The following is a 72,089-nucleotide window of genomic DNA, read 5'->3' as shown; positions in this document are numbered from 1 at the left end:
GTCATACATGCTAAGTAGCAGCCTTTCATGAGAAGAACCCAGCAATACCGTTGCAACCAGTGATAGAGGTCAGACCTTTCGCCAAATGGGGAATAGATTTCATTGGTATGATCAATCCACCTTCCTCGGCACAACACAAGTATATTATGACCGCTACCGATTACTGTACTCGGTGGACAGAAGCTCAAGATCTAAAATTTTGCAATACTGATGTTGTAATTAAATTTGTGGAATAACATATCATAACTAGGTTTGGATGCCCCCATGCTTTAGTTTGTGACATTGGTCCTACTTTCACATCTTTAATATTTTCCAAATGGGCTTTCGAATATGGAATAACACTCAAGTTTTCATTTAACTATTACCCACGGGGAAATGGTCTAGCGGAATCTACAAACAAGAACCTGTTAAGCGTAATCAAGAAACTGATGGAAATAAACCTGAAGGATTAGCATACCCAACTTAGATTTGCTCTTTGCGCAGATCGAACCCGAACCAAGAATTTCTTAGGTACTTCTCCTTATGTCCTAGTTTATGGACAAGAGTCGGTCTTTCCAATACAATTGAAGATCCCAACAGTGCAATTCATGCAAGAATATATGGAAGGTGAAGACATAATACAAGACCGTTTGACACAACTGATGAATTTGGAAGAAAAGAGAGATGCAGCATTGGAAAATTTCGCTAAGAATCAAGGAGTGGTAAAGAGATGGTTTGATCGACAAGCAAATATCGAGACTTTTAGAGTTTCAGATCTTGTGCTATATTGGGATAAGGCTCACGAGAAGAAAGGAAAGCATGATAAGTTTGACAAACTATGGAAGGGCCCTTATCATATTTCTGAGATTTTGGGAGAGAATGCTTTCAAACTCAAGACCTTAACGGGAGAGGATGTCCCATTACCCTTCAATGGGAAGTTCCTCAAACACTACTTCCAATCATGAACCCTTAGAGGTCTACTTTGTACATAGTTAGTTTAGTTTGGTTCTTCGCCGGTTTGTTTGGTTTTGTCTTAGTTTTAGTTTTGAGTTCGGTTTTCTTGGGTTTGCTTTGGTCTTCGTTTGCCTTTGTTTAGTTTGGGTTATTTTTATGTTTTCTTTAGTTTTGTCTTTAGTTTTAGTTTTAGTTTTCTTCTTGGGATATCCATTAAGAGAAGGGTGAATGTGTCAGTTTGCACCTTGGTGTTCTCCCACCTTTGTTCCAGTTCATTTCTTGAGTAAATATTCATGAAGATCTTTGGACTCTAGGTCATTCTTTCTCAATCGCATCATTAGTTTATAATTTTTACATGACATGGAGGAGATAACTTAATGTATCCTGATGCTAACATCTTGTGGTTATTATATATTTTCATATTAATTAAACTCTGAAACATTATGGTTTTTAGGTGAAGTCGTGGTTAGTGAAAAATCTAAAATCTTGCTTCAGCGCCACCGCAATCCTCAAACCCTAGTAAGCTTCATTGCTTACAAGCCAAAGGAATTGATAGAATTTGAGAAAGCAAAAGAGAAACAATTGTTAAAAGAAGGGAAAAAAATGATGAAAAATGAAATATCAAAATTGGCTAATGGGAACATGCAAGTAACTCCATCGGGGCTATGGACGCCCAACTGGCAATGGAGCAATATTCGTGAGATTGCGGCGATAACTTTGTCAGGGCTATAGACGTCTGACTGGAAACAAGGCTCTATCCAGGATGCTTATGGAGTTAAGATAAACTGCGTAGCTAACCACGAAGGAACTTGGACATCATGATATTCTTGTTGAGGGGAATGAACTCAATTGCACACACATGGGTAATCAAGGACTAAGTATCTTGATACATTTTGAAATTTTGTACTCGTTTGTGTACACTTTCTAACCCTTTGATTCATTGGATGGATTTCTCTGCAAGTTCTGAGAGTTGGATTGAGTTTTATTTTTGAAATGTTCAGGAACATTTTCTCAGTGGAGTCGCCAGATGTTGTGACCACATCACACATCGCCCCATCAAAATGGAGACCCTTCTTTTTTGAGACTCTTTTGTATATTCTTGCCTCTCTCTCTGCTTTCAAGATGAATTGCGTGGGTTTATAGGGTTAGCATAGATCAGATCAGGCCAAGTTAGGAGTCGTCATTGCTTTGACGTTTATCTTTTAAGTCTCATACCTTGCCAAGGGTCAATTGCAAACTTTTCCTTTGAGTCTTGTCCTCCTGAAGGTCATAGAGCGAATTCACTTATCTTGTCCTTGTCCTTTGAAGGGACAGTGAATGAGCTGCACTTTCAAACCTTGCCCTTCGAGTAGTTGTAGAGTAAACTTGACTTTGTCCTTACCTTGGTCTTAGAGAGATATTGATTCTTGTCCTTACTTTGGTCTTTAAGCAAAGAGATGGTCTTTAGGTCTTGTCCTTAGAAAGGACATTGAGCGAAATTTGCTAATGGTTGATTGAAATTAGAGGATGTGGTCTTGTCCCTAGAATGGTCCTAGAGCAAAAATCTCTTTAGAGATAGTGAACAAACAGCATTTTGAGTCTTGTCCTTGAGTCGGTCATAGAATGAAATTCTTTCAAAGGCATAGAGCAATCAGTTTGGACCGGATCCCTGGAGCGATTTGTTTGATGTTTTATTTTCGTTGATCATAGATTGAGTTTAAGTTTATGTCATGAAGCAAATTTTGTCCTCACCATGGACTGAGACCGAAAACCTTATCCACGTCTTGACTTTCATCGTGGTCATTGAACAAACCTTGTTCTTACTTTGGTCTTAGAGCGAACTGTGCATTATAGGTCTTGTCCTCTTCAAGGTCATGGAGCGAATTTGTCTTGCCTTTGCTTCAGTTTTTGAGCGATTTTGAATGTGTCCTTAGCAAGGTCTGAGAGCAAAAATCCTTTTAGGTCATGTCCCTAGGCCAGTCATAGAACGAATCATCTTTTAAAGGTCGTCCTTCCAAAGGACATTGGGTGAGATAGTCTTAACTTTGTCTTTAGGAATGTTCATTGGGCGAATTTAAAGAGAGCATAGACCAAATTCACATTTTGAATCCATCCACTAAGCAAATTTGATTTTAGGTCATGTCCTCATGAAGGACATAGAACGAAAATATGATATGAGTCTTTTCCTTAGTAAGGACACAAAGAGGAATACCTCTTTTAGGTCTTGTCCTTTGAAAGGACACAGAGCGAAGTGAATAATATGTCTTGTCCAAGGCCTGGTCATGAAGCAAATCCATTTATTATAGGGCATGTCCTTAGAGAGGACATGGAGCGAACTCTTTGTCGATTTTGATCACTATGTAAATAAAACAAATTGATGAAATGCATTTTTTCAAGAGGTCGGCTAGCAAATTTCAAATAGGTCGTGTCCTTAGGATGAACAAAGAGCGAAATTTCTAATTTTGATCTTGTCCTTAGGAAGGACGATGAGTGAATTTGTCATCTAAGAGTCTTGTCCTTGTAAAGGACAAAGAGTGATTTTGTTAAATAGGCCCTGTCCTGGGGAAGGACAAAGAGCGAGTTGCACCATATAGGGCTTGTCCTTAGCATAGGTATAGAGTGAAATCAATGTTAAGATTGAAATGCATAGACCTTGCCTCCAATTCCCAAGCATAATCACATTATACAAGTGTTTGGCGCCAAAAACCTATTCAAAAATTTTGAATTCCAATGAAGAAAGATCAAGATGAGGAGTCGGCCATCATACAAGGTGTTTGTTATTTATCATTTTACTTTTACAAAGTCAGCCTATTTCTCTAAGGACATATCACATGTATAAAGGCATTCACAAGATCATTTCAAAATGAAATCAAAACATTTGTCTTCTATCATCAGCGAATTTGATTAGCAGATTGATCGAACTTCTATAGAAGTCAGCGAACTTTGAATTCAAGATAGTGAAATAAGTCATTAGCAAAGAAAATTTGCCAAGGAAAAGATAGCAATAAAGTCGAAGTTTAGGCAAATTGAAGGAGGGAGTTCATCAGTTATCCAACAAGGAGGATTGTCATATAATGATTTTATCCTTAATCAGTCCAGATTTATCTTTAGGATTGCATTCATTAGCTAGTGCTAGTTCTTGGTTCAGATTCATCAAATCACAGGTAGGGACTACATTTAGAAATCAAAATTAAGGTCTGATCAGGATTAGAAATTCAGAATTTATCTAAGTTAGGGTGCATATCAGTCTTGTTTAGCAGTGGATGTCATGTAAGATTTAATTCATATTCAAGAAGATAGGCCTCAATGCATTAATCAAAACACTAACTTGATCACCTCTCACAAATAAATTATGGCAGCACCTAAGGCAAGTGGATCGTCATCAAGGCAAGCTCTCATTAAGTAAGATCAAAGGAGCGATGACTTAGAGACCAAGATTACATTACGATGGAGCAACATTGGAGACACAAACCTTGGCAATTTCAATGTGAAGAAGTTTCGTGAGGCACCATACATTGGCAAACTGTCACCTATAGCCAAGAGGATAATAGAGAGCAGCATCATCAAGGCAAATGGCTTCCCTCCTACAGTTCGGTGTCATGAATTGATGATCGAGTGTGCCAAACATTATGACTCACACTCAAGGATGATCATGGCAGAGGATGGAACTGTTCTTACCTACCTATCGGAGAGATCCATAAGCAAAGCCTTCCATCTACCAGAACAGAGAGATATGATCTATAGAAGTCTAGAAGGAGCCTAGTTGATCTGTGAGGATGATCCTGATGCATGCCTATCAATCATTAATAGGGATTGGTTGCAAAAGAGTAGACGTCATCTTAACAAGATTCCCAATGGGCCACATCGAATGGATTTTCAAGAAGAATTTAGAGATTTGATCACCTTGCTTGGTCGAGTTGTAGGAGCTCTTCAAGCCTTTTGATTTGACAAGTGGATGTTCTTTTTCATTCAAATCATTATTCAAGGGAAGGGAATGATTAAATGGGCAAGGATCATTAGCAATTTCCTAGATGTACAATTGAGAAGGTTGATTCCAACTAAGTCATTCCACATGAGTTCATATATCATATATTCTTTAGCAAGGAGCTATGAATATGCAGGGCTACCACATAGAGGCCAAGTTGGAAGAGGGCCCGAAGAGATAAAGGTTTGTGATTCTTATGAGATATTGCATCATCCACCTAAACAATACTATAGATTGGTCAATGATACTTTCACGATGCATATCACCTGGACTCTACAAGGTGGGATCCATCAAAGATTGTCCCAAGACGCGCAAGACCTAATCAAGCAATATGGGGCGTGGTTTATTCAATTTCCAAAGTTCACATATATAAGGATCCAAGGATGTCCTTCTCCTCCTCTTATGCTGCCATGTTATCCTATGGATAGGATAGTACTTCTTGAGGTGACAAGACAATTGCTAGCATGTACTAAATCCTTGAGGTACAAACATGGAGTAGTCATCACTAATTCCATCACACTTGGGAACTCAATAGAAGTTTTCCCATCACTTCAAGTAGCTGAAAGTGTCAAGCCGGAGTTATCTCTCTATTTATCTACACTATTTGCTTCTAGAGAAAACTTTGATCCTCATGGTAATGTAGAAGAGATGGCTGGAAGGAAGTACAAACATGTGTCTCAACTAGAAGACTTTTGGATGAATGTGCAAGATGACTTTGAGTTAAGGAAGAAGATGCACTCTCAGATGCCTCTTGATCTCATTAGGAAGTGCAAGATATATAGAGTGGCCGACCAAACACAAGATAGTGGTCGATACGTCCAATCTACCTATGAGAAAGCAAACAAAGGAATAAAAATCAATTGGGATGAAAATGAAGTCACGGATTTGAGAGAATTGATGGATCTCATTTTAGCCAGCACACGAAGATGGGTAGATATTCAACATCAGAAACTGAAGGAGCAAGATGTGACCATGACTTTCAATCTAGAGACAAGGATGGAAGAAGAGGAGAGAGTAAGTGTGAGTGAGAATACTTCACACTCAAAAGGATCAAAGAGAAAGAATGAACAAGGAAAGAAAGATACTGCCAAGAAGAAGAAAAAGACAAATCTTGATCAACCTCCCAGCGCTTCTTCAGACATGAGAAAGAAAATCAAGAACACGAAGATCAAAGAAGAAATGAAGGTGTGGTCCACAAAGTAGATGAATCAATCGAGTCAACAATACAGAATGACAGGAATGATAAGAAAGAACAAGAAAGAATGTCGCAAGAGTCATCACACCCAGCCCTTCATATTCAGATTTGTGATTATGAAGAACAAGAGGATAATAATGAAGTAACTTCTCCTCCCAGGAATGAGTTATTTCTCGAAGAAATACAAGAGAAGGAAGATCTTCCATTCCCAAATGGCTCAAAGAGAGGCTTGCCAAAGAAGTAATAGAAGAACAAGAAGAACAAGAATTTGATTTAGAAAGTCTTCTAAATAGATCTCAAGAAGTCATTGAGAGAAGGAAAGCTCCAAAGATGTCTAAAATAATAAGGGATGATACAGGCTCTAGAAAGATAGAGATTGCCACTCTCGACGTAGATAAATATGAAGATGAGATCTTGGTAGAAGAGTACGATTTGGAGACATTCGACTTAGGTCCACTCACTTCTGAGAAAGCCATGGGGGAAGCAACTGAATCAGTAAAGGCATTTAATGAGAAGCTAAAGGCCAAAATAGAGAAGAACAAAAGATTAGAAAAGGAGGTATGTGCATGGAAGAGCTATATTCAGCAGTTTCAGCAGTGTTTGAGACATCAAAGTCCGGCAACCACACCACCTCCCTTGCTTCCCCCTGAATCCGTTGACCATGTGGAGAAAATGAGAAATTCAACACAACTTCTAGAGGCGTGGATCAGCAAATCCTTTACAATGGCTAATGAGTTTGTAAGGAATATGATGAAAATAGTTGGTAGAGCCATTCGAGTTCTTGAGATAGTTCATAACCTCATGATGACAGTTGATGCCTTCGCCCATACTAAGGACATCACCATTCTTGTTTTGCAAGCAATAAGGAAGGAACCTAGACAAATGTTGGCACAAGAAGGGATAATTAGCAAAGAATCAACCCCTAATCTATTACAGTGGTCGACCTTGCTCCAAATAAAGAAACTCCTTTTTGAAGATGTTACTAACAGGTGTAATCAAGTGGAGGATATCATCCATCCTATTCCTGATAAGATCATTGAGGTGATGTGTATCATTCTTGACAGGAGAATGGAAATTGAAACGAATGTGGACATTCAAGAACTAGAAAGCAAGATAAAGATAATCTTTCAAGGAGAAGGTGGACAAATCACAGAAAAAGAGTTGGATCTTATGCATACCACTATGTTTCATATTGATAAGACAAAAGAACTTGAGCATGGATGGGAGGTCACTCTTCTTATAGCATTTGATGAGGTGATTCACCTAGAGGAATGTACGAAGAATCTACCTGAGATTCCAAATTTTGAAATTGAAAGCATGACGTCCAGATTCATCGAATATGCCAGGAAAGAGAAGGAGAAAGGAAATAAAATTCTAGAAGAAAGTTTGTTGTGATCTCATTTGGCATGTTGCCTTCCTATTGGAAAATCCTTCCTCAATTTTTGTGTCAGCATGTGTTATTCTCTCATTGGTTGATCTATGGTGATAATTATCTAGATAGGATTTTCATTTATGTCAAACCCTAATTAGGGTTTAGGTTGCAAAATTTTGGCCCTTGATCTCCATTCGATCTCGGCCCTTCATTGTATTTGGAAGCTCTATATAAGCTCCACTCATTTCATTTGTAAAGGTTAATAGTTAATAGTTGATAGCAAGAGACAATATTGAATTTGATAGAATAGAAGAGAGAGCAATAGTAGTAAGAGTAAGACTTGAAGAATTGTTGTTGTTTGGCCATTGGATTAATGAAACATTGAAGTTATGGTCTTTTTACTCAATCCTTGAAGCTCCTTGCATGGTTCTTCTATCTTCTCAAGCTAATCTTTTGATGATAGTTTTAGTGTTATATTTCGTGATGGAATGTTGCATTTGATACATTGTGAAGCTCGTTATCCATACCACTAGCTTTCTTGTTGATTGTAAGCAAGCTTTGTGTGGTCAACTGGAGCATTTAAAAGTGTTTAAGTTCGATTATTGTTCAACCTTTGATATGCATTCAATTGATGGTGTCTATGGTTGACAGTGATTTGAAAACCTTGAAACATGCTTAGAAGATTGCACTAGTTCTAGTGGAGTTGTTCATGTATGGCGAGGCTATAACTAGTTGAGTTTCACTTGTAATGTTTCTTCATCCATTCCTATTAGAGTAGCTTAGAATTCCCCCTAAACCCTCATCTTTTGCCCTTTTTTTAGAATCATTTAGTAGTTTTAGGAAGAAACCTCATCGCATACCATCTGCTAATCAATTGTTGAGTCTTTTCAAACCATAAATGCCTTTTGATGAAACAGCAATTACAACGACCAACTAGGCTTATCCACACGTAGAGATCCTACATTCGGAACCTTGGAGTCTTTTATGGGTGAACCTTAAGCAAATCTTCAGCATCCAAAAGATTTTGTTCAAGAGGGGGTAAGATACTTTGGTATTTAATTCTGAGTTTCCATGTGCCTAGTGAACACATCAACACAACCGAAGCTAATACTGGACAAAACTTAAGGAACTAGCTCCAGGTTAGGAACAGTAGCCTGCCAAAATGAACCGTAGGAAGGTTATCCTAGCCGTGTCAAAGACAAATGACACATTAGCCTGCCAAAATCTAAGTAACTAGGTTCTGGCTAGGAACAGTGACCTACAAAATTGAATCTTAATCAATTATCGTAGCTTAATCTTCATTTGGGCCATCCTCCAAAGACAAGACTACATACATCTGAGCAACCTAAGCTGGTCTAGACAAAAGTTAAGCAACTAGGCTCTAGTTAAGAACGGTAGCCTACCAAGATTAACTGTAGAAAGGTTATCCCAGCTGTGTCAAACACATATGATGAGTGATTAATAAGGATGATGATGTTTGCCTTATCATTGTAGACAGGATCCATTATAAGTTGGGTTGTTAATTGATTTCCAGAAACAAAAGAGATGAGATGATTCTTGATTTCAGTCAAACCTCAACCAAAAAGAATCTCCATATAACTAATGATCTGGTTCACGCCAGTGGCTTAGCCTATGATACTGGTCCTAATGAAGGAAATGTTTGCTCCTTAAATTGAGACAGCATGAAGAAAACACTGAAATTTTGTTGTCATGTGAGTAATGTGGTTTTCCTCCCACTAAAATTATATGTATGAGTTAATAATTTTGTGTTGGCTTTACAGTCAGTTATTGTGACTTGACTACATATTGTAGCTTCATATGCCTAAATCAGTTTTTATGTATGTTTTCATTTTGGTGGGTAAAAGGAATTGATCGATTAGAAGCTCCCAACCATGCATTAACTTTTGGTGGGTAAAAGGATTTGATTGATTAGAAGCTCACAACCATGCATAACATGTTGAATAAACAAAACTTTACCAAATAAAATTTCATCCTGCCTACAGATCATATAAAATGCATAAAATAACAATTATGTACTCCAAGTGCAGGCGGATTGGCATGGTTGGTGTAGTCCCACTCTTGGTCATGGAGTTGAGAAGGAAAAAAAATCACAACAGAAGCCTCATATGCCATATTGGCATTTGACTTGACTGTGACCTAAAATACAAGTTTGTGTACATTACTTTTAGGGAGGAAAAACCTAAAAAATGAACAGTATCCATCTTCAACATCCATATTTGTCTCCTCTTACAGATCGAAGTACTCTTGAAAAAGATAATATCTTTGAATGATAGGATGATCTTGTATCAAATGCCATCCACCATTTATGTTTACATGAAAATTCATAAGGGAAGCCTAATATGCCAAATTGGCATTTGGCTTGACTGTGACTTGAAATGCAAGTTTGTGTACATTACTTTGAAGGAGGAGAAAATCTAAAAAATGAACAATATCCAAGATCAATTTAAAATTCGAATTGCAAAGGAGATGAAGAGAGTTTGTGTTGAGTCGGCCAGCATGAGGAAGACAATTTATTGTTTTAGCAAGTCGGCCTTATGCCCAAAAGACATGACCTTTACCCTAAGCGCCTATAAAGGAGAAGCTAGAACATTCATTTTTACAATCAACTCAAACATTTTCTTCTCTCCAAATGCGAATTTGGGAGCAGATTTAGCGAATTTCTTCAGCTAGGCATCAAATTTTGTCAGCACATAAGTGTATTTCATTAGAATATAGACGAATTGCTCCAGCACAAGAGCGAAATTGGACATTAAAGGTGCAGACCTGGTAATCAAAGGAGATAAATTCGAGCATTAAAGATACAGATCTGATGTTTTAGGAAGGAGAATTCACCATCAAGCCTCTAAATTAATCAAGAGGGAGTGAATTGTACTTAGCTGGGAGACATATCAATCAGTAAATTCGATCATTAGACAGCCCAGATTTACCCTTAGACGTTAAATCTGTCTTCCACACAGTGAATTCATTGATTATTATTAGCCTTCTCTTGATCAGATTTAGTCAAAATCGCATAGAATTAGAGTGAGAGGTCAATTTAAAACAAGATGTGTGTGAAGATCATATGTTATGTATTTGATTCTATACTTGCTTTGTTTTGTAGATATGTAAGGAAGATGATACTACTTCGAAGCAAGATGAGAAATCAAAGGTTGAAGGAATGACTTGACCATGACAAATACTCCCTATCACCACTATGCAAGTCCAAGAAGAAGCTTCATCAAACACAAGGTTATTTAGAGAGGAAGAATCTCAAGACTTCTATCACATTGACATGGAGAAATCCTAAGATGACGGAGGAGAGATCATGCAATCACTTTTTTATCACAAAAGCTTGCACCCTTGCTGAGCTATCAACTCAACAACCTCGTGAAACATGGAAACAACCCCAAAGTGTGGAACCTTGCGCAAGGGGGTTGAATCTCCGGAGAAGGCCGGCTTCCTTCTCAATCCAAGTGTAGGTGTTGAGCCAACTCAACACTTCAAATCTTACTTCTAAACCTATCCTAACAACTTGTAGAGGAAAAGAGAAGAGAGAAATGCTTAAAATGAAAGGAGGTGATGCACCAAGATAAGAGATGTTTCTCTCCCCACCCAGAGATGACACAAAGAATCAATCGAAATACCCAGGAGATGCACAAACTTCAGTTGCATGAATGACCCCAATGCATGTATGGAGGTTAGAATTTGTTAAATGTCAAAGGGGAGAAGATTTCCCACAAGTCACACTTAGAAATAAATTAACACAGCATATATGAAAGAAGAGCTACAAAACATACACCTATGATGAAGGTAAGGAAACATACACGGCATGCATAAGTTGAAAGAAGGCAAGAATGATAATTTTAATTCATTTAAAGGCCAATGGCCAAACTTACAATTGCAGAAATGCAAAAATATACAAATCTTTAAGAGAAGTGAAAGAGCATAGAATAGCTCAAGCCAGTAGGGAGAGAACTCTTTACAATGAGGCCTAATAGCCTTATATAGAAAACTGGTTGCAAGAGTTGCTGGAGCATTAAAAACCTTGAGTGTTGATCACACAATCTAGAAGTGTTGCAAGCCGGAAGGAAGTTGAGAAGACTAAGGAAGGAATTTCGGAACCTCGAGGTTCCAAAGTTCCACGGAAGAGAAAAGGAAGCAAAGGAAAGGAACTTTGGAACCTTGGGGTTCCGGAGTTCTGGGAAAGAGAAAAGAGGAGACTAAGTAAAGGAACTTCGGAACCTCGAGGTTCCGGAGTTCCGGGGAACTTCGAAACCTCGGGGTTCTGGAGTTTCGGGGAAAGGAAGAAGGCAAAGGAAAGGAACTTCGGAACCTCGGGGTTCTAGAGTTTTAGGGAAGGGAAGAAGGCTTAGGAAAGGAACTTCAGAACCTCGGGGTTCCAGAGTTCTAGGGAAGGGAAGAAGGCTTAGCAAACTGGGAACTTCGGGGGTCCGGAGTTCCGGGGTTGAGGACTAAGGAACTTCCTCCAGACAAGACAACACTTCACACTTCATAATCCACTGCTTTTCTCTTTGGTCAACTAGGGCAGAACTGGTCCATGGATCGTATCTCTGATCGGTTCTCACTGATGGACCAAGGGTGTCATAAAATGATAACATTTTTGGCGACCTCTGCGGGATGCTTGCCTGCTAAGCATATAGATCAGAAGCCTTGAGCATCCATTGGGCACTGAGTCATTAAAAGACCCAAAACATGTGTGCACCATCACTTGGAGGGAAACTGGAAACTAGAGTGCACACCCTCTTAAGGAGAATGTGGCAGGTACACAAGCTTATGAAAGCAAAACAACCTCTAATCTACTATTTACATTGCTTTATATGGAAAGGAAATTAAACAAAGCCATTGACTGGCTTATCAAAATAGCCTCCTTTCCTAACCAACTTCCGATGCTCTTCATGTGTGTGGACAACCAGCCAAGAAAAGAAAAATGATAGGCACCCGACAAACTGTTGGAATGCCTCCCAAAGCTTGAGAACAATGAAGTTCATCCATGTTTGAATGTTGTCCTCAGGTGGATGGGTGAAAAGAACTTGCTCTCCTTGATGTTCAACTTCATGCCTAGAGGTAAGCATGACATGGGACGACCTACAGAGCTCAATCCGTGCCAGATGCTTGATTGGACACCCTCTTGAAATTTCTAAGTTCAAGCAAAAAACATTGAACTCGCTATCTTGCTCAACTGCCTTGATATCTTGTTGGCTGGCGGGGCTTGGCTTTGATGACTCATCTAATGAAGTATGAATCTCTTGTTGTTTTTGCTCATGGCACTCTTCCAGTTGAAGAGACAATGATCAGATGTGGATGGATGAGCAAAACACTTCCAACTCATCCCAGAATTGATCTTCATCAATCTCCTCCATGCTTCGCTCTGTGCTAGGAAACACTCCCACATCAAAACAATCCTGATGATTATTGGGATAAGTATGAAGCTCCTCCCTTTGGAATATCGGTTCTATTGTGATGTTATGCATAGGCTGAGAGACACCCCTATACATGTCAACCGTTTCATCCTCAAGGAAAAAATTGTGCCCATACTTTGCCACTTCCAACTCAGTCTCATGCTCACGTTGCAGCTCCCCATCATCCTTGACTTCCATTTGCTGATGATTCAAGACTCATCAACCGTGGGCATGTCCTCTTCCTCATTTTTAAAGAAGAAAGGAAGCTCATCAAATAAGAGGAATGAATCCTCTTCCTTATTGCCATTGTTTGCCTGGATAGAGGTTCCCTGAGAGTGATTATCTTCAATCAGCTCATGCAACAAGCCTGACAATGCACCCTCATGAGCGTGTGAGAGCTCACAAATGGCAGGTTGCAACTCCCCCTTCCCGCGCTCACTGGCACAATCAGCTCTCCATATGACAGGTCCACCCTTGAAGACCGAAATAGTATCAGGACAAGAGGGCTGAGTGGGTGAAAAAATTTGCAAGGGAAGCTGAGGCATTTGAATTTCTTGCATAGGAGAAGAACCTTGAGGTGGGCGCCTCTACGAGATAGTGGACTGGGAGCCTCTAAATTTTGGGATATTGAATCTTGGAGGCTCAATCGAAGGCTTAGAGGGTGCCCCCTATCTGAAACTTGGAATTTCAAGCATGGACACCTTAGGGGCAGACCTTTCTTCCTACATGAGCTACCTCTCTCGAGTTGCTAATTGTCTAATTTGTTCCTCATGGACAGCAACCTGCTCTACGAGGAACTGCTCATGTCATTGTTTTTGTACCTCTTCATGTTGTCGTTGGAGCTGGGCTTGATGAGCAAGTTGAGCCTGTTGTAGGTAGCTCTCTTGCTCCAAGTTGATGGCCTTGAGTTGCTCCTGGAAGCTTTGCATCATACTCCAGATGCTCGGGTCTTCTAAACTTTTCACATTTTGATGTTAGCTGGGAGGATGTGGATGTTGGATGGGAGCAAAAGAGGCATCTTGGGGTTGTTGACAAACATATGATGGATGCCAAGAAGGTTGAGCAAGAGTGGGTGGGTGGTAAGCACTAGGAAAGTACCCACCTGCTATGTGGAGCTGCTTGGGTCGAAACTAGGAGCAGTCCTAGTTTGATGTTGTTGGCAAGGAGGCGGATAATAACTTGCATATTCAAGAAATGGAAGGGGCAAAGGGTGTTGCTCATAATATCCTTCCATGACAGTAGCATAGAGAAGGCCAAAGCCTATTTAAAAGATGTTGCAAATAAGAGTAACAAGTCTACCCTAACCAGAGAGTTGGGCACATACTAGCAGGGTCACCAAATTGATTGAACCACAAAGTCGCCAAGTGCTTGAAACGTGCCTCTTGAAGGCTAAGTGTACTGAAGAACACACCAATCTTTAGCTTGACAAAGAACTTGTCCCACCGGGCATGCCAAAAACTGTTATCACAAAAGCTTGCACCCTTGCTGAGCTATCAACTCAACAACCTCGTGAAACATGGAAACAAACCCGAAGTGTGGGACCTTGCGCAAGGGGGTTGAATCTCCAGAGAAGGTTGGCTTCCTTCTCAATCCAAGTGCAGGTGTTGAACCAACTCAACACTTCAAATCTTACTTCTAAACCTATCCTAACAGCTTGCAGAGGAAAAGAGAAGAGAGAAATGCTTAAAATGAAAGGAGGTGATGCACCAAGATAAGAGATGTTTCTCTCCCCACCCAGAGATGACACAAAGAATCAATCGAAATACCCAGGAGATGCACAAACTTCAGTTGCATGAATGACCCCATTGCATGTATGGAGGTTAGAATTTGCTAAATGTCAAAGGGGAGAAGATTTCCCACAAGTCACACTCAAAAATAAATTAACATAGCATATATGAAAGAAGAGCCACAAAACATACACCTATGATGAAGGTAAGGAAACATACATAGCATGCGTAAGTTGAAAGAAGGCAAGAATGATAATTTCAATTCATTCAAAGGCCAATGGCCAAACTTACAGTTGCAGAAATGCAAAAATATACAAATCTTTAAGAGAAGTGAAAGAGCATAGAATAGCTCAAGCCAGCAGGGAGAGAACTCTTTACAATGAGCCTTAACAGCCTTATATAGAAAACTGGTTGCAAGAGTTGTTGAAGCATTAAAAACCTTGAGTGTTGATCACACCATCTAGAAGTGTTGCAAGCCGGAAGGAAGTTGGGAAGACTTTGGAAGCATAGGTTGCCAAAGTTGAGAAGACTAAGGAAGGAACTTCGGAACCTCGAGTTCTGGGGAAGAGAAAAGGAAGCAAAGGAAAGGAACTTTGGAACCTCGGGGTTCCGGAGTAATGGGAAAGAGAGAAGAGGAGACTAAGGAAAGAAACTTTGGAACCTCGGGGTTCTGAAGTTCTGGAGAAGGGAAGATGGCAAAGGAAAGGAACTTCGGAACCTCAGGGGGCTCCGAAGTTCCGGGGAAGGGAAGAAGGCTTAGGAAAGGAACTTCAAAACCTCGAGGTTCCGGAGTTCCAACGAAGGGAAGAAGGCTTTGGAAACTGGGAACTTTGGGGGTCCGAAGTTCTGGGGTTGAGGACTAAGGGACTTCCTCCAGACAAGACAACACTTCACACTTCATAATTCCACTGCTTTTCTCTTTGGTCAACTGGGGTAGTGCTGGTCCATGGATCGTATCTCTGATCGGTTCAAACTGATGGACCAAGGGTGTCATAAAATGACAACACACTCCAAGGCAAGCAAGCAAGGATGGAAGAAGGACCCAGCTACATCAATAATTCTCATCATCATCATCATATTGAGCAACTGAATAATGTTGAGTATCAAGAGATATCTCTCAACATCCCTTCATGATGATGAATCAAATCAAGTCTACAAAGTGATAGATTGAGGTGGCATCTCAGTCATTACTCCACCAATCTGAGGGGTCCACATCAACACGTCTAAGTTCAATGAATCAAGCTCATATATGAAGGCACAAACTCCAAAGTACCTACCTTTGATATCTATTGGTCCACACTCATTGAATGTAATTTTCTCATTGGCTAAGGAGAGTTTGTTGTAACAAACCCTAATTAGGATTTCATTGTAAAAACTTGGTCATTGATGGAGAATCAACCTTGATCGTTCATTGTAAATGAGTTCTCTATATAAAGATCAAACTCTTCATTTTGAAAAGGTTAAAAGTTAAAAGTTGGAGAATAGTTAATAGTGAGTAGAATAGTGAATAGCAATTAGAATAGAAGTTAGATTAGGAGAAGGCAAGGATTGTTGCCAAACTTTGTTGTAAAGAACAATTGATTTCATTGAAGTTATGGTGAATTTGATTTGTTATTTCAACAACTCGCATGGTCTTTGCTTATCAATTAGCTTTCATTTTGACTAGATTGAGTGGAGGAATTTGTTGAATGTATTCTTGTGGATTCCGCCTAATCCATACCACTAGCCTCTTACTGATTGTAAGTGTGCCTTGTGTGGTCAACTGAAATGATATGAGCTTAACTTCGAACCGCTCTACACTCATTGCTCATGCATTAACTTGAATGGTGATCAAGGTTTGATGGTATTGATTCGAACATCTTTGAAACATCCTTAGAAGATTGCACTAAGCTTGTGTCAAATTGTTCAGTTTGATGGTGAGAACTCGCTCAATAGGATTCTATCTGATCATTCAATGGGACCGTTGGAGGTAGATTGCTTGCCTCTTGTGGATGTTGTACTAACATCCTCCCTAGCTCTCTCTCAATTGGATAATATCTCACATGTGCTCATGTTCCATCTGGACGTGATGTTGTGACAGTCACTAATATTTGTACCAGTTGTGGACTTTCTTTTGATATCCAGTTGAAAATCTTGGTCTTCTAAGAAAGATCCCAAAGTCAAAGGGTTAGCTAGGAGTTGAACTTGTGTCTTAGCTGGGTGGATTAAGGTGTTTTTCTTAGCTTTAATTTGTTTCAAATTGGCTTAAAGCCTTTATGTTAGTGTTTTCTTTACAGGTGTGGATCCCTATAGAAACCACATCTTAATGATCAAAAATGAAGAAAATGAAAGGCAGGTGTAGAATGACATTTGCCCATACCCAAGGAATTTGGATGAATCGTTTTGAACCAATTCACATCTCACACAGAAAAATGAAACACAAATTGATATCACTTATCAATAAACAGTAACCATCATTTGGTAAGTACCTTAGTAGGATGAAAATTGAATGATTAGGTGCCAGAATAACACATATCTGATGAATAATCCTGCAAACCAGGACATGATACAAGAAATTTAAACCATAAAAAGCTTTATGTAGCCACAAGAAACGTTGCACAGCTCATATAAACTAGATATAGAAATAAATATTTGCATTAGGTTGTCAATAAGATTATTACTAACTTATTACAAAGCAGAAAATTTTTGCTTAAGGAGCATTTCAACATATTTTAAACTGTGAATTGCATGGAAATATAATGGAAATACAATATAGATATAAAAACATTGGTCTCTAAGTAATGAACAACTGAGACGATTACTATAGGAGTTTAAAGGAATAAATAAGATGTGTTAGTAAGAAAAGTCTCAATTAATGGTCAACTGAGACAATTACACTGGAGCTCAAAGGAATAAGTAAGATGTGTAAAAGACAAACCTCAAGTACTGAGTCAATTACAATAGAGTTTACAAGAATAAGTGAGATGTGTTGTCACCAAGATTGCACCTGTAATGTTTAAGCTGAAAGCTCAACAATCTTATGAAACATGGGAAGATTTCCAGGCCTGTGGGTTGCCTATAATGGAAATCAACCTCCAGATGAAGGGCTGGTTCCTTATGGAAAACACCTCCTAAAACTAATAATTGTCTGGGAAAAGGGATAAGAAGTTTGCTGGAATTGAAAATCCTAATCTAACAGGAGGTGATTGCACCAAAATGAATGATTACTACTGCTGCAAATGAATTATCAGCTTTAAAGGACCTAAAACTTGATTGCAAATCAACTGAGATCATGGAACTCATAAGTATTTCATGTGAAGGTTTGAAAGTTTCCAATGTTTTGTTTGAAGGAAAAGAATTTTCACAAACATTCAATCTATTGAAACCAAATGACACAACACGCAACCTGAGTTTGCAATGAAATTACTTGTTCCAGAAAACACAAATGAGACAAGCAATAAAGGATTTAATAGTAAAATCTCAATATTTTCATCAAAATCATTCATGTAACAATGTTGAAACAAGATAGGTATGAAAAGAATCTGCTGTCCTTTATTCATAAACTGATGAAAATCTCTTACAATGCTAGAAAGCCTGAAAATAAATGAGCTACAATCTTCTTGCTGCTGTGTGTATGCAAGAAAAGAAAAGAAGGTACAAAGATATATCAAATGAGCTCCCTCTCTTGGCTGAAGAAGAGACTGATATTTAACTCCAGTTCTTGAGTTGATGAAGAGCTTGAACTGCCTGTCCCCTTCTCCTAGTCTTGATCTTCAATTTGCATGATATTGCTCGAGTCGAATTTGATCTTGAGGGAGGCAAAAAAGGAGTCCAAACTAAAGAAAACTGATGGTTAAGTGCTTCAAAAATTATCTTAACTCATGAATGATCCATGTAGGGGTCTCTAACTGATGTCAAACTGATGTAAGCACCTCCAAAACCCCTAATTTTCAGGCCTTAAATGAAACTCGAGCTGAGTCTGACTTAGAAATATACCTCTTTCCTTTTAGACTGATGTGTGAACTGCTTGAGTGATAGCTTGAACTATAGATGAGCATGATGCAAGGAATTGTAAGTGATCTTGAAGTACAATTATCCTTGTTAGGCTATGAATGACTGTCATTTGTGAAGACTGCTGCAGCTATGACTGAGAAACTCCCATTTTTCTTGACTGTCTTCTTTGCTTTGTTCTAGGCCTCGTTGGTGATTATGACTGCATTTTTGCATTGTGAATGCTCCATGTTCACATCTCTTTTCCTCTTGATTTGCTCTGCCTTTTGACAGTGGCTGGTCTATGATGCTCTCTGTGTATGACAGTCCTGTGATATTTCATTTGGATTGCCCCTTAAGTGCTGCAACACTGTCTCTCAAAAGGCTTTACCTCTGCTCTTTCGTACCCAACCTCCATGGATGTTTCCTGAGCTTGATGATATCTTCTCACTGTCCTTAGGATCACTGCAGCATGCCTTTAATTGTATACCCTGTTATGACTGCATTCCTTTGTCATAATGCCGTTTGAAAAGTTGTCCTCACTGTGACTGCTATTTCTTTTGTGACCAGTGGTGTCCTTAAGGGCTGCTACGAGATCTCTGTGATTGAGATTTCACTGTATTAACCGCATTTTGTTCATTTGGTTCTTCAACTTTAGTAAAGGCATTATATTCTATAGTGATTTCATATTCTTTGGAGGTGAGAGACTGATCTACTGTCAATACATGATCAGTGCCTTTAAAGCCTCTGTGACTGTTGTGATGTGACTGTGATGTATCATGTCATTGTTCTTATCCTGTTTGTAGAAGGCTGTTATAATGCTTTATTGGGCTACCTTTGATGCTATCACAGTGTTCAATACCCTTTTTGATCTTATTCATTATCAGATATGGACCCTTTTGACAGTATTAGGACTGTCATGCCATTAAGGACTGCTGTGTCTTCTTTGACAAGTCTGAAACCTTCATAAATTCATTGTTTGCTCTTTCTCTTTTGTAAACCTGTGGAGGCTTTTCATCATTGGATTGCTTGGAGAATCTTGTGCATTGGCTTCTTGAGACTGACTGTTCTTTGACAGTGATAACACATGTAGTTATGACTGTGTTTTTGTTGGTAATCTGCTCAGTCATCCTTACACAACTTTTTATCTCTGTCATCTTCAAAACAACCAATATGACTGTCTTTGGATTTGTCTTTCACAAGCTTTAGACTGTCTTTTGATGGTTATGAATGACTACAACCTTTACAATCTTTCCTCTGTTTTCTTTGATTGGATTTTCATTGTTTGACAGTGACTGTCATAGTTGATCCTTCTAATGACCTTATCACCGTTTTCATGGCACATTCCTTGCATGCTCTTGGTCACTGTTTTGTGTTTAGGGTATAGTCACTGTCATATTTGTCTTTGATGTCCTTAATGACTATGATCATGGCTGCCTTCTTGTGGCTTTTTGGTGGTAATGGACTGTGTCTCAAACACCATGCTCATTGTCCTCCATTCTTTGGGATTTGGATTGTTTTGTATTGCTAAGGATTTGATTTTGACTGCTGTAGACATCATGATCTTATCTTTGGCACATTGAAACTTTTCCATAATTTGGACTGTCAAACAATTTTTGATTCCATTGTAGCTCATCACCTTCAACCTTTTAAGAAAAGTTAGAAACCTTTGCTTGGCATGAATCCTTGTCTATACTATTCTATCTCTCTGACACGAGACTGCAAATCTCCATTTTGGCACTGTGATCCTTTATGCTGCTCTGTGCTTCTTTGATAGTATCATATCAGGCTCCTACAAGTAGACTGCTTTCACAACCTTTTCAATACCCAGATCATCCTCTATTATGACCACTGATCTGAAAAGTCTCTGTTCCTATGTGAGAATGGTGCCTTCATGTAACAGTCATGGGACTGTGAAAACTCTTTGATTTGTGACCAAACATTATTAACATTTGCCTTTATATTTCTATAGCATATCCTCTGTGCTTCAAACTCGTTGCTTAATCATTTACTCCTGGTGTGTTGATAATGAATACAAATCATTCTTGTCTTTCTAGCACCACTCAGATAATCTGCTATTTCGGCTGTGAGTAATGCTACAGCAGTATCCTTGTCTTATACTGTCCTTGGTGAAACTTTATGATTTGAAATTTTGTGACCATACCCTTCTATTCTTTCTTTTAGAGAGTGCTTTGTGATGCTTCGTCCTTCTTTGCTGCTACTAATTCTTGTCTTTAATCTTATTCTGCTACAGGTCTCTTGTCACTGTGTATTTACTGCATTGTGATTGTATCTGCCTCTGCATACTGTCATTTGGTGCACTGTTAGTCTTAGACTATCTTTATGCTATGCCTTTGACTGGTTTGTCCCTAGGTTGTAGTGTATTTCTATGTAACTTTCTTTTCTTTTAATACCTTAGCCATATGCTATTGTCTCAGATCTCAATTCATCTTTTGTTTCAATCTATACTCCATCTTGACTTACTGCCCCATGCACTGAGACAATCTATGACTACTACTCTTCTGAATCTGTCTTCGTTCCTTTTTCATTGAAATACTCAAACACTGAGAACTCTTGTTTACTGAACAATATCACAAGTCTGGTAATGCCTTTGTATAAGGCTTTTATGCTCTGAGTTTTCTCTGATCTGCATCATTAATGACTGCTATTCTAGACCTCTACGTTGTCACCCACAATACAAAATCCTTGACAAGCTAAGCTTGCCACAACTCTGAATGCTTCCAAAACATAAATAAAGAAAACCCCTTCATAATACATACTATCAATCCTTCTCTTTTCCTTGGAAACAACAACAAGATGACTGAGAATAAGACAGACCTGAATTGGTGCTGTGCATACCCTTTGCATTGGCTTTTCATGAGATGTCAGTGGATTCAAAGAAGGAACTCCTACATCTGGCATAGTTCATATCCTACACCCAAACCATCTGAAGGAACACTTGACCGCTCATTTTCTTCATGATTTGCTTCCCTCGCGCGTGATTCATTGCATGATTTAAATTACTGTCTCTTGGCGGCTTCTTTGACAGTATAACAGCTTGTAGTGACTTTGCATTAAGCTACTTACGCTGAGGAACTCCATCTTTCTTTTCTTGAAATGTTAGCAACCAAGATAGGACTAGGGTAAACTTAAGAAAACCCTAAATGCACATGAAGCTTGAACTCCAAACTTTGAGCTTTGAGTTTTAATTCCCCTCTTCTTACAAAATAAACACAATTGCTGACCTTTCAACGTGGGAGGGAAATTTTTAAACAAAAGAATAAAAATTCTTAAGATGTCACCCTTATAACATTCAAAGTGTTAGATTAATACCTCGGTCTTCTTGGCTACTTAAAACCCTCTTAACCTCTTATAATAAAACTTATAACTCGCTAGAAGGCTAAATAGGTAACAAGATGTGTTCCAAAAGAATCCTTACATCTACAAAAGATCCAAATCATGTAAAAAAAACAACACAGTTTTCAATCACTGCTAGTGCTGTTAGAAGAGCGAAGACAAAAGCTGCAGTAATTCCCTTTGAAACAGAGCTAATTTACTGTGGTGATTCCCCTTTTCGAATTTAAGGTCTCATTAAATTGAACAAAGGCCATTTTCTTAGCAACTTTCATTGCCTTTTCTTTAGAATTCCCTCTCATAGAAGTCTCAAACTGTTCCTCCTGTCTTTTCTACCTTCCACCCTTTTAATATATCCATCTTCAGTCTCCAATATGTAAGAGCTGATCCAATTTAAATCTAGTAAGTTACCTATGTTGTTCCTTATTTCATTGTCATTCCATTGAACAAATGCTTTTTTCTTGGCAGCTTCCACTGCCTTTTATTTATAATTCCCTCTCAGAGGGGTCTTTAATTGTCCCTGGTGTCTGGTTTGACTCTCTCTGACCTTTTCAGTAGATCCATCTTCAGTCTCTAATATGCAAGACTTAATCAAATTTAACTTTAATAAATAATTTGTGTTGTTCCTGTCATTAGGAACCTTCTCAGCAAAATTCATTTGTCCAGAAAGATGGTTCATAACATTGTGTTGTATTCTCTGTGCTTGCATTCTCTCTGAAGATTCTGCCAAGTTTTTTCTCAAAGGATTGCTTCTTTGCTAACAGCTGAAAGGATCAACCAAGCAATTTTGGATTATATTCACTACTTGTAGTGTTGTTTTGTCTATCTTCCTCCCTGTCAATCCCTGTTGACACATGTCATAACTGGCCCCACTTAGGGGGGCAGAAATATTGCCAATGCTTTGCAAAAGGCCCTTCCCTGGAATTAATCCATAAACAGAAATAAGTTTCTCTTGATACGCTAGGGGAGATATTATTGAATATTGTCTTTTGGACAGCTTCGGATTTGATTCTCTAATTATGGAGTTGCTTTGTTGTGTCTCATCTCTTGGAAGACCTGCTGAAGCACTCGTTATTACTGACCCATTATGTACTAAAGGCATAGCAGAAATGAAATGCACCAGTAGACTGTGAATAAGCAGAACTATTTCCCACAAGAGGTAATCCCCCTTCTTCTGGCTAGGATGTCTGCTCGTATGGTAGCAGCTCTTGCTAAATTGTCCGTGCTTCGTAAACATTTAGTAAATGGAGACTTCTTATAGTCATCCCTGTACCTTGAAATTTTTCTATTCTCTTCAGCTTGTAAATCTTGCAACAGGCTTTTCTTGTGCATTTGCTTCTGATAATTATGGGGACAATTCATCTGTGACACACTGAAATAAAACATAAAGATTTGAGAATTTGTTTACAGTTGAAACTTGAACAGTACTCTTTACAAAACATCTTGAGGGTTCAAGGCATTTCTAACCTCTCAATTTTCTTGTCACTATTCTGATAGTCCTGTAAAAGATAGAATGCATCAGGCTCTAGTTTTCAGCTAGGAAAATAAATAAAAATATGCATGAATTAACCTTGACCGGTGCTGAAAGACTTTCATAATCATCAGTTATGTTCAATATCTATATATATTAGTGGTAAATGCAACAAACTTTTAAACTAGCCAGCAAAAACATGAAAATAAAAATTCACAGTGCTCAAGAACTATAAGAAACTGCAAGCCAACACTTCAGACAAAATTTTCTAAGATATTCTTCTACACATAACCACCTCTTTGCTTTAACTCCACTTGACAACCTAAGGAAAACTCTATGTTCTAAACTTGTTCAAAGAGATTATCTTTTAATGAAATTGAAAGATTTATCAAGTATAACAGTGAGAAAATTATTTCACAAATACTAGGAAAAAAAAATTTAGTGTATCTCCACATATAACCAAAAAAAATAGCCAAATATCCACCATAACAATTTCACCTGATAAGTATGGCCTACCTATAGCCTCATCTGCACAAAATAAAGATCATTCTTTGGGCCTAGACGTACATTCACCCAATATTAAAAAGAAAATATTCTAATATTTTGATTGCGACAAATAGAGGGGCTGCAGCCTTATCATTTTTAGTATTTTAGGAAAATAACACACCTCTGCAAGACAAAAATTGTGTTCATTGTCTGCCTCGTATTGGGGGCTTTCCGTAGATTCTACCAAGTCTTTCTCAAAGAATTGCTTCTTTGCTAATGGCTGAAAGGATTGGCCAAGCAATTTTGTGTTGTTGTTCTGTCTCTCCTCCCTCTCAATCCCTGTTGATACATGTGTCATAACTGGCCCCACTAAAGCTAAGGAGGCAGAAATATTGCCAATATTTTGCACAAGATCCTTCCCTGGAATTAATCCGTAAACAGAAATAAGTTTCTCTTGATGCGCTAGGGGAGATATTTCTGAATATTGTCTTTTAGACAACTTTGAATTTGATTCTCTAATTATGGAGTTGCTTTGTAGTGCCTCATCTCTTGGAAGAACTGCTGAAACACTTGTTATTACTGGCCCATTATGTGCTAAAGGCATAGCAATATTGCAGAAACTATGCATAGGATCCTTCCCTAGAGTAAAATGAGAAACAGACTGAGTTCTATCTTCATATACACTTGGAAAGACTGCTGGATCTTCACTTTCATATCCTTTTATGGAAGAAACGCATTGGTCTGTCTCACGGTAAACTTGGGGAGAAGCACCATTTTCATTACCAGTCTCGCCTCTCAGAATTCTATCCTGGCTATTTTTTTCTTGTACATTTTGGCTCTGGTAAGGAAGATCATGAAATGCAGAAGTAGACTGTGAATAAGCAGAACTATTTCCCACAAGAGGTAATCCCCTTTTTCTGGCTAGGATGTCTGCTCGTAAGGTTGCAGCTATTGCTAATTTGTTCATGCCTCGTAAACATTTAGTGAAAGGAGACTTCTTATAGTCATCCTTGTACCTTGAAATTCTTCTACTCTCTTCAGATTGTAAATCTTGTAACAGGCTTTTCTTGCGCATTTGCTTCTGAGAATTATGAGGAAAATTCATCTGTGACACACTGAAATAAAACATAAAGATTTAAGAATTTGTTTACAGTTGAACAGAACTCTATACAAAATATCTTGAGCATTCAAGGCATTGCTAACCTCTCAACTTTCTTGTCACTATTCCGATAGTCCTGTAAAAGATAAAATGCATCAGGCTCTGCTTTTTAGCCAGTAAAAGAGATAAAAATATGCTTGAATTAACCTGGACCAGTGCTGAAAGACTTTCCCATAATCATCAGTTAAGTTCAACGTCTATAAATATTAATAGTAAGTACAACAAACTTTTAAACAAACCAGCAAAAAGTTGAAATTAAGAATTCACAGTGCTCAAGAACTGGAAGAGATTGGAAGCCAACACTTAGACAATTTTCTAAGATATTCTTCTACATATAACTGCATAAAACAAAAATAAAAAGCCAAATATCCACCATAACAAATTTCAACTAATAAGTGTGGCCTACCTAGAGCCTCATCTGCACAAAATAAAAGTCACCTATCTATGGGCCTAGAGGCTCATTCACCCAATATTAAAAAGAAAATCATCTAATTTTGATTGCAACAAATGGAGGGGCTGCAAGCATCAAAAGTCCTTTTCCTTTTTAGTATTTTAGAAAAATAACACACCTCTGCAAGACGAAAAATGTGTTCATTGTCTGCTTTGTTTTGGAGGCTTTCGGTAGTAGAATAATAGTGCAACTCTTGATCCAACATTTCAACATCTTGACATCCATCTTTGATGGGAGTCATTGCAGATACTGCTTCAACAAAAGCATGTGGACTGGCAGGTTCATCTATAGAATAGGCAATTTTTGTGTTAGGATGATACTTGGCAAGCGACACTTCTTTTTCTGGTGTCCCCAGCTTAATAGAGAAATTTGGTACTTTTGATGGTGCTGCCTTTATTGGCCAAGAATTTTCAGATGAGCAGTTAACCTGTCAATTGCATGGACATAGATGACAAACATTATCAAATTACATAACTATTACATGAAAAGTTGGTGAAACTCTTTAAAGGGCACTAACACTGGTCTATTTTTTAAACCAGATTATGAATCTATATGAGGACATTCAACAACATATTTTAAACTAAAATTAAATAAGCTTTAGCAAGGAAAATATAAAGGACAAGAAAATATCTATATACCTGTGTGCTAACAGATTTGTGTGAGTCTCCAATTGCTGAAGGGGAGGAGAATGAAACATTTATTGTATTTTTTGGAGAGATGAAAGTATATGAGAGCCTGCTTGATTTCTTAGTCATGAAAGAAGACAAACCTCTATTTGCACCATGTGGAGGTATAAGGAATGAAGAGGTGCGTCTCCGCTCCCTACAAACATCCAATTTCTTAGTAAAGGGCAATATGGAACCAAAATTCTGGCTTCCAAGGAATTTTGAAGAGCATGTAGTTGGATTTTGATCTGAAAACCTCTCAAAATCTGAAGTCGGTGGCTGAAAATCAGTAAGCTTATCTGACTTAATTTTCCTGCTTTCTGCTGTCACATCAACTTTGCAGATGGTTTTACAGCTTGCTGATTTTAACTCAGAAAGCTCACAATTATGGGTTTTCATCCATTCTGATGAACTGGAATTTTCAAGGTCAACAAATTGCTTATTCCCATTAACGGGACAGACAAAAAGCTGACATGAAGAAGACTTGTTAGAAACTTCAGCTGTCTGAATCTTGACCATACTTTTCTTAACTTCATCATTTCCTCTGCAAGATAGTGGTTGGTTGCATGGTTGACCGTGTTTCACTGTTTCATCATCTATAGCCATTTCCTTTTCAAACAAATCTTTTCTGTCATCAATGTCAATTTCCTTGTCATTTCCTCTGCAAAATGGTGGTTGGTTGCATGGTTGATCATGTTTCACTGTTTCATCATCTATAACCGTTTCCATTGCAAACAAATCTTTTTTGTCATCAATGTCAATGTGCCTCTGGCTATTCTTATAACTATCATGGTGATTTTTCAGCCTTTCACATGAGTATAATACTGCTGGATCAATATCATTTTCTTCGTGATCTCTCATGTATATCTCTTTCTCCTGAAATCCACAAGATCAACTAAGTGAAACAAAACCAACAAAATACCAAGCAATATGAGCATGTGTTTGCTCATTGTTTCAATATTAGAGATACCGATACTTCAGCCACTATGCTATCTGACAGTTAAAAGATAACAAGAATATAAATTCAACAGGGAGATCATACAACAAGAGAAGCAGCATAATAGGGATGTCTCCCTTGTTATGTAGCTTACCTGAGACAAAAGGTCTACTCCTTCAACATGAATTGACCTCTCCTCATTACCAGGAGAAAAGTTGCCTTCATGGGTGTCACCGACATTCACTACCGAACAAGGAGAAAGGTTGGATGTGCAATGTAAAGATTCTTCATCAACATTATTGGTAACAATTTTACTCTGTTGACAATGTTTTTCCTGATCATCAACAAACCGAATGAGAGATATATAACCATTAAAAACAGCAGACGTATAATATTCAGACCACTCAATTGAGCAGCTTCAGAAATAAATCTGCTGCAGAAGTCAAAAATACCACATGGCCACCATCAAATAATGCTGTGGCCTTAGGACAAGGAGGGACCAAATTCTGAACAAATAGGAGATATTTCTATTTGTATACAACTCACCTGACCCAAACGATCCAATCTTTGCATATCAACTGTTGTCTGCTCATCATGGTCCAGCCTATCATTCACATCTTTACAAAGATAGGAAATGGATGTGCAACCCGATGAATATTCATCACCAATTCTAGTAACAAATTTTGCCTGTTGACAAAGCTCTTCCTGATAATCCGAGAAAGGAAAAATATCACCTAAGATTATAAAAGAATCACTAGATCTATAACTTCAAATTATGATTTACCACTAAAGACTGATACTATATGATCAAGAATTCAAAAGGTGGCCAAATGATAAAAAGATATTATCTAACAAGAAAGTCCATACCAGCACATCCTCATTAAGGGTCTAAGGATAAGAAGGATAAAAAGGAAGATCATATTCTGAACAAATAGGAGATACTTCTATAGTATACAACTCACCTGACCCCAATGATCCACTCTTTGCACATTAACTGTTGTCTGCTCGTCATGACTATATGTTTTGGTATCATTGTCCAGCCTATCATTCATATCTTTACAAAGAGAGGAACTGGATGTGCAACACAGTGAATATTTGTCACCCTTTCTAGTAATAAATTTAGCCTGTTGGCAAAGCTCTTCCTGGTCATCCAAAAGAGGAAAACAAAACCAGGAAAAATACAACCTGACGTTATAAAAAGATCACTAGATTTATAAGTTCAAATTTTGATTTCCCATAAAAAGACTGATACTACAGGATCAAGAATTCAAAAGGTGACCAAAATATAAAAAGATATTATCTGAAAAGAATATCCATACCAACGCATCCTCATAAAGGGCTATAGGAGTGTCTGGACCAGATTCAATTTGCTGATTAGCATGATGGTAAAAAAATTTCCGATCATCAGTACCCAATGATACAACATACAATAGAACTTTTTCTGCTTCAGATGTCTTAGTTGTATTACTGTTGTCCATTGTTGCAGTTTCTGTCTTTGGATTTTCCCCAGTGAACTCTTCAGTATGGATATCCACTGTTGAAGGGATAGCATCTTCCTCAAAAAGTTCTTTCCGATCATCAGTACCCAATGATGCAACATACAATAGAACATTTTCTGCTTCAGATGTCTTATTTGTATTACTGTTATCAATTGTTGCAGTTTTTGTCTTTGGATTTTCTCCAGTGAACTCTTCAGTATGGGTATCCACTGTTGAAGGGATAGCATCTTCCTCAATCGGCTCTTTTCTTTGAGATTGAATTTCCAAAGAGAAAAATGTACTTTCATAAGGACATTTTGATGCAGTGAAATCTTCCCTATTATTGTGTATTTTTAGTATAGAAGAAATGGATGTGTTCCCTGCATCCTCAGGTAAGGTTGTAGGAGTTGCTGAGACAAACTCATTTGGCTTATCAACCTTCAACATTGAAGAGTTAGTTGAATAAGTATTAGATGACTGAACAACCCTATTAAAGAATAAAAATATAATGACTGAACAACCCTATCAAAAAATCAATATTAGATGACTGCACAACCCTATCAAAGAATTAAAATTAGATGACTGAACAACCCAAGCTTTTCCAATGACAAGTGAAATCAAAATGCAATTATCAAATATACCATATAGCTTATCATATAATTAATTTCAAATTTTGGCTTCAAATATATATGTGATGGGCAGAAGTTCAGGATTACAGTTTCCTGTATCTCCTCAGGTATACCCTTCTGCTCCACACGATTTAAGTTTAAAAGATATTTAGTTTAAATTGATTCAAACAGAAATAGTAGTGGCAAATACCTTCAAGATCGAAGTAAGAGCATCTGCCATAAAGGAATTTGTTTTATTTGCAGGTATTCCATGTTTCTTACAGAGATTTTGAAGCTCTTTCCGGGGCAGGCTGTAATAATCAACCTCTGGCTTATCAACCTTCAACATTGAAGAGTTAGTTAAATAAGTATTAGATGTCTAAACAACCCTCTTGAAGAATCAATATTAGATGACTGAACAAACCACGCTTTTCCAATGACAAGTGAAACCAGAATGCAATTATCAAAGATACCATATAGCTTATCATATAATTAATTTCAAATTTTGGTTTCAAATAAATATGTGATGGGCAGAAGTTAAGGATTACAGTTTCATGTATCTCCTCAGGTATACCCTTCTGCTCCACATGATTTAATTTTAAAAACTATCTAGTTTAAATTGTTTAAATAGATTCAAACAGAAATAATAGTGGCAAAATACCTTCAAGATTGAAGTAAGAGCATCTGCCATAGAGGAATTTGTTTTATTTGCAGGAATTCCATGTTTCTTACACAGATTTTGAAGCTCTTTCCGGGGAAGGCTGTGATAATCAACCATTGACTTATCAACCTTCAACATTGACAAGTTAGTTGAATAAGTAGTAGATGACTGAACAACCCAAGCTTTTCCAATGACAAGTGAAATCAAAATGCAATTATCAAATAAACCAATATGACTTATCATATAATTAATTTCAAATTTTGGTTTCAAATAAATATGTGATAGGCAGAAGTTAAGGATTACAATTTTCTGTATCACTCCACATAGTTTAAGTTTAAAAATTATATTGTTTAAATTGTATAAATAGATTCAGGCAGAAATAGTAGTAGCAAATACCTTCAAGATCGAAGTAAGAGCATCTACCATAAAGGAATTTGTTTTATTTGCAGGTATTCCATTTTTCTTACACAGATTTTGAAGCTCTTTCCGGGGAAGGCTGTGATAATCTACAACTGCCATCGGTGTTGCTGCCCTGCTTAGACTTGCAGCATGCACAAACTACAGGATCTGGTATAATGCAACCTAAACAACACCAATATCCTTCCAGTAGACTTTCCCTGAGCAGGTATAGTGATTAATGCCAAAATTCTGAACCATTGACAAAATAACATATCCTTAATTAGTCTTGCAAAATAATGAAGGCCAAACTAACAATATAAAATACAATCCCTGAGAATCAAAAAGCTTAAGTTTGATCAATCGCCAAAAGCATAACACTGCAAATAAGCATTAACTAGAGTCATTGAAAGTCCATTGTTTTAAACAAAAGATGTAACATAATAATGTGGGTCAAACTCAAATCCAACTTAAATATGTTTTAACTACCATTGAAGAAAACAAAGAGAGTGCTTTTGCCTAATCATCAAATATTCTTCTTCCTATTTACAGTATTGTACATGTTTGGCATATTAATTCAAGAAATGAACCGAGCTGTTAGATCTAAAAATGCAGATTCTGAGGCCCCTTATGAACGGGTAACTAAAGACACAATCCACTGGATACTACTAGGGTTTTTTCTGCGGCGGTGATTCATTGAAAAAATTGAAATGCTAAAACCTAAAGAAGATAAATTTGTCTTAAAATACAGAGCATGGAGCATTAGGATGGACAGTTTGAGCAGCCATTAGAAAATAGAAGATGGAATTTTGCAGCATCCTCTTGTACTTTTAAGGGAGATAATTCTACCAAATGGAACCCTATATTTAGTTTTGGATTCACAAGTCTGAGAAACTGGAGCAGAGCTAAAAATGTGATATTACACCAGAACATTTTAGTGTAAATCACTCCAAAATGTTCCTAACAGCACCTGTTGACAAAATTCCAGTAGCCCCTTGGACCATTTCCTAAAAAGGGTAAGGTAAAACTGCAAACCCTTGATAAGTATTCTCAAAATCTAGAAGTAGAATTCCTATGCACATACCGCTGAAATTTTTCTGTTGAAAGTAAAGAAGAATAGGACATGGAATCTGAAGCGGCAGCAAAACTATGTGACATTCTCCTAGACTAAGCTCACACCCACACCCAACATACTTTTCAGATCTTGACTATAATGCTAGTCAAGTAGATGCTAGTGGCAGTGAATGGTTGTCTTTCATCATTCTGTCTGCAGTAGATGATTACATTGCATAAAAATAGCCATATATTATAATTTTAACTTTCCTGAAAAATCTTCAATCCAGCAGCAAAATACTTGACAATGATGAGGAAGATGTAGAGATTAAACTCCATTAAGAACTGAATCTTCTCGCCTTTCCTCCCAATAATGATTTAGATTTTATATGTATTTTTCTTGCTTCAAATTTGTTATAATGATTGAAGTAATCAATGGTCAGTTAGCCAATAAGTTTGACTCTTTGAAATCTCATGCCGTATGTAGAAAAGGAAATCAACTCTGTAGATCTTGTTTTGGTGTCCAGAATAAAGTTAAGAGTTTGATTTTTGGTCGTTACTGTTCAGATTTTTGGGCTGCTGGGGTCACATTTCAAAATTGAAATCATGGAAGCTATAAGGTTCCAAATAACTTATGGTATTTGTATGACTTGACATATAGAAAATTGCCCATAAATGATTGCCCTCTTCAAAAAGTTAAATATAAAAATTATTTAGAAGAACAGAATCAACAGCTTTTATCTGTAGAAGACTACTACAAACATGATGTATTTGAAAGAACATGGTCAAAACAATTTTTGTGATATGGAAGTCTAGAGGTTCTTAAGAAACCCTTATCATAGCAGGCCAGCAGCAACTAACCATTGAAAAAGGATGCCAAAGCTAAGTCTCATGAATCAGAACAAATTTTACAAATCTAGTCAGGCTATTAGAATAACAAAAAAAGAGAGAAGAAAACCTTTTCTTTTTTGTCTGAGGGTGTCCCATATGGGACAGTAAATTCCAAGTTGGGACTTTCTCATGGGTTTTCTGATGACATGAACTTTCTGATTGGCTGACTGTCTAAGAAAATAAATTATATTTTATCCTCATGAATTCAAGAAGTTTATAAGTGGTGGAAACAGGGCCTATAAGAAAAGATATCAATGCAAAATTGACAGCTTCTTCCGCTTACAATTGAAGGGCTGCCTTCTTGTGTCTCCAAGAGGGATCTTTTATATTTGCTGCATATTGATCAGCAGAAGTGTGAGTCTGAGGTAGAGTATTTCTAACATTAGCAGAAGCGTAGATCTGAAAACCCAGTTAAGGCAAAGTAATTGAAATATAAGCAGAAGCCTCTGTGCATTGTGAGCCTAATTTGCTGGGATTTGCTTTCTGGTTCTGTTTTCATTTTTTAAATTCATTGTGATTGACTGTCACAGTCTGTGTCACTGTATTTAGGACTAAGACTGCCTAGTGCTTTGGCAAAAACTCATCAGCTCTCAATTTGAAACTTAAAGGTTTTAATAGACTGTTCATTTTTTTTATTAAATTTTTTTCACACTTATGCTTTGTAACTCTTGTCTGCATTGCTGGAGTCTATTGGTTTTCCCTGACCCACTTCAGCAACTGTGCCAAGTGTTATCAGAGCAGTTTGAAGTATCTAGGCATTCTCTTTGGGGAGGAAGAGACCCTAGATACTTTGGAAGCATAGAGCTATTGGAAGCCATCAAAGATTTACAGGTCAAATGGAAGCCATGGAATCTGCCAAAAAAAGAAAGAGTTTTAAATGTGATTAATTCAAAAAAAAAATGAGGAGTTAGAAGAATACGATGAAAGGGAAATCAAGGCTATTGCTAATATGGGAAGCACACCTTGGATAGAATTACCCAGTTATGCTAGCAATCTGAATTCGGAAAAGTTGATTGACTAGATATTAGACGTGGAGAAGTACTTCGATTTGGAGCAAACTGAAGACTACAAAAGGTTTGCTCCAAGAGGGCCATGCATCATGTTGGTGGGACCAAGTACAACAAGAAAGAATTTGTGGACCAAAAAAAAGATTCACAGTATGGGTTAGAATGTTAAGTGAGACAAAACGATAATTTTTTGCCTTCTGATTATTCTATTATAGTATTTAAGAAATTATAAAATCTCCACTGCACAGATTCACGATCACAGATGACCATTCTAAAATACTGAAGAAATGTTTCAAGGTACATTAATGGGTTTAGACTAACAATTAAAGATGAAATTACTGATAAAAAGTTGTCCTAACCTTGCTTTTCCAGTATTTGTATTTAATTGTTTAATTGTATTTCATTGTCACATTTAGTTTTAATTTGGCAATTTGTAGTTTTCACTTAATTATCGTGAAAGTTGAAAAATGCAACTATGACAACTTGTAAGGTGGATAAGTGTTGTTGAATTAGAAAGAGCATGAAAGTTGACTTGGATAAGATAGGAATACCTTTAGTTTGCATGTGCACATTACCAAAAAGCTAAATAAGATCACGGGTTAAGAGCTTTAGTTAAAAGAGAATGTAATGTACCCAATTAAATTCACGCAATATTTGTCTCACTTTATGAAATTTTGTATTTTTTCTAAATTTTGAAAACCAAGCCAAGCTGGAATGGCAAATAAAAATTGAAAAGAATTGACTGAAAACACAGTAACACATCCTCAGTTGCTTATTCAACACTTCATATGATCAATCTCGTCAATTACAATTGCTGGAAATAAACCCTAGATTACTCCAAACACTCGGATCTAAATTAAAATAATCATGTTAGCATCATTCAACATCAGATAGTAACTTTGGGAGCCCATAGAGATTTGTTTTTATTTACCCACTGAGCTGGAAATGATTACAATGCATAATACAGTATTTTTTTCTGATTTTAGTATTAAAAGATCGATCACAAAATGCAGATCTAGACATCCTTAAAGAGTCTTGTTTGACTTCAAATACTGGTATGAAATACTGTAGGCTGCAGTAGGGATTTTAGAATTGTGGTGGCTGGTAAAATGGTATAAAAGTTGCTATGCAGGAGCAAACAATACTAGTACAGCTCCCCACCAAGTCTCATCCTACCCTCCTTGATGTTGATAAACTATATAGAATGATGACAAATGGCTGCTATGATGTATAAAGGTTGTATGGGTGATGCTATTTGACCCACAAGTGCCGGTATTCCACTGATCTACAATAAATGCTAGGCAACGAATGACTAATGTGCACGCAAACCCTTGAAAAATCAATAACATATGATGTAACAATGTCCTAGATATAGCTAGCGCTCAGATCCAGCATGAAATTTTGATAATCAGCCACCAAAAAATGCAGACATCACTTGTAATCTAGCAAGTAGGGTTTAAAAGTGAAAAAATGTTGGCAATAAATTTCCTCCTCAAAGTGGTGTCTCAAATCTAGCTGAAAATGATGATGAACAGCAGCAATAAATTCTAAAAATCCAACAATGAAACCCTCCAAGTGCCAATCACCAAATGTGCTTGCAAACTAATCGCTTCTCGCTGGGATCTTGCTTGAAAACTTTAAAAAATAGCAAAAAAAACTGTAGCTCCACTATAGCAAACTGAAAAAAGGTCTTCAAATCCACAACAACAAATCAACACAATTGTGATCCCCGGATGAAATCATCCCAAATGGGAAACAAGGGTTTCCATCCTTGATACCAAATGTGTAATCCAAGAGGGTTTCTGTCCTCTCAAACTCAAAACAAACCAAAGGTTTTTGCCCTTGGATGCCCTAGATTGAACAAACTGCTCAAATCTGAAATTTGGATGTAAAAAGGTTAACTTGAATGATCTTAAATGAAGATAGGCACCTCCTTGATACCTTTTTAAATTGTGCCCTTGGGTCATAAGATTTCCCTCCAAGTATTTAAAAACACTTCTTTATTAAAAAAAAGAAGGTATTTTACAATACATTTATTTTGATATTGATGTTTAAAAACACCTTTTTTATTTTAATTATAATAATTTTATTAAGTCCCCCTCAAAATTATAGATTATTGAACCCAACTTAAATAATGTTATTAATTATCTTAATTTTAAAAAATGGGACATGATAGGGGCTGCTTTTAGCCCATGCTTTTCTCTAACAATTTTGAAAACCATTGGCAGTTTCTAGTTTTGGGTCTTGCATGGAGATATTGGTGCCCATGATTTTCTCTCATGATTTTAGAAACCATTTATGGATTCTAGTTTTGGTTATTGCCTATATATAGTGGCTCATAGTTTGAAGAAAGTTTTTATGATTGTACGAGTTTACAAAAGGTTATATTACCAAAATCTCTCCAGCCTTCTATTGTTTTTCTCCTATGAAGGCTTGAATGTGTTGGTGCATTGTGACTGGATTTGGTACTGTGAATACGTTAGTTTGAGCTTTCGAGGCTGGGTTTTGTGATGCCCTTAGCTAAACACTAAAGAATATTCCTCTATTGTGCCAAACTCAACATTTATAATTTAAATAGGCTCCCCTTACCTAGAAGGGATGATTTATAAGACCATTTAAGTGGTGCTACACATTTCTGCTACATAGATTAAAAAAATGGATATCCTCAAATTAGGATACAAGAGGGTGATGAGTGGAAAACTGCTTTGAGAACTAAGGATGCATTATATGAATGGTTAGCGATGTCCCTTGGATTAATAATTGCCCCAAGTACCTTCATGAGACTAAGGACTGAAATACCAATATTATATATGAGAAATTCGTTGTGGTTTATCTTGACAATGTACTGGTGTTTAGCAAAACTTAGGAAGAACGTTTGTGACATTTGAGAGGTTATACCAAATTTAAAGCAAAGCTGCTAACAAATCTGAATTGCTCAATTTTTAGGGAGGAATTGATATATTTGAGTTTGTGACATCTAGAAAAGGGTAAAAGATGGAACCTACAAACGTAACTACAATTCGTGAGTGGCCTACACCAAAAAGTGAAAAGTAAAAATCTTTAATAGATTGGATAGTTTTAATAGAAAATTCATGACATTTCAATGGAATTTTTCCACTATTGACTTCTTGTATGAAGAATATATTTACATAAACAACAAAAGTAGAGAGACGCTTTAATGTTTCAAGGGGATTGTGATAAAAGTGGTAGAGTCACTGAAGTTGTGCTGCGTTAAGAGGGCAAACCCTAAGCCTTCTTTGCTGAAAAATTAAATGAGGCAAAACAAAAGTATTATGCTTATGACCAAGAGTTCTATAACACCATCCAAGAATTGAGGAAATAGAGGCACTACTTATTGCCTAAAGAGACTGTTCTTATATAGTTCATCAAGCATTGATGTGAACAACCTAGAGAAGCTGAATGAAAGACCAATGATGTGGGTTAAATACCTACAAAGTTACTCTTTTGTTTCGAAGTACATGTTTGGACATTCAAATAGATAAGCTAATGCACTAGGTTGAACAATAGATTTTTTGAAGATTATGAAAAGTTTGAAGTCATTGATCTTGAATTCGTTGATATCTAGAGGGCACGTCAAGATGCTACGGTACTTAAGGATTTCTTTATTCACAAAGAAACTTTGTTTAAAATTCAGCAATTATGCATACCCCAAGGCTCCATGAGTGAGAACTTCATAACGTAAATGCATGGAGGGGATCTTTGTGGTCATTTTGTAAGGGAGAAATCCTTTTACAGTTTGAAGAGAAATATTATTGGCCATCTAAAATAGAATCTAGAGAAGTTTGTTGCCAGGTGTAGAATGTGTCAACTTGCAAAGGGCATAATAGGAACACAGACTTTTATAAGCCATTGCCTTTTCCAAATGGATCATGGGAAGATATTAGTATGGATTTTGTTTTGAGATTACTTAGAACTTACAAGGGAAATGATAATATCTTTAAAGTCATGGACAAATCATCCAAATCTCACTTGATACTTTATAAGAAAACCAATGAAACATTAAACATTGCTAGATTATTTTTCTAGTATGTGGTAAGATTGCAGCATTTGTCTAGAAGTATCACATCTAACAAGGATGCTAAGTTTATGATTCATCTTTGGTGGATGCTATGGCAAAGATTGTGGGTGATAGAGGATTTCATCCCCACCCTAATGGAAAAACGGAGGTAGTTAATAAGAGCCTTAATAATCTACTTCGAAGTTTAGTTGGAGACAAACCTACTTGCTTGGATTTTGTTCTTGCCTAGGCAAAATTCACCTACAAAAATTTAGCTAACAAGTGAGCTATTGCTTCTCGTTCCACATTATCTATGGAAGATCTTCAAGATGTATAACAAATTTGATTACGGTGGTTGCTAATAGAAAAAATGCAAAGTTCGAGGACTTCATAGAATATATATGCAACAATTACATGTGGAAATAAGAAGTGAATTTGGAGAAACAATTAAAATACAAGGAAAAGGCCAATGAGAAAAGGAAAGTGGGTCAATTACAATCAATGATGCAATTATGATATTTCTACGAAAGGATAAGTTTCCCAAGGGGACCTATAATAAATTCAAATGCAAGAAAATTAATCCCTATAAAATTAGGCAAAAACTCTCTGACAATGCATATGGAGTTGGTTCTCCAACATTGATAGATATTTCACCATTCTTCATTATTATTAATCCACACACATGTAGATGATTACAGTGGGTTGCTATAGACAATGATGATGCTATTTACATTGCATTGCCTGCTAGAATTGGTAATCATAAAATACTATAGGTTTGTGATGAAGACCAAAAACAAAGATTATAAAGAGCATTTGGTACGATGGAAAGAAAAAGGGGGCTATTGAAGATGACTGGTTTTCTAAAGCAAAATTCGCTCATTCATTTGAGTGAAGGGATAGTTCTCACACTATACCTTCCGTATATAATAACAACTTAAGGTCCAAGGGCAATTTCAATCAAACCAGAAAAATGGAAAGAAAAATATTCTTTACTTTTTTTCCTAATTGTTTTGTCTATAGGTGTTTGATGTGGAATTTCCAAGTTGGTGCATTCTCATTGGATATCTAATATCATCAACTTTCTAATTGGCTAAGGGTCAATTCAAATCAGGTTTCAATTTATCCTTATGAATTGAATAAGTTTTGAAGTGGTTGAAATAGTGGCTATAAAAAACAATAACCATGACACGTTCAAGGACATCTTCTACTGTTTGTTACCAAAAACGAAAAAAGAGGCCATTGTTAGCTAATAAAATTGCCAAAAGCGTTGTTTCTATTTTTAACATCCATTTCTAGGAGTATGGTGATATTGCTCCATTTCAAGAAAAATCTTTTTGTTACAAGATTCATTTTATTTTTTAACTTGAACAATTTTTATTATATCTTGAGTTTTATAAAAGTCGTTTTATGTATTAACTTTTATAAAATATCATTGCCTCTATATAATGTAAAGAACTATACAATTAATATTATTTTTTTCGTTGATTACTATTTAATTTGAATGTATAAATAATCAATATTTTAAAAAATAATAATAATAACTTATTTTTCATTATAAATGAATAATTATGTATTTAACTATTTAATTTCCATATATAATTAATATAATGATACATTTTCTATAATATTATAGTTAATAAAATTAATACAACTAATTGTATCTAAAAATTATGGGATATTCCCTAAGACAAATCACAAGTTGGGATGGGACGTTAATGGAAAATGGAACAGCCTCAAAATCTCCCAAGGGTACTGTTGATGTGTTTTTTAGGCACATGCGAACACAGAATAAAATACCTTAAGTATCTTATCCTCTCTTGAACAAAATCTCTCAAATGTTGAAGATTTGCTTAAGGATCACTTGAGAAGACTCCAAGGTTCATGAATGTAGGGTCACTACATGTGGATAAGCTCTGTTGGTTTGATGTGATTATGCTGAAATCATAAGGGGACTTACGTTTGAATGCCTAAATGCTTGATTTGCTGGAACTCGATCATCTGATGTTGCTATATGGTGATGTTGTTTATCCTAAACTAGCTCGAGTTTGAAAAAATGGCAAAAGGAAAGGGTTGAGAGAGTCTATTCTAAGACCTGGAACGTAAGAAGATAGTTGAATGATTAGCTGGAATCCTACTGAGCGAGGTCTCACCATCAACTTGAACAATTTGACACAAGCTCACTGCAATCTTCTAGGGATATTTCAAAGATATTCGAATCAATACCGTTAAACATCGATCACCATTCCAGTTAATGCATAAGCAATGAATGTAGAACGATTCGAAGTTAAGCTCATATCATTCCAGTTGACCACACAAGGCATGCTTACAATCAGTAAGAGGCTAGTGGTATGGACTAGGCAGATTCCACATGAATACATTCAACAAATTCCTCCATTCAATCTAATTTATTTATCATCTAACGTGAAGATCCATCAAGAAACCATGCACATTGTAAGAAAACAACACACTTCACCATAACTTCAACGAAAATGGAGTTCATTTACATCTCTTAGGCAACAATTTCTGCCTTCTCCTCCTACTCTACTCTAATTGCTATTCTTTCTTCAAAACTATCTATTCTTCTATTGCTATTAACTATTAGCTATTAACCTTTACAAATGAAGAGCTTGAGCCTTTTATAATGCTCTCAATACAATTCAATGGCTCAGATCCATTTGAAATCAATGGCCGAGATTTTACAATGAAAACCCTAATTAGGGTTTGTTACAATAAACTCAGTTCGGCCAATGAAATAATTACAACACTTTGGTATGACCAATAGATAACGAGAGTAGGTGCCTCGAAGTTTGTGCCATCACTAGTGAGTCAAGTTCATTGAATCAAGACAAGCTGATGTAGACCCTTTCTGATTGGTGGAGTAATGACTGGGATGCCACGTCAATCTTGCACTTTGCTTGGTCAAGGAATGTTGAGCAATATCTCTTGATACTCAACATTATTCAATTACTCAATGTGATGATTGATGAGAAGCGAACTTTGATTAACTCTTCTGAAACTATCTGCTTCTTTGATCATGTTTGATATTGTGTGATGACCTTGATTGTTCCTCCTCTTGCTCATGATGTACTTTGAGTGGATGGTGCACTTGATTGAATGTAGCTCTTCATCATACTGACTTCAATTCTTGGATTCCCAAAGGGAATTTAAAATTGTAAAACATTCTTCCATCATGTAGGTTATCCTTCCTTGATGCTCTAGTGTTTGTTGATGAAGCCTCTTGATCTTGCATTGTGGTGATAGGAAGTACGTGTCATGGTCAAGTCATTCCTTCTATCCTTGCTTGTATATCCTGCCTTATGATGATTCTATGATCTCTCCTTTGCCATCTTATGATCTAGTAGCACTTTGAGTCTTCTTAATGCACTTGAGGTGTTCTTGATGTTGATGGAGATCATGAAGGCCTCTTCCTTGTATCTTGACCTTGATGCTGAAATTCTCTCCTTGAGATCCTTGTTCCGATCCTCCTTCAACCTGGCCCCTTTGATCTCTTTCCTTACCTCCTACAAAATGAACAATTGTACATCAAACACACATGATATACAGCTTGATCTAATCTTTGATTTTTTGATGATTTCTTTCTAAATCTAATCAAAGGACTGACAATAATCAATGAATTCGCTGTGTGGAAGGCAAACTTAATGTCCTAGAGCAAATTTGGGCTATCTTAAGGTGAATTCGCTGGCTGATAAGCTTGCTGGCTGAGCAAATTCGCTTCTCTTTGGTGCTCAAATGATGAATCTCGCCTGCTCCAAAGATTAGACCTACATCTCCAATGATGAAATTCGACCTTATGCTAATGGAATTCACTAATGTTTTGCTGAAGTTCGCTAATTCTGCTCCCATTTTCGCATTTGAAGAGAAGAGAATGTTTGAGTTGATGGTTAGAATGAATGTTCTAACTTCTCCTTTATAAGCACTTAGGGCAAAGGTCATGTCTTTTGAGTATAAGGCCGAATCACTTTAAAATAGCAAATCACCTTTCCCATGCTGGTCGACTTTACCTCTTGGATTTGAGGAATTTGTTTAATACATGATTTCAAAAAATTCACTTTATGTTCTTTGGAAGGACAAGATCCAAATAAAATTTCGCTTCATGTCCTTTGGAAGGACAGGACTTAAGTAAAGATTTTCACTCTATGTCCTCTCCAAGGATATCAATTCAACTTCGCCTTAGGATCCTTCCAAAGAATTTCACTCTATGTCCTTTGCAAGGACAGGCCTCAAAAACAAAATTCGCTTTGGGACCTTGATGAGGTACATCACCTTAGTCAAAATTTCGCCCTTGTACCTTGGCAAGGTATGCTCATTATGAAAATTTTCGCTCTTGTTCCCTAGGGAGGTACACAACCTTGGTGAAATTCTTGCCCTAAGACCTTGGCAAGGACATGAATTAGATGGAAAATTCGCTCTATGACCTTGGTAAGGTACATGACTTGTTGAAAGAATTTCGCTCTCTGACCTTGGCAAGGACAAGACCTAAAATATAATTCGTTATATGTGGTGGCCAATACCTAAAACATAATTCGTTATATGTGGTGGCCAAGGTACATTGTCTTAGGATGAAAATTCGCTCCAAGTTTGAGGCAAGGTACATGATTTGGAGAAATTCGCTCTATGTCCCTTGGAAGGACAAGGCATGAAATGAAATTCGCTCCAGGACCCTTGGAAGGACCGGGTCAAGTTCGCTTAGATCCTTTGGAAGGACAAGGCTCTTCATAAGGAATTTCGTTCTCTGACCTTGGCAAGGACGAGACCTAAAATAAAATTCGCTCTCCGTCCTTAGCAAGGGCAAGGTCAAGGTGAGAATGTTCACTCTATGTCCTTAGCAAGGACGGGGTCTAAATGAGAATTTCGCTCAAAGGACATGACTTGAGGCAAAATTCCCTCTTGGCCTTGTGTAAGTTACGCACATGATTCTAGACAAAACTCGCTCTAAGACTTCTCCAAGGTACACCAATTGGACAAAATTCGCCCTAAAGTCCTTCTAAGGTACACATCTTCAAATTCGCTCTAAGGTCTCTGTGAGGTACATACTTGGCAAAAATTTGTTCAAGGACCATGGCAAGGACAAGAAACAAGTTCGCTCTGGATCCTCTCCAAGGACAAGGTCAAGGTAGAAAATTTGCTCCATGTCCTCTCCAAGGACAAGACTTGAAGCAAAATTCGCTCTAGGCCTTTGGCAAGGAAAAGGTCAAGTTCGCTCTAGGTCCTTTGGAAGGACAAGGTCAAGATGAAAAGTTTGCTCTATGTCCTTTGGAAGGACATGACCTTGAAGATAAAAATCGCTCTTGGACCTTGGCAAGGACAAGACTTGGAGGTGAAATTTGCTCTTGATCTTCACTTGGATAGATTCACTCTTGATCTTCACTTGGAGAAATTCGCTCTTGACCCTTAGCAAGGTACGAGAGCTAAATGCAAAAATTCACTCTGGAACCTCTCCAAGGTACATGACTTGATTTTGGACAAAATTCGCTCTGGGACCTCAGCAAGGACAGGATATCAAAATCTCGCTCTAGGAGCTTTGCAAGGTACGGGGTCTCATGTCCTAAGCAAGGTACAAGGTGTCATGTCCTTAGCAAGGTACGCATCCTTAGGAAAGACTCTTGACTTAGTCCTTTCACCTAACTTTGCTCAGTTTGTTCAATCCTCAAGTCTTTCACCCATAAATCATTCTTGCCACATGCTTGATGACTTACTTCAACCTAACATGATGACCCTCTAGATTCTTGAGAAATTCTATCCCTTCAATGCAAAGACTAATAGCAAAGACTCTAACACAACCAAGAAAGAAAAAAAAAAAAAAAAAGTGGGGTGGTCCCCATTTGCAATGGGGCGATGTGTGAATACCTCACAAGAAGTACAATTCCAATATACAACAAAGAAAGATCAACGAGACAAAATTAAGTGGTGTCCACCTCCAAAAGGGAGATTGATACTCAATTTTAACAACACAATGTGTGCCAATCCAAGTAACTTTGGGACAAGCGTTGCTATAAGAAATGAGAACAAGAATTTGGTATCGGCAATTTCTAAAAAGCTTCAAATTGGAACCCACAATGAAGCAAAATTTATGGTCCTTTTAATTAAATTGTAACTATGCAAAAAGGAAAGCATATACAATTTAGACATAGAAGGTTACTCACTCACAAATCTACATAAATGCAATTTGTAACTACCATGTGTTAAATTCGAAGTTGCAAACATTGCAAAGTTTAATAGTTCAATCTTGGACTACATGGACAAAAAATCAACAGACTTTGCTATCAAAAGAGGTGATTCGCATGGCAAATTTTCTTGCTAATCAAGCTTGTGAGAAAACTAAAGAGGAGATCATTTCAAACAATAAAAATAGGTGGAAATATCTTCCACTCTGAAAATTTACAATAGATACTACTACTTTCTTCATGGGATGTCTTACCACCCATTCTATGATGTACTATGACGATCATTCAAACCCGGAAAACCGCAGACGGAATACATCTGTAAGATTTTATCAGCTCTCTTCATAAATTGATCATTTAGAATCTCTTTTGTACAACGCAATTTGCAAAATACAATTCATTGGTTAAAACTGCCCTTGTTTGACCAAGGAGACCTTGATCCAACTCAAGAAGATTTTCAAAATTGATGCAAATGAAGTTGAGACAACAATTAGGAAGGTGATCAATAAAAAATCTTCGAGGATGGTCATGATAGTGACAACCACATATTAGAACTATTAGTGAGCAATTATATACTAGTTCTCACAAGAAAGTGCTAGGAGAAACATGCGATGGTTGGTTACATCAAAGATCCTTTAAAGCCCTTAGGATTGATTCCAATTTCTGCATTCAACAAAAGGCCAAGGACTAGTAGTGTCAGTGGCATCTTCAATATTGCTATAGCCAGAGCAAACAAACTTCAAATAAGCAATCACCTTGTTCAGTTCTAGAAGGATTCGAAAGGGAATATGGAAACATTCAATTTTTTCATTGGGCACTACGACTCACTGCTATCTCCACCACAAGTTGAACACACCTACGTCTCCTAATTCATCACAAGCCCAACCAGGCAAATATATCTTAAATGTAATACCCTCATCTGATGGAGCCGATGTAATCCTATATATATATATATATATGCACACACAAAACAACGTGCAATATTTTCAAATTTCATTTCTCATTGTGTTGCTATTATTGTCAAGTTTTAAGTGTCTTATTTTTGGTAAGATAGCTTTTGCCTGCAGCAGGGATTTTTCGATTGGATGCATATTGATCAGTTGACCAAGTTTTAAGGCAGAGTATTGTGATATCAGCGAAAGTTTCCAAGCATTGTGCACCTATGTTTGTGGCATTTTATTTTCAGTTTTGTTTTTGTTTTTGTTTTTTGGAATTCACTATGACTGTCTGTCACAACCTGTATGACTGTATTTATGAGTTTGGACAAAGACTGCCTTCTGCTGAGGCTGAGCCTCATTGGGTCTGTATTTGAAATCTAAAGTTTATAATAGATTTTGCATTCAATTTTTTTCATTGAATTGTTTTCAAGTTTCCTCTGTGTAACTCTGGTCTCAATGCTTGCAGTATGCTAGCTTTCCCTGACCCACATCAGCTACTGTACCAATTTTGGCAAAATGGTAATTTTGAAGTCATAAGATCCAAGGCCAAATTGTCCCAACATATAATGGAAAGCAGTCCATAACTTTCAAATATGTATGGCAAGGTTGTGGTATACATTCAAGATTATGATTTAACATTAAATAGTTATAAGGTAAATTCAAGATTGCACCATCAGAAGAAATCAACAAACCTAAGTTACTGTGTAATATATTTGAAGATTCAACCCCGAAATTTTGAATCCTAGCAGGCTAATCAGTGATAATCGCCAATATCCAAAATAATAGAAACTACAAAAGAAAACCCAAAAACCAACCAGTATCCAAAAAGAACTGAAAAATCAAATCCGCCAATGACCGTCAAAGATCACAAACAAAACAAACATGGAAATCTGAATCAATTAAAATTCTCTTTAAGTCTTCAAGGGATTCTGCTGAAATGGTAATAAGGAACAGTCACAAAAGCCCAATCAAGTTAAAACCCTATCATTGTATAATGCGAATTGGGTTTGTAGATAATGGCGAAGTTGCGGTGTATTAATCGTGGGGTGCATTCAGAGTAGCAATTTAATGACTCATGAATCATGATGATGGAGCACATTCAAGGTTGATTTAACGATTATGGGATACATTTAGTGTGACCCATGTTTATAAATCTCAAGATTGTGATCCATAAATCATCCCACACAAGATTAAACAAACCACATCCACACAAGATTAAGCAAACACCATTACTTCCAAAGATTCGACCCAAATTTCATAACATAGAAGTCATTGTCACTAAAAATAGAGCAGTTTATTGTCATAAAGAACCCAACCACAATCACCAACGATCACAGTCAATCTCTTGCCAACGCTAAATTCTGAATACCTTTTGCACCCAAGACTTAAAACTCTGATTAGTTATCGAACAAACACAGAAAACCATAACACATTGCCAAAGCAAAAGTAAAAATGGCGTACCTGCACAGTGAGAACGAGATGCCAGATATATTTCCTCTTCAACAACACGCCCCAGATAGCTGTAGAACCCTCTGAAAACTCAGCTAAAGATAGCAGAGCCCACTTGCTACGGCAGTAATAATAGTTCTTCTTAAAAAACGCGCCCTAGATAATTACAGAAGCCTTGAAAATCCCTCCAAAAATAGCAGAGCCTACTTATTAGAAGAGTACGAATTTTGATAGAACATCTGTGCACAAAGAAAGGATCAACCCTGCATGGATACGATTGCTGAGCGCTCAAAAATGTCCAGCGTAAAATAAAAAATTTAAACAGAAATGCCATGAACTGTCACCCATTGATATATATATATGAAATATGAAAGAATATAATTTAAAAATAGGAGTTTCCAAATATGAAATGACCGTTGGGCTTTTTTGACTACCCAGCGTTCACCAGCATTAACTATGGAATAATTAGGGGTTGGCGCGGCTGGTTAAAGATACTTAGGTTTTGAACAAAAGTAATGGTAAGGATTTACCCTTAAAAAATAACATGTCAAATAGAATGAAGTCCCAAAGAATTAATTTAACCTAATAAATAGTCTTAAAAAAAATTAGTAAAATTGGTTCTAGGAGGGTGTTTCTAGTAATTATAGTTACCCACCAGCCATTAAGCAAATCTTTGTCTTTTTTTGTCAACTTCTAATTGGTGAGAGTTGTATGGTGTCTTCTTTTTTCTTGAGGTCATGCTACAACTACGAATATTGATAATCTAAGAGAATCTAAGCAATGGTAAGCTCACTAGGTTGGGAAATTTGATCTAAACAGGGGGACAAGGAACAAGGAGGATCACGCTACTTAAAGGACACTAAAACGAGGTTATTAGGTGATGATCATCTACTTGAATGACTAGTAGGCAAGGTCCATCTTGAAGGTCAGTGCCCATCTAGTAACAAAGAAAGCCATGTCCAAGATCTACAAGAGGAGCATTATGATGAATATAAATGGTTGTGTCAATACTCCTAGCAAGGGGATTTGTCATTAGGAGGTGAAAAGAGTAGGGCCCTACTAATAGTGCAAGGAGCATTCCTCAAATGATCAAGTTTAGGCAAAATAAAAAGTGGTCCTTGAAGTTTATCATCATTTATTCCTACTTGATCATTTGAGGAATGCTCCTTGCACTATGTATGTATGTTTTCAGTGGATACATTACCATGATGTGTTATTCAGATTTTTATGACATTATTTCATGCTTTATCTAGATATGAGATGCATAATTTATTTGCAGTATTTCAGTATTTGTGATTTATGGCATTTTATGGATTATTGCTATGTACTGACATTTTACTTTATTTATGCAATGTGTAATTATATGTTGTGTGTCTACGAGTGTATTGGATGCAAGGAACGATTTTCCTTCACTTATTTCGATGAGACAGGGAACATCGCGATTCTCCTTCATCGATGTGTATGTCATGTTTTCTATATTGTATATATGCATGTGTGGTTCGGTGATGCAGGATATTGCAGGTACAAGTACCGGGTAGGTACGGGGTATAGTCTCCACTTGGCTTCACAGGTCTGAGCGTGCCTTATATTTTTCGATGGAAGTGGAGGAGATAGTAGTTGACCCTATTTTTCTCATTTACACTCGCGTGAGTATCGTCAGTTGGTCGTCTTGCCAGTTAGTTCGGCCTTCGTATTTTGTCGTTTGATCTTTTTATGAGTATTTGCTTGAGATTTGTTCAATTTGTGTGTTTTAGTGGATTTGATTAATTAATTAAAGTTTAAGAAGTTATCTCATAGTTGATTTATGTATGCATTGAGATTATAAATTTAATTAATTTAAAAGAAGTTATTAAATTAAGTTGCAAGCTGCATGATATTAGAAATATATTTTATTTAAATTTTAGAGGAAAAATAAATTAGATTAGTTGCATTTATTGTTTCCTAGAATTTTAAATAAATAAAAATAAATAAAAGAATAAATAAATAAATAAAAATTAATTAAAATTGAAGTATTGCTTTAATTTCTTTATTTAGAAAATTAATTAGAGTTGCCTGAGAAAAGAAAAGAAAGAAAAATGATTTTTAATTATTGCATGTTAACTTATCCTTGGTTAGAAAATTAGAAAATAAAATAAAATTGATTTTATTCTAAATTTAGGTTTTGGAGAAAAAAGATATTCAACCTAGAATTTTAGTTTAAAAAGGGGAATAGGTCTTTATTTTAGGGGACACGAGGGACACGGGAAACAGGTCGGGAATTTAGGTGAAGAAATTTATTGGAAGCTTGTTGAAAAGATTAGGGCTCTTCTACAAATTTCTTCCAGGAAAGCTATACTAGATTGGGTGGCTTCTTTTGATTGTGTTTTTTAAGAAAAAATTTCTATTTCTTTCATCTCTCTGAATGATGTGTGTATTAAGGTGTTTGTCAAATTTGAAATCCTGTCTGATTATTTCTTATTCTTGGCTAAAGTCCATTCATGATGTTAATTTCTAGTTTATGAAAAGAAATTATTTCCTGAGTGTTGTGGATTGGATTTTGAAAAAATTGGGAGTTTATTATGGCAAATTTTGCCAAGATTTTTATTATGCATGGAAATTGCAAGATTTGGGAGGAATGAGATTTTCCAAAGAAATCATTTCCTCTTGTTTGATTTTGTTTTGAGACTAGGCTATGGCAGTCTTTGTTTAATAATTGGATCTCTGTGAAATGGTTTATTAACTTTAGAAAATAAATTTAATTATTAATTAAATTTATTGGGATATATAAATCTTGGAAAATTAATTTATTTAATTTTAAAACAAAATATATATATATATATATATATATATATATATATATATATATATATATATATATATATTTTGTGAGAGAGAATTTTCATTAGTATTGGAAATTTATTTTTATTGTATTAGCAAAGGAAATTAAATAAATAAATAAAAAACCATCGGTAGTATGCTACCGGCGGTAGCACCTACTACCGTAAGGTAGCAGTGCTACCAGTGGTAGCATGTGCTACCGATGACGGCACGTGTTACCATGTAGGGAGCAGAAGGTCATAATTAAATTCGCCTTTTTCCCAGTTGTATTTCGTGTAAACCAAAATATGAAAATTTGAATTTCTATGTAGTTGTTTAATTTGATTCTTTTTAAAATATATATATATATATATGAGTTTATTTTATTATGGGCATTATATTATTTTTATCATTATTTTAATACTAAGAAAATTAATTTATGAGTTGATATATTATGGGCATTATATTATTTTTATACTAAGAAAATTAATTTATGAGTTGATATATTATGGGCATTATATTATTTTTAGCATTATTTTAATACTAAGAAAATTAATTTATGAGTTGATATATATAATGCCCATAATAAAATAAACTTATATATATATATATATATATATATATATATATATATATATATATATATATATATATATATATATATATATATATATATATATATATATAATTCAATTTATAGCATGGGTGTTTTCAAAAAAACTTATAATTTTTAGATTTTATATTTGTGTTTGGAAATATATTAGGAGGTTAATTCATATGTGAATTTATTGGACAAAAGACAAAATTGATCATTTGATATAGTTGTAATTCTTATTGTTTGGAAACTCTTTAATTGCAAGTTATTTATGCATTTGGCTATTTTAAGAAAAGATTGTCTGTATTAGGGTCTTGTGTAAATGGTGTTTGTAGTCAAGCTTAATTCCGTTGCAATTCTGGTTGAGTTGTCATTGTGTCCTATGTTATTATATCTCCTTGGTCAGGTGTTGTTGTATAACCTTATTGATGTGAGTCATTGTATGTTTTGTCCAAATGGTCAATCTTGGGTTAGTGATTGTGTATCCTTCACCTGTGGTTTGTCAGGATTAGTTATGGTTGTTTGTTTCGCCATAGAGTTCTCGTAGAGAGACCTTTCCTGTTAGTGTCCTATGAGAGAGAGTGGCTTTCGAGCGGGGGTCGTGCCCGAAGTGGATGACAGGATAACCCGTCGAAAGTTAGTTAAGAAGTGATAACCTAATAATTGATAAGGGGGTGGGTAGAATAAATATTAATTAAGATAATGTACCTCGTGCATAGGTGTAGTGCTTGTGCAGGGCTCATAATGTTACGAAAAGGCTTGGAATGGCAAACTTACCACCTTGTCTCCATGAAAGGATTGGTAGGGTCCGCATGAGACTTGGTTGGAGCCGGAAGCCGAGAGAGGTTACTAGGGCAAAGAGTCAGGACTTAGGAGGCCTACCATGGTAACCATCAAGCTATGCGATGACACTCTCTCCTTAGAGTCACTAGTGTGTTGTGGGTTGAGTCACATGGATGTTTGCGGAGTCATGTAGTTCTTTTGTACTTGTCTTATTTTGCTTGCTTGAGGGTTTTCTACTATCTCCTAGCACAATGGGGTGGTTCCATTTTGGGATCACATGGTCCGGTGGTAGTGTCACTTCCCATCGGATGTTCTAGATTGTATCTTCAAGCGAGGAAAGGCTTCGCTGGTGTTTCTTGGTTCGTGGTTCATGTACTAGCTCATGTTCGTGATCATTGTTCAGTTGAGACCTTGTGGTCATTGTATCAACTTTTATGTAACCTTGATATTGTAACTTTGTAATCTATGGCATTTTTGGAAGCCATGTAATTATGGATATTGTAATATTATGTCAGTGGAATGTATGTTAATTCAGTTGCTTGATCTTATGTATAAATGATTTATGGAAGCATTGAATGCATGGGAATACTTGATTCTTTCATTATGGAATTTAGATGTATGTGTAGTTTTGAACTTAAGCATTTACTTTATCTAATTAAATGGACAATTGGATTAACCATGGTGTTAATATAATCTATGATTAATCTTCGTTGGTAACCCTTAGGAAATCATGCATGTTAGTCTTCCGTTGTGTTATTAAACGTGCAATGGTTATAATTAATGCACTTAATCTTTTTAAAAAAATTATTTCACCCTTTAGTTGCCTAGTTGTGTTGTTTTCCTTTAGGGTTCCTGGCGGGGCATTACACAAAGCATGAATCTACAATGACTGATCAAGGAAGGGGTTCCACATATATATATTCAATGAAAGTGTTAGCCCGAGGTTAATAACACGAATCAAATGAACAACTAATCATACATAAGAATCAATGTGTAATCGACATTCACTAATACACGCATCAAGCATAATAATTGAGTATAACATCACAACATGGTATATCAACCATTCAAGTAAGCCACTAAAAAGTCAACCAAGGTCAAACTGGATTTTAAAAGTCCGATTAGGGCAGGGGTACTACAATGTTTATTCGTTAAACTATGTTGGGGATATGATTTATCACGATGAGAAGAATTTTCAAGGACTAACCCATTCAACAACAAAAGGTTTATGGATGTGATGACACGAGTTCCTAACTTGTAGCTAAAAAGATTACAACAACAGTGATATTCTTGTGGCAGAAGAGAATGAAGTAATATTGATATTCTTACAACCAAGTGAAACATGGATTCCAAAAACATGTGAATGAGCATTGAGTTGCCTATCAAATAGATGCATAAGACTCCTTTTGTCAATAGATGATTGCAACATTTAGAACTCTTCTCTTACAATCATTTATAATGTTGTTTTGTTGCACACATGTCTTCATAATTGGGTCTCCTTTATGATGATAGTTGAATATCAATTAGGACTTTGTTTTTATCTCACAGTGATGTCCTTCTAGCAAATAATCATTTCCTTGATTAACAAGGATGAGTGATAGACTTAGCATTATTAGTTTAAATCAGTTAGACTAGTTGTCTATAAATGTTACGAGGAACAATAGTTCAATGGACTAATCATTTTGTATATTTCTTTGTTTTCTAGTTTAGTATCAATATATCAGCAAGTTCTTTTTTTATGAGTGATTTCATATAAAGTGTTAAACGTAGTATATTGCTTGGCATAATGAGTGTACATATCCAAATAGGGTCCACTTTACATATTGTGTTATTTTGTTGCTTGATTTGATTAATGTTACTACATTTTGGTTGTTAGTCATTGTATTCAATTGTTATTCAAGCATAAGTTGTTTGTTCATGTACCATTTTTTATTTGATAGTCTACATATATATAATATAATACTTTGATATATAGAATATATATTAAGGACCTACGCATTATAGAGAAATTTGAGATGGAGTGAAAGGGGCAGAGCAAATTTTCACAGGGCGCGGATGATGTGAAGGCTAGTTCCAGGGGGGGTGAAGAGCACAATTGCGAAGACTTGGAATACATCCAAACTATTGATGTCTCCGTGGAGATCGAGGGGGATGTGGAATTCCTCAAGAACTTGGCAATAATTTGCAGATTCATAGGAGCCAGAGCATATCATAAAAGGATTACCAAATGGATCGAGGATACTTGGCAAACCCCTTAGATCACCAAATTCCTGCCCCAAGGGTTTTTCATTTTCATTTTTTGCATTTGAAGAAGAGCGCTAGAAATTTTTGGAGGGAGGCATTTGGTTTATGGATGCTAAACCATTATAGATCCAACGATGGTATATGAACTTCAATCTGCTCAAAACTGACCCATATGAAAAACCAATATGGATTCGGCTAAATAATTTACCAATGGAATACTAGATTGAGGAACCACTGGAAAAGATCAGGAGGTTTCTAGGCACGTTGATGGAGATAGATGCGAACATAGCGCAAGGCGAATCTTATTCATATGTGAGATGTAAGTAGCAATGGTTAGGAAAATTTCGTCGAAGATCAGGCTTCATGCGTAGGGGGAGGACTAGATCCAATTGGTTGAGATTGAGGAGCAAAAATTCTTTTGCTTGAATTGTCAAAAATGAAATCACTCAACAAGTAGTTGTTGGATCCCTAAGAAAGAGAAGAAAGAATGGAGGCCTAAACAAAAGGACAGTCATGAAGACCATGAGAAAGCACTTCCCCTGCCACTCCTCTGAAGGCGGCCGTACAGAACAAAAATACTAAAACATTGGTTGACAATAATGCGGGAATATTAGACTGCGAGGATGGAATCGCTCACAATTTACAAATGGAGAGAGAGGAATTGTCGGATGTGGAGATGGAAGGGGATGAACTCGGAATAACTGAAAGACAAAGTATTGGACAATCGTTGATAGCGAGCACAAATAGAGTGAAATTATGTAGGGGCAGGAAATCAAACAAAATCAAAAGGGAAGAGGAGGCCACAGAGAAGGGTTTTCTGAGTGTTTCAGAGTTTCTCAAAATGAAAAGTACAAAGGGAGCCAAGATCTCCCTTGGGAAACAATGAAGATCTCCACGTGGAATGTCAAGGGCATAATGGCCCCTAACAAACGTCGGATGTTAAAATGACATATGGGAAAATTAGACAGTGGCATAGTTATGCTTTAGGAAACGAAATGTAACAAGGAGGAGGGAGACAGGTTCGTGAGCTTTCGTAGAGAATGGCAAGGTTTTTTCCAAGTGGCAACTGGTCAGGCTGGTGGCTTAGGGGTTTTGTGGAAGTCGACTTCCATTGAGTTGGAAGTCCTAGAAGGTGGTAACAATTGGATAAGGTGTAAGGCGAGCAGCAGATTCAATCAATGTGACTTCGACCTGTGGAATATATATGGGCCCACTCAATCCCAAGACAAAAGGAACCTATGGGATGAGATTTATTAGGTGGCATAAGCCAATGGCAATAAAAGAATAATAATGTGCGGTGATTTCAATGTGATACTAGATCTAACAGAAAAAAAAATGGAGGAGTGAGAAAAATCACAAAAGACATTTTAGATTTTAGGGATTTTGTGCAGAAAATAGAAGTATACGACTGCAAGTTGTCAGAAGGTTGGTTTACCTACACCAATAGAAGGAAAGGCTTCTCCAACATTGTAGAGCGACTGGATAGGTTTTTGGTGGGGATCAATTGGTTGCGGGAAGGAATCCAAATAACCTCAAAAGTACTACCATTAAGCATCTCAGATCATTATTCAGTACAACTGGCTATTGGCGAACTAACACGTGGAGGTAGTGGCTATTTCAAATTCCATAATATGTACTGGAGAGACAAATCACTTATGGAGCGACTAGAAGATTGGTGGAACCAATGCAACCATGTAAAAGGTATGTCTAGCTATTGTTTTCTAAAAAAGATTTCATTTATCAAGGATAAACTTAAAGTAAGGAACAAAACTATTTTCAAGAATATCTTTTTGGAAAAAGAAAGATTGGAAGTGGATTTAGAAGCCTTAAACAAGAAGGTATTGGAGGAGGGCATGAATGAGGCTGATTTTTGTAAGGAAAAAGAGTTAAAAGAAATGTTGGCAGAAGTTTTAGCCAAGGAAGAGATTTATTGGAGAGATAAGGCTGGGGAATTATGGATCAATGAAGGAGATAAAAACACCAAATTTTTCCATGCTTCAATCAAAGATAGGAGGGCACAAAATCTGATAAGTGAAATAGATTCAGGACAAGGTGCTTGCCTAAGAGATAGAGAGAGCATTGGACATGTTGCGGCAAAATTCTTTGAGAAGCTATTGAGCTTAGAAGAAAGGACTAATGAAAATATTAGAGAGTAGATGTTGGAGGATATCCTCAGGTTGATAACACAAGAGGACAACTTGATGTTGATGGCACCCTTCAATGAGGAAGAGGTCAGGTCTGTTGTGTTTAGCCTCAACCCAGATAAGGCCCTAGGACCAGATGACTTTCAAGCGAGATTTTTTCAGAATTGTTGGGAATTCATGAAATTGGATTGTGTAAAATTGTTGAGAAGGTCAGAACTAAAGGTAAATTTGTCAAGGAATTCAATAACACAGTGATAACCATTATTCTCAAGAAGGTTAATTTGAAGTCTTTTGAAGATTACGGGCCCATCGCTCTGTGTAACACAATTTATAAGATCATTACTAAGGCCATTGGTAATAGACTAAAGAGGCAGTTACCAAAGTTGATTTCACCAAAACAAAATGGTTTTACGCTAGGGAGGGAGATCACTGACAACATCATTCTGGCAACTGAAACCATCCACTCCATTGTCACCGAAAGGAAAAAGGCAATGGCAGTTAAGCTCGACATATCAAAGGCATATGACAAAGTAAGATGGGATTTTTTAATAGGCATCTTGGGAAGAATGGGCTTCGTGAGCAACTAGATCAAAATGATTGAATTTTGTATCAGTACCCCTCACTTTTCAATTATTGTCAATGATGCTCTATACGGTTTTTTGAAGAGCCACAATGGATTAAGACAGGGCGATCTATTTTCGCCTTTCCTTTTTGTCCTCATGGTCGAATAATTGAGTAGGCATATTGCCAAACTACGAAGGGAAGTGGTATGGAGGGGGATATCTATCCACGAGGAGCTGAAACCTGTCTCACACTCCCAATTCGCGGACAACACAATGTTGTTTAGTGAGGCCTCAGTTAGGGAGGTCGAGGTGATCAAGGATGCTCTGGGTCGGTATGCATGTGCAGCAGGTCAGCACATAAATGTGAAGAAGACAAAACTGTTCTTCTTTAACACAAAGAAGGCCACTCAGAGGAGAATTGTGAATATGGTGGGTTGGCAGATTGGTAAGTTGTCAGTTAAGTATTTGGGGGTCCCATTGTTCTTAGGGGTAGCTAAATCAGAATTATGGGAGGATCTAATCTTGAAGTGCAAAAATAAAATAGAATTGTGGAAACATAAATGGCTTTTGTTTCTAGGGAGAATACAACTTATCAAATATGTGATGGCAGTAATGTTGGCAATTGACACTCATTTGATTGGTTTCAACATGTTGTCATTGATGGCAACATGTTCCGGCTTTCATATTTTGGTTTGGTTGTTTACCGACAGACACTTCACCGGCACCGGCATCGGCAAGTATCTTCACCGATAGGATGAATTCTTTGTGTATCGGCATTGCAGGCCGACAAGACTTCATCAGGTTATCGGTATTAAAGGCTAACATCATTTGGGAGATCCGGAAATCAACAATTGATTTTGATATTTATGTAAATATGTAATTGAGCCAACATGTATATTCACTTTGTAATTATTTATGTAAGCCAACATAAGGCATGAAGGATTGTAAGGGTATATAGGTCAGTTGATTAGATCATTTTGATATATATAAGATGTGTTGAGAGATATGGAATGTTGTAATGCGAAGATAATGTAAGAGGTTATTCCGGTAAGGGTTTAGGGTTTCAGACCGAAACAGACAGAGCTTAATTGGAATTATATTTAGGCATAGAAGATGCTATCATTGCAGTTCACTCATTTTTCCGGATTGTAGTCTGGATTTGTATGTAGTCAGTGAGACTCTTTTTGTGATGAGCAATGTGCTCTAGGCTGTAAGCCTTCCTGCAAGTGCAGGCCCCCATATTTTGTAATATCTTTTCATATGGACAGTGGATTGTTATTGTGGGTCACAAATTCCACCATGGTTTTTCCTCTTTTAGGTTTTCCACATATAATTCTTTGTGTGATGGTATTCATTTATGTGATTGGCTTATTGATTGCTTTACTTCTTTCAATCTTATATGTACCGGTATACCTGTCGGTGAATGCATGTTTTAATAAGGTTAAAATTGATTATTCTGGTAGAACACTGTTTCACCCCCCCCCCCCCCCTTCTCAATGCTCTTGGATTCCAACAAGTAATGCCAATTTACGCCATGTCAGTTTTCAAACTATCCAGTAAGGCTCTACAGGCATTGGAAAGTTTTCTAAGGAAGTTTTTGTGGGAAGGAACTAATCAAGCAAAGAAAATCCTGCTTCTCAACTAGGATTTGGTGTGCGAATCAAAATCAAACGGGGGAGCAGGGCTGAGACAAATGGAAATGCAGAACTTGTCTTTGGGGGCAAAACTCATATGGAAGATGTATAGGATGCCCGATAAGATATGGTGTAAACTAATGTAGAAAAAATGTTTGGACAATGATGATCACAACAAAATTCTAACTTGTAGTAACACCAATGGTAGTTCTGCGATATGGAAATTTATGAGAGAATGCAGACCTATCATTGTGGACCACTTAACTTGGAAAATTGGAGACGGGAAACATGCTAAATTCTAATTTGACTCCTGGGATGGACACAAAAGTTTAAGTTATGTTTTTGGCCAGTCGGATTGGATGACGGAGGTAGAGGCTGAATATGGGGAGTTTGTAGCTAATTATGTCAAAGAATCTCACCTGGGAAGCAACATCTTTGAGTGGATCCCTATTTCAGGGGTGAATATAACAAGCGAAGACAAAAGAAGACTAAAATAAATTTTAAAGAGTAGAAGAATTATGCTTTGATAGGTACCAGATAAAATAGTATGGTGTGTTGCTCGGACCAGGGAATATTCAACCAGAACAAGGTATCAGATTTAATGACTCGAGGTGGAGGACAATGAGTGGCCATCCCATCTCTGTTGGGATAAGATGGTTGCCCCTAGGGCGGGAGCCTTTTTATGGATGATACTTCATGAAAGGATTCTAATCGGGGAAAGATTGAAAACTTACGATATTTTTGGGCCATTGTTATGTGTAATGTGCAAACAAAATGAGGAAACAACGAATCTTTTTCTTTATGAATGCCCCTTTGCAAAACAATGTTGGAATTGGTTATGTTAGAGCTTAGATTGGTTCTCTGCAATAGATGATTGTCTTGGGAATTGTATCAAAAGGTGGTCGAGGTTGCATAAGAAGTCTGTTTGGGGGGCACTATGGAAGATTGATCCATCCTTTTTAGTATGGCAGATATGGAAAGAATGGAATAGAAGAATTTTTTAAGAAAATGATCTACCTGTAGAAAAGATCATTGATAAAATTAAGGCGGGAATAAGTGAAGTAGCCAATGCAAAGGCATATAGCAGGAGAATAGAGTACATAGTTGAATGGGACAAGAAAATCCAAAAAGATTGGGGAACTTTAAAACCCCCCAATATCAACATCATATACAAGGGGGTTAAAAGGTCCCAGGCTGCGTGGAAGGCTCCAGGAGAGGGGTGGCTTAAGATAAACTTCTATGGGGCAATGAAAGGGAATCTAGGTACTGCAGGATATGGATGTATAGTCAGAGATGACTACGGTTAGATGATCTTCAGTTTATGTGGAAATTTGGGAATAGCCACCAACAATGAAGCGGAAGCTTTGGCACTCGCTAGAGGGCTGAGACAATGCTGAGAGAAGGGTTTGAACTCGACATTGATAGAAGGTGATGCTCATATACTTATTAATGCCATCAAGAAAGGTGCCACACCCAATTGGAGAATACAGAGGATCTTGATGGACATTTTGGACACTTTAAATAAATTTCCCAACTACGAGGTCAGACATGTTTTCAGGGAGGCGAATAAGGTTGTCGATTACATGGCAAACATGGGTACAACTTTGAGGACAAAGGAGGAGCAGAATTTTGATGCAATCTTGAGTGATGATTTGAAACAGATTTTAGAGGACAATTATGATGCCTCATGTAGAAGGAAGAAAGAAGAGATCCGATAGAAGTTGATTGAATCAAAGTACTTTTATGAGTTCCAAACCACGATTTAGATCCAGTCTGGCTGAGGTAGATCGTGATAGGTGACTAAAGGCTCTGACTATTGAGAATGAGGTGACATTTGGAGAATGTGGTAGGAGATAAGGTCACTTCAAATTTGAGGATGGATTTGGGTTTCACGGGGAATTGGATTTCTTTCTCTTTTAGATAGAGCTCGTTGTTCGATAATGACAAGAGCTCTGCAATTTGAAAATAGAAGGATTGGGGAGTGTTTTTTGAGATTCTTGCTATTTTGAGAGATATCATGTGGCACGGTTATAAATAAGAGGGCAGATCGAGCATTGATAGTGGTGTGGGATTAAGGTAAAATGGTCCATCACTTTGGATTAAGCTGCCAATGTGTGGAGGAGACATTCCAACAGCAATGCAGGAGGCTATTCCACTTAGACGAGCTCACTTGGGATGCACTCTAGCACTTGGCTAGGGGCATATTGGGTGGTGAAAGACACTAGTGTGATGGATTCGTTTATAAGGTGGTTTTGTGCCCAATGGTCGACATACTGGATTCCAAAGAAGTCTGCATCCAAATGATCGACGACTTTGTGAGATCGATCGATGGGCAAGCGGTGGTGAGCGCAATTCTGGATCTGGATTCGGGCAGTTGGACTAGTGTTCTTGATGTTTATTTCAACCTAGATCACTACATTCTGGAGCCACAGGATGAGGAGTCTAATTTTGAAGACGAGGAGGCTAGGGAGGCCAAGGTCGTGCGAGAGAGGAAGAGGAATTTCATGGCTGAGGCGTGGGAGGTGTTCTAGGTGGGTGTCAGGGACTAAGACTTGGGGCCCTTTAGGAGATTCCTGAACTCGAATGATAATTGGATTAATGTGTCCTTGACTATGAATGTAGTGGACATTGGAGAAAGGTTGGCCGCGATTTTCCTACAATATATCTTTTCTAGAAAGTGATTTGATGTGATTGGGGTCATATCATACAACCTAGTCTAGAATAACATTTGCAACCTAGTGCTTGATACACAATCTAGTTTATTGGCAATGTGACCATCTTATCTCATACATGTCACTAAAAATGGGTTGTGTTGAAAATAATAATGGGGTCTATTGTAAGATAGGGAAATGCCCATTGACCTCCTCAATGATAATCTAGCCCCCAGATTTTATATAGATCTAAAAATATACTCAACAAGAGCATGTTTCTAATCAACTGAGAATAAGACTAACACATCTAAATTTGGATGAATTTTGAATGTTTTCATTGTGATTCATATTGATTCTTAATGTCAGTTTTTTATGATCCTAATGAACTAGGAAATTCCCTTAAATACATGTTCCTAGATAAGCACTTGTGATTTTTGTCATGCAAGCTCATGGGATAGCAGTTATATTCTAGAAAGATTATCCCAAGGGGAAAAAAATGATTTTTTTTTATAGTGAACTAGGCCACATCTTAGTCCTGGGTAGGTGAAGGCTCTAAATGGAGAGTAATCTAGACCAAAGGAAACATAGGAAGTTAGCTAGTGGGTTCAAGGATAATAGCTGATTTGTGAGGCAAATAAATTATGTCGAGTCTCATGTTAATGTATTTGTGGCATCCATGCAATATGATGCAAAAGAAAGGTTTAAAAGTGCATGGTATTCATTTTTATCTCTTCAAGATACTAACTTGGCTTTGAAAGTTCTAAATTAAATAAAAAATGGTCTATGTTATTCACTTGCTAATGTTGGAGCAAATTAGATTTATTATATGGGCATGTGTAGGATCATGGTGGGCCAAAACAGACCCTTAAGTGACAATGAAATTTCAGAAAAACGGAGTTAGGTAACTTGAAGTAAAAATTTGATTAAGTTTTGAATATTATTTCAAAAACATGTAAGAACAATCCGTAGAAAAGTGAATGCAGTTTCTAAGCTACTAATTGTTTTCTCGAAGAAAAAAAAACTATTTGATAAATTTTTGAAATTTCAATGTAGTAGTACAAAAATTTCAGGAAAAAGATAAGTAGGTGTATGTCTGACCACCCTAACCACAATCAAATCATAATTTTTTTATAAGATTTTAAATACAAGTAGTAGACTCGTGTCCGGATGTGACACATATTGTTTTGTAATTTTTTTTGAAGTAAATAGTTAATTATGTTTTTTTTACTACAACTTTTTGAAAATATAAAAACTTGTATGTTTGACCACCTTAACTTGGTCAAAACTTCATGAAATTCAAAAAAAAAATTATTCTATAGTAGGCGAAGGATAATGTGACGCATGTTTTGGTTTCAAAAAATGTGATACCATTTGAAAGTTATGGATGTTTTTCAATCAACCTATCACTCAAGACTTTAGTTAGAATTCAATTAGAAAATTAATAATAATTATCTATTAAAGTCAAAATAAGGCAAACCTTATATTGTTGGAAAACTGAGAATGTCCTAAAAAATCCCTTTTTGTTTCATCAATTTTGGCTAAAAAAAAGTCGTATGCCACCAAAGTGAAGTCTAGAAAAGCAAGGAACACAAAAAAACACGTTTTTTCTGTTGACTTTCCAGGTTTGGCATTTCCGAGCCAAATCCCAATGCAATCCCAAGCCAAATACCAAGGTTTCAAATTTTTGTCAGAGAAATTGGATATCCAATTTTTATAATTTTAATAATTTTTTATAAATATAATTAATAATATTTAGTATATCATTATATCTTGTATAGTATTAATATATTAATATATAACATATAATATATATTAATATTATAATATTATAATATATATTAATATTATAATATTATAATATATATTAATAATAAAAGATATTAGATGTCAGATAATATCTGAGATTAGATACCTTCTTTAGGATAGGAGAGAGAGAGAGAGAGAGAGAGAGAGAGAGAGAGAGAGAGAGAGAGAGAGAGAGAGAGAGAGAGAGAGAGAGAGAGAGAGATGGTTGGCAAGGGATAAAGGGAAAGTGATCTAGATAGGGATAAAAGGGGAAAGGGAGAGGAAGAGATAGGGAGAGAAGGGTAAGGCAAAGGGAGAGATAGGGAGAGAAGGGTAAAGGGATCTAGAGAGAGGGGGGGGAGGGAGAGAAATATGTGATACCTTGTCTAGGATAGAGAGAGAGAGAGGGATAGGGAGATAAGGGTATGGAGAGAGAGAGTCTTGGGGAGAGTGAGATTATATATAGAGAGAGAGAGAAAGAGAGAGAGAGAGAGATTTGGGGAGAGTGAGATTATAGAGAGAGAGGGGGTTGGCAAGGGATGCTTAGTAATCATAACATGGATGTTTAGTGATGACAAATGACAAGTAAAAAAATTGATCTAAAGTGCACATTTTGTTATAAAGGCATCTCTTACTTGAAAAAATCTTTGTAAACTCAAAATGACAAGCACTGATGTTTTTCATGTTAGAGTAAAAGGTTTTATTTACTTAATTAATTAAGTCACCTTTTCTTTTTTCACTTGAGCTAAATTTAGGAGATTTTATTTTTAGGCATTTAATATGCATGCATCCCTTAGGTATATTAACAATTAATTCATTATTAATTATTAATTGCTTTTTAGGGTTTCTATCTTTACAATTAGATTTATTTATAAGGATGACATATTCTTCATTGCAAATCAAACAATATTCAGTCAAGCATTCAGTTCTTGTTATTGTCTTCAATGTTCTTGTTTGTTGTGTAATTTCTCCTTTGTATGTAACAGGTATTCTTGCAGATGATTATCTGGGCTTGTGGGAATTCATCAATCATGAATTCTAACATGGTATCAGAGCTCCAGATCTAAAGACCTTGTTCGCCCTTTTAGGAGATATTCGTGATTTCCAACAATTGAAGCACTCTAGGCTCAAACCCACATTGCCATTGGACTCAGAATGTCCAAAAACTCCAAGATCGCCTATTCATCCACTTGGATCGGACACCGTTTGCTTCGGAGAAAAAAATTACCCTCCTTGGCTAGCCGTATAGTACAGGTAATTTTTTAATTTTTAATTTTTTTTTATTTTATTAAAAATTGAAATATAAAAATTACATTTTTTCAAAAAAAATAAAATTGGGGGGGCGGGGCATTTATTTTTTGCCCTTTTTGCAGGCCCTAGGCCCGCAGGTTGTACTTGTGGGTAGGCATGCAGACTTATGGCTCCCACAGGTAACCTGCAGCCCCTACAGGGGCATATTTTTAAAAAAAAATTAATGTTTTTTTTTATGAAAAAAAACCTTTTAAAAAAATTTTTTGTTGTTTTTTTTTATTAGTTATTTTTTTAATAAAAAACTTTTTTATTGCATGTGCTTTTTGGTTTGTTTTTTTATGCATGTGTTTTTTTCAATAAAAAACAAATTGTTTTTTCCTTTTTTCAAAAGATTTTTTTTGCATTTGAATTTTGGTTTTTTAATCAATTTTTTTTGCATGCGTTTTAAAATAAAAAACAAATTGTTTTTTTTTTTCTTTTTTTCCAAAGTTTTTTTTTTGGGGGGGGGGGGGCTTTTTTTTTTTAAATAAAAAAACTAACATGTTTTATTTCACCTAACCTGTATGCAGTGTTCTCCAACCGACAACCTTAGGGGGGCAATTTTGGCTTCCATAATTTCACCCTTGGCTATATTCTAATCAAAGGGCATATCATTTGCACAAATTTTTACAGGGAATCATTTGGTGGTAGCCTCATCTACATGTTTTCCATTTTTGCACACTTGCATTTCATGTTGGATCTTCTTCTATAAGCTATGTTGTACATTCACTATCATAAAGTGCCACACCTCTTTGTCCTTCGTCTTTTGATGACACATATGATGCAATCCTTTTGTATTGTAGATTAGGAATTCAATATCAGACCTTTGATCTATTGAGAATGTTAGTATGTTTGTGTAACCGATGGTTCCCATACATGGCATGTGTGCCTAATCTTTATCATCTACAACGAGTGATTCATCGTCATCGACATTGATACCTGGTTTTGTCACACTTTGACGTTTTTGGTGCAACATTAGTTCTCATTCTTTCTATGGAGGAACATTTATAGGAGATTCTACATTTTTTGAGGGCTTCATGGTCTTCCTTCATCTCTTTTCAGAGAGGAGTTTTTTTTCCCACTGGGTTTTCTCCTTTTCTCCACTTTACAGAGATTTGCATGTTGTGATTGGGTACCTCATCAGGCCTTGTTGTCAGGACCCAAATTTGCATTGTTGCATGTAGTTACATTTTTTGCATGTAGTTGTTTTCATGCACTTAGCTTTTGGCTACTCCCTAAATTCATCTTAAAGGGGGGTGTTAGAGTAAAAGGTTTTATTTAGTTAATTAATTTAATCATATTGATTAATTAATTAAGTACTTTTCTTTTTTCACTTAAGCTAATTTTAGGAGCTTTTATTTTAGGCATTTAATATGCATGCATCCCTTAAGTATATTAATAAATAATTCATTATTAATTATTAATTATTAATTACTTTTTAGGGTTTCTATCTTTACAAATAGATTTCTTTATAAGGATGGCATATCCTTCATTGTAAATCAAGCAATATTCAATCAAGCATTCAGTTCTTGTTATTGTCTTCAATATTCTCATTTGTTGTGCAATTTCTCCTTTGTATGTAACAGGTATTCTTGCATATGATTATCTGGGCTTGTGGGAATTCATCAATCGGGAATTCTAACATTTCGCACACCTAGATCTTCCAAACATATCAACCTCCATGTACGAATTCACTATTTATTTGAACACAACAAAATCTCCCATTTTCAAACCATGATAATTGACAAATTATTTCCAACCATGTCCAAATTCTAGTTTATGATTTGCATTCTTTAACTCCAACTCACAGTCTTATCCATTTGGGCTTTGCAACACCATATGGAAAAACATATGATTGTCTTTATCATCCATTAACTATGAAAGAAATGCAGGAGGATTGGACTACATTAAAGAGAGTTGAGCATTGTTTATGATTTCCATATGTTTGTCTTTCTCATCTATGAACTGTGAAACAAATGCAGGAGGAATGCGCTACATGAAAAAGAGTTGAACACTGTTTATGATTGCCTTTCTCATCTATGAATTGTGAAACAAATGCAGGAGGAATGCCCAACATGAAAGAGAGTTGAGCATTGTTTATGATTTGCATGTGATTGTCTTTCTCATCTATGAATTGTGAAACAAATGCAAGAGGAATGTGCTGCATGAAAGAGAGTTGAGCACTGTTTATGATTTTGCATATGATTGTCTTTCTCATCTATGAACTGTGAAACAAATGCATGAGGAATGCATTGCATGAAAGAGAGTCTATCTCTCTCTCCTTAAGTATTTTTAGAACCTCTCTCCCTTTGTCCCCTTTTAGCCTTTTTAATACTCTCTCTCTCTCACGGTGTCCTAAGGAGTCACATGGTGATCTAACACATGTGTGCCCCCTTAGGACCCCATATGACCCCTAACAACACCATATGACCCCTCAGGACACCACATGACCCCTTTTAACATCCTAGCACACGACATGACCCCTCAGGACATCATATGACAATCATATGATGTTCTAATCGGTCATGTGGTGTTATAACACATGTGTGGCCCTGTAGAACCCAATATGACCACTAACAACACCATGTGACCTCTTAGGACAATATGATGTCCTAATGGATCATATGGTGTTCTAACACATGTGTGGCCCCTTAGGACCCCATATGACCCCTAATGACACCATATGACTCCTTAGGACACCGTATGACCCCTCAGAACACCATATGGTCCTGAGGGGTCATATGGTGTCCTAAGGGGTCACATGGTATCGTTAGGGGTCATATGGGGTCCTAAGGGGCCATGTATGTGTCAGAACACCATATAACCCCTTAGGACACCATATAAACCGTTAGGACATCATATTATCCTAAGAGATCGTATGGTGTCATGAGGGGTCATATGGTGTCCTAAGGGGTCATATTGTGTCATTAGGGGTCATATGGGGTCTTAAGGGGCCACACATATGTTAGAACACCATATGACCCCTTAGGACACCATATGGGCAACATATGGTCCTAAGGGGTCATATGGTGTCCTGAGGGGTCATATGGTGTCTAAAGGGGTCATATGGTGTCTAAAGGGGTCATGTGGTGTCATTAGGGGTCACATGGGATCCTAAGGGACCACAAATGTATTAGAATACCTATTAACCCCTTAGGACACCATATTGTCTTGAGGGGTCATATGGTGTCATTAGGGGTTATATGGAGTCTTAAGGGGCCACACGTGTTAGAACACCATATGACCCCTTAGGACACCATATGACCCATTAGGACACCATATTGTCCTAAGGGGTAATATGGTGTCCTAAGGGGTCATGTCGTGTACTAGGATGTCAAAAGGGGTCATATGGTGTCGTGAGGGGTCATATGGCGTCTTAAGGGGTCATATGGTGCCATCAGGGGTCATATGGGGTCCTAAGGGGCCACACATGTGTTAGAACACAATATGACCCCTTAGGACACCATATGACCCATTAGGACATCATATTGTCCTAAGGGGTCATATGGTGTCCTCTCTTTCTCTCTCTCTCACTTTTCCTATATGGGAAGAAAAAAGAAATCTGATATTGAATATTTATCCGATCCCTCTGCATTTGAGCGCCAACAAATTTTTTGGTGTCCATATAAAAAAAATGTTTAGGTATTGGATATCCAATATGTGGACCACACAAAATAGGATTGTGGGTCATTTTGTGCATTACAACGGTCCCTAAATTCTTTTTGTAGGCAACAAACATGGTTTTCCAGACATACAATGACAAACTTCTGCTTTTTGAGATTTTTCTAGAAAATTTAATCATTGGCAATCATTTTGGAGTGTCTTTGTGGAGGTATAATAGGGAGCAGTAGTCATTGAAAGCATAAACATAAAAGAAAGCTTTCAAATGAGAAAATTGAATTATATAGACAAAGAGATAGAGAAGGTCATAGGAGGAGAAGACAGGGCATGTCAAATATTGGTGAAGCCTTTGCAAATGTTACATCAAGTGAAGAGAAAATTGAATTTGAAAATGTTGAGCAAGTTATTGAAAATGAAAATGAAAATGTAGATATTGATATTGGAAATGTTGAACATGATATTCAAATTGGGAATGACAATGTTGAAATAGATATTGCAAATGTTCAACATGATATTGAATTTACAAATGAAAATTTGGGAATTGAAAATGAAAATGTGGGAATTGACATTGAAGGTCAAAATTTGGGAAATTTTGACATTGAAGGTGGAATTATTCAACCAAGTGAACATTAAGTAACATCGAATTACATGAGAAATGAATACCCTCTCGTGGAAGAAAGACAAATTCCAAATTCAAGACCTTCAAGAATCCTAAAATGGTTACTTGAAATTGATGAGAACATTATTGACAATCTTGAAGCAAGAGGTCAACACGAACCATTTGATTGTGGGATATGCAACTTTTCAACCAATATTTTAGCAATGAGACATTGACCGAGCAATGCCAACTTTTTGTTCAATTGCTAAAGATTGAACAAAAAGAAGATGGAGAAAATTTTTGTTATTGTCAAAAAACTTTTTAATGCTCTCGATTCTATTGGAAATAATAGCAAGGAAAAAGATAAGAGAGTTCATCGAAGAGTGATTAAAACCTCCTTAGTAAGTCATCATTTGAGAAAGGCTCGCTTTATGAGACAAACTTGTGTTGCTTTGAACATAAATCATTGAACGTTAGATAGAGAACTTGCAAGAAGAGAAAGACTCGACCATCGTCTTCAAAATGATACATGGGCTTTTGGTGGGAGGCTTCCACATGTTGATAAGAATTTGATCGACAATGTGAAAGAGGAAATTCAAAAATTTTGGCACCCTAACTTTAGAGAATCACCCAATGTAAAAGATGTTTTAAGTTAAGAATTGACAATCGAGACCGCACATCACATCCTAAACATTTCTTGGAATCAAGACAAACAATGTTGTACAATTTTTTTTGTGAAACACATCCAACTTTGCAAATATCTCAAAGGGCCTTTGAATCTTTGAAGCCATTTTATTGTGTACCTCTTAATATTTGTAATACTTGTTGTTGCAAATACCATGTGAAGTTTTCAATGTACCATGAACTTTTATGCTATATTTGTTCTACATTGCATACTAATGAAATATCGTAGGAGTGCAATGCAATGCAATTTATGAGATCATCAAGAGACTTGCTAGATCTATTTTTATGTCCTAAATATGATCAATGCTTTTTCTATAGAAATGTTTATTTAAATAAGAAGTGCTCACAATGTGGTGTCTTGTCAAAGTTTGTTTCATGTTTTCATGAGGGCAACAAACACGAATTTGGAAAGAATATTGTTGAGAAAAAGATATGTGAGATAGTGAAATATACTTTGAAGAGTGGAGGTGAAGGTTCAGATACGAGTTGGTCTCTAGAGAAGTCAACACGTTGCTGATTTTATTTTAGATTGTAAGGAAAACCTTTTCTACAATTATGCAAGGCATACCCATAGGTCTTAGTGGTTGGATCAACAGTTCAGGATGTGTAAGAACTCTTTCTCAATTGGCACTCTTATATCGATGGTCCATTTTGCATAAAACTATACATTGTAACCACAAAATGAGGTACAGACTCAGTATTACAATTAAATTTAGATTGCTATTTTTGTTCACATAACATATAGACATGCCCCTGATAGTATAGGAGAGGATAGGAAGATAACCAGGGAGTATCATTTTTATAAGAGTGATGATAGATCTCACTCCTCTGAGTATGTGCAACATTGTTTCAAGAATTTTTTTGAGTTCTCGCAGGAGAAAGCTATTGCAATAAATCGACATCTCCTATGGTTAGATAACTGCACGGGTCAATTCAAGAATGCTCGTATGTTTTATTAGTTGATTAGAATGCATGTAGAGAAGGATGTACCTCAAATTTGGAGTTTTTTTTCAAGCAAGGCATGGAAAGGGGGAGAATGATGGAGCAGGTGCATGTTTGAAGAGAGCTCTAGTTAAGGAGCAATTGAAGATTTCAAGTGCAAAATTCTGTGATGCACGTTCTATTGTTGATTGGTGTAGTTCAACAATGTCACATGGAGAGACACTTGATTTAGAAGTGCACACATATTATTTTGGTTGGTTTAGGAGGGCATAGTGGGAGACAGATTGGATTGTCAAACAATTAATGATTCTTCAAAGATGCATTGATTTCACAGCACAGATGCAAGTACATGGACCATTTGGACACAAGAATTGGCTTATTTTTGTCAGAGTTGTGTTCAGTGTGACTCGAATCAGTGCAAGTCAAGTGAGTGGGTGGATAAATGGGCTCCAAAATATCTAAGTCCTTTAACTCAAACAATATCCATACCAAATGATGAAATGGAAATTTCAGTTGAGTATGGTTGTCTTTTAGATCTTCTACAACCAAGACATGTTTTTGCAGTGGTTGCAATGTAGGTAATGAAGAGAGATCAAACTATTGGTTGGCATGGTGTGTACATGGAAATAAGAAGCTAACACAGCTAGTGACAGATTATGATGGGTTTATGTATCCTACAAGTTCAGTTGTTGTTGTAGGAACTTGTGTAGGGGAAAAAGTGAGACTAAGTATGAAAACCCTAATCCCACTCGCATACACACTCATGGGATATGAAAGAGCCTAGGGAGGTAATGCACTTTGGCTACTTCTTTATGAGGAAAAGAGAGTCATGGATTACCTCTTAGGTTTTCTATTCCTTTTCTATAAATGAGAGAGGGGAATGATGCAAAATGCAATCTAACCTAGAATGCAAGTAAGCAAGCAAACCCTAATCTGAGAATGCAGATCAAAGAAGAACTGATACACTACTGAAAAGTACATATCAGAAGGCAAAATCAGAGGTGCACCTATGTCTGATTTCTTAGCAGAAATGTCTGGGACCAGGGTGCCACGCCACTGTCCTAATTTTGCAATTTTGGAGCTGCAAGTGACAGGAGGGATTCTGGAGCCTGCAAAGTGTTGTTATGCCAATTCCTGCTGACAGAGGGTGGGACCATGGCACCACGCCACTTTCCTGGGTAGGACCAGGGTGCCATGCCCCTGTCCTTGGGGTTTTTGCCAAGATCTGCAACCTAGAACTATCCCTGTGTGCTCTTTCGGTCCTGAAACTTCCAGCGATGCTCGGATCTGAACCTGTACCTGAAGCTGAAAAAGAGGGTTTGGGGTGTCTATATAGGGTTTTGCCTTAGTCAAACCCCTGTTTTGGTGATTTCCACCTCCATGAATAGCCAATAATGCACTGAAAATGTGTGTGCAAGAACCTTGTGTGTGTGCAAGATCTTAAGAATGAAAGTAAGCAACCTAGAGCAACCCTAAAGAGTAAACCCTAATTGCTTATAATTGACAAAGTAAATGCTCTAAATCCACAATACAAAAGTGATCTAAAGCATGAATGTGAATCAAAATGAAGCTTATGCAAAGACATGAAAACAACATGAAACCATACTCAACCCCAAGGGAGAGGTACAAGCCAATCGTCAGTCGATGATCTCTTATTGTTCTTCTACATCTTCAAAAGCCCCCAATTGATAAAATGATGCTTGATGAATGTTGAATGTTGTTGAAGACTTTAAAGATCTACTCTTTCGCTGCAAAGAAGGCTCTAATGCTAAAAAAAAACCTGCTTTTAGATTCTTAGAAGAAGACCCCTTCAAATGAAGAAAGAGAGCTCTTAAGTATGAAACCCTAGATCTTAATTTCATGTTTAGGCTGACCTAGAATTTTAATTTCCTACTGATATTTTGGGGATAAGCATTATTATATGATAGGATTGTGCTCTCAAAATTTCGAGAAAAAAGTCGCGGACCATGTGCATTCCCGCCACGATCTGACCAACTTTTCACCAAATTTTTGAGCTCGTTAGATATGATGATATTAGAGCGCATCCCAAAGTTATAGCTGATTTTGAGATGTTTTGATATGCGAAATCGGGCCTAAAGGGTCAAAATAAGACATAATCAGGGTTTATGATTAAATGATTCATTGAAGGAATAAAATGAAAGCGGGAACACTTAGGGTAAAGGTCCCAACTTTATCATATGTAAAGTGATGAGACATGACCTTAGATTTAGTTAAATTAATTAATTAAACACTTAAAGGGGAATTAGAAATGCAAGATGCAAGACACACTAAGGTGGGTGCTAACCTAAGTGTGAAATTGTACCACCCTAGAAAGGGTGTACAATTTACGACACTACATAACTTGGTTGCAAACATAAAAGATTAGAAATAATGGCATACCTGCATTTGAAGACTATGAGAGACACCAAACCATTCTCATGTATTCACACCTTATTATAGCTACAAATGTCAAGTTGTTGAAGCATCAATAAAGAAAAAAGACACAAGAACTATGGACAGTGAGTAATGTTGATCATGAAGCAATACTGGATACTCTTAAGCAAAGAGATGACCCTTCAAGCACACCTAAGTAGAAAGTATTTATCATCTCTTAATTTACCTATCATGCATTTCATTTTGAATAATGGTGATAATGGTCTTGCATTGCATTTCATTAACAATTCTTAAAAATGTAGGTCATTTTTATAGATAATACTATTGCATCACCATTTTGCTTCAACATTGTGGGTACATTCGATACAATTCGTAAGTAGGTATCTTCATGGTATATAATCGTACCTAGTTTATTATCATGCATTTTATTTCAAATAATGATCATAAAAAATTTATGCTCATGTACAATTCTTAAAAATGTAGGTCTTTTTGATGGACAATATTATTGCATCACCATTTTGCTTGAACATTCATGGTATATTCGATGTAATTCGTAAGTATCTATCTTCATGGAATATAATTGAACCTCTTCATTTATTATCATGCATTTGATTTAAAATAATGATCATATTATCATAGTACTATGTTGTTCATGTTGCTCATGTTGGTCTTCATTTATATGCAGGCATTGTTGTAACAAGCTTGGAGTAGGATGTGAGGATACCAGATGCACATGGAGTAGGATGTTGTATTTGTATATGAGCACATTGATTTATTTTTGTTAAGATGGTATTGATGATATACAATGTATTTGTACATGAGTACATTGGTGTAGTTGTATTGATGATATTCAATGTATTTATACATGAGTACATTGGTGTAGTTGTATTGATGATATACAATGTATTTGTACATGAGAACATGGGTAATCAAAAGGACATGTAGTTGTAATGGTGATTATGTGTCACAATGTATGCAAATCATGATGATTATGATGAAAAAATGCATAGCCTAACAAATCAAATTATGCGTATGACCCACTTATGTATGTTCATGGATGTCGCGTGTAAGTGTTTAATAGTAATTATGTGTCTATAATATATGCAAATAATTATGATCATGGTCATTAGTGCTTCCCTAAATTCATTAGGGTTCTCCTAGGTTCATTACAACTTAATATAGGTTTGTTAGTCTAAGTTGTCCAAGGTTCACTAGGCCACTGGCTAGGGTATGGCCCTGAGCGTTCGAATGAGTAGGAAATAAGAACGTGCTTACAATAAAAATTCCTAATTAGACATGTTTGAACCGACGGTTTGTGTCCATGACGATCAGAACGAGAATTTGGCTTCGTTGCAATATTTCATTGAATGCATCTAACGATTTTGCATCAACTAAAAAACACTGCCCTAGAAAAACCACTCCAAATTATGAAAATATAAGTTAGGCTATTGTAGACAACCCTCACATGACCATATAGGTTTAGATAGATCATTCTCAAGTGCCACAGATTTTGAGATATAGCTTGCCAAAGTTTGACAATTCTTTTTGCACTTAGGGCACTCAAGGGATGGCACCACTAGA

General features: G+C 36.6%; 1 protein-coding gene across 1 annotated transcript; it reads right to left on the bottom strand.

The window, feature by feature from the left end:
- Nucleotides 1–18,118: 18,118 nt before the first annotated feature.
- Nucleotides 18,119–46,069, bottom strand: LOC131063979 (uncharacterized). The gene is made up of 14 exons (XM_057997986.2): nucleotides 45,797–46,069; nucleotides 30,247–30,498; nucleotides 29,851–29,979; nucleotides 29,401–29,529; nucleotides 28,423–29,019; nucleotides 28,066–28,245; nucleotides 27,650–27,808; nucleotides 27,258–27,437; nucleotides 26,140–27,042; nucleotides 25,620–25,928; nucleotides 25,095–25,126; nucleotides 24,073–25,006; nucleotides 23,402–23,433; nucleotides 18,119–23,306 (listed from the first exon to the last, which is right to left on the bottom strand). The coding sequence occupies exons 2-14, from the start codon at nucleotides 30,367–30,369 to the stop codon at nucleotides 23,078–23,080; spliced, it is 3,936 nt and encodes a 1,311-aa protein (XP_057853969.2). The 5' UTR covers nucleotides 30,370–30,498; nucleotides 45,797–46,069; the 3' UTR covers nucleotides 18,119–23,077.
- Nucleotides 46,070–72,089: the final 26,020 nt, after the last annotated feature.

Source organism: Cryptomeria japonica, chromosome 11 (genome assembly GCF_030272615.1).
Source record: "Cryptomeria japonica chromosome 11, Sugi_1.0, whole genome shotgun sequence".
Taxonomy (NCBI): domain Eukaryota; kingdom Viridiplantae; phylum Streptophyta; class Pinopsida; order Cupressales; family Cupressaceae; genus Cryptomeria; species Cryptomeria japonica.
This window is presented reverse-complemented; position numbering and strand designations above follow the sequence as displayed.

Coding starts and splice junctions, on each gene's coding strand:
- LOC131063979 (XM_057997986.2), bottom strand. CDS start 30,369: ATGGCAGTTGTAGATTATCACAGCCTTCCCCGGAAAGAGCTTCAAAAT. Junction 27,438..27,649: donor GATTGGATCGTTTGGGTCAG/GTGAGTTGTATA, acceptor GTTGATGATCAG/GAAAAACATTGTCAACAGAG. Junction 23,434..24,072: donor ACAATTTTTGTCTTGCAGAG/GTGTGTTATTTT, acceptor TATCTTTTACAG/GACTATCAGAATAGTGACAA.